At 43.3% G+C, this 72089-nt stretch overlaps 1 protein-coding gene, 1 long non-coding RNA gene and 1 pseudogene across 4 annotated transcripts in view; 1 reads left to right on the plus strand and 2 right to left on the minus strand.

The window, feature by feature from the left end:
* Positions 1–1965: 1965 nt before the first annotated feature.
* On the minus strand, positions 1966–10270 carry LOC306918815 (neoverrucotoxin subunit alpha-like). 2 transcript variants are annotated; one of them, XM_079531676.1, is made up of 6 exons: positions 10157–10270; positions 9133–9309; positions 8507–8653; positions 7657–7706; positions 2317–2697; positions 1966–2283 (listed from the first exon to the last, which is right to left on the minus strand). In XM_079531676.1, exons 1-6 carry the CDS (start codon positions 10267–10269, stop codon positions 2105–2107), a joined length of 1047 nt encoding a protein of 348 aa, XP_079387802.1. In that variant the 5' UTR covers position 10270; the 3' UTR covers positions 1966–2104. The 2 variants fall into 2 exon arrangements, with proteins under 2 accessions (XP_079387802.1, XP_079387801.1); XM_079531675.1 differs by having other exon boundaries at positions 1966–2697.
* Positions 10271–27001: 16731 nt separating this feature from the next.
* Positions 27002–33734, minus strand: LOC306918814. The gene is made up of 3 exons (XR_013789409.1): positions 33645–33734; positions 28834–28907; positions 27002–27310 (listed from the first exon to the last, which is right to left on the minus strand). It is a non-coding gene; the product is annotated as an uncharacterized lncRNA (long non-coding RNA).
* A 19653-nt stretch (positions 33735–53387) lies between these two features.
* The window catches only part of LOC306918816 (solute carrier family 12 member 9-like), a 114668-nt pseudogene continuing 95966 nt past the window's right edge, over positions 53388–72089 (plus strand). Inside the window, exons 1-2 of the transcript XR_013792540.1 lie at positions 53388–53645; positions 55856–56209. The product of XR_013792540.1 is annotated as a solute carrier family 12 member 9-like (transcript). The remainder of the gene's footprint in view (positions 53646–55855; positions 56210–72089) is intronic.

The raw sequence follows: 72089 nt of genomic DNA on the forward strand, positions 1-72089 counted from the left end.
CATTTTCACGATTTTTCAAAAATAGCAGACCTACAAGTTCACAGCGCGGCACTCGGTGCCGCGCTGTGAGCTTGTAGATCTGCTATTCCTCAATAGCTAAAGTATAACATAATGCCTAAAACCTCATGTTTCTATGTCAGTGGTTCTCAATATTTCATGTCAAGGACCCCGAAAATGTTATGAAATTGGCCGCCGACCCCCATCTGCACATTTTCACGATTTTTCAAAAATAGCAGACCTACAAGTTCACAGCGCGGCACTCGGTGCCACGCTGTGAGCTTGTAGATCTGCTATTCCTCAATAGCTAAAGTATAACATAATGCCTAAAACCTCATGTTTCTATGTCAGTGGTTCTCAATATTTCATGTCAAGGACCCCAAATATGATGTGAAATTGGCCGCCGACCCCCATCTGCACATTTTCACGATTTTTCAAAAATAGCAGGCCTACAAGTTCACAGCGCGGCACTCGCTGTGAGCTTGTAGATTTGCTATTTTTCAATAGCTAAAGTATAACATAATGCCTAAAACCTCATGTTTCTATGTCACTGGTTCTCAATATTTCATGTCAAGGACCCCAAATATGATGTGAAATTGGCCGCCGACCCCCATCTGCACATTTTCACGATTTTTCAAAAATAGCAGACCTACAAGTTCACAGCGCGGCACTCGGTGCCGCGCTGTGAGCTTGTAGATCTGCTATTTTTCAATAGCTAAAGTATAACATAATGCCTAAAACCTCATGTTTCTATGTCAGTGGTTCTCAATATTTCATGTCAAGGACCCCAAAAATGTTACGAAATTGACCGCCGACCCGAGTCTGCACATTTTCACGATTTTTCAAAAATAGCAGACCTACAAGTTCACAGCGCGCCACTCGGTGCCGCGCTGTGAGCTTGTAGATCTGCTATTTTTCAATAGCTAAAGTATAACATAATGCCTAAAACCTCATGTTTCTATGTCAGTGGTTCTCAATATTTCATGTCAAGGACCCCAAAAATTTTATGAAATTGGCCGCCGACCCCCATCTGCACATTTCCACGATTTTTCAAAAATAGCAGACCTACAAGTTCACAGTGCGGCACTCGCTGTGAGCTTGTAGATCTGCTATTTCTCAATAGCTAAAGTATAACATAATGCCTAAAACCTCATGTTTCTATGTCAGTGGTTCTCAATATTTCATGTCAAGGACCCCAAAAATGTTACGGAATTGACCGCCGACCCCCATCTGCACATATTCTCGATTTTTTTTTAAATAGCAGACCTACAAGTTCACAGCGCGGCACTCGGTGCCGCCCTGTGAGCTTGTAGATCTGCTATTTTTCAATAGCTAAAGTATAACATAATGTCTAAAACCTCATGTTTCTATGTCATCGGTTCTCAATATTTCATGTCAAGGACCCCAAAAATGTCATGAAATTGGCCGCCGACCCCCATCTGCACGATTTTTCAAAAATAGCAGACCTACAAGTTCACAAGCGCGGCACTCGCTGTGAGCTTGTAGATCTGCTATTTCTCAATAGCTAAAGTATAACATAATGCCTAAAACCTCATGTTTCTATGTCAGTGGTTCTCAATATTTCATGTCAAGGACCCCAAAAATGATATGAAATTGGCCGCCGACCACCATCTGCACATTTTCACGATTTTTAAAAAATAAAAATGGACCCCTGGACCCCCTTGAAGGACCCCTGGGGGTTCCCGGACCCCCTGGAACCCCCTGAAGGACCCCTGGACCCCCCTGAAGGACCCCTGGGGGTCCCCGGCACCACCTCAGTGCATCTTGACAAACTCACCCAAACCTACATAGAAATAAATCCAGATAAACTTCTCTCATGAATAAACATTTATTTGATGTTATGGTTTCAGAAATGCTTCAGAGCATTAGGAATATAAAATGTGGATCTGCTTATGAAACTCTAGACATTTACAATGTACTTTTATACATTAAATACAGTATGTACAACTGGTCCATTTGTTTTTTAACAAATCTAAATCACCATAGATCAAATATCTATGTAAAATGACCCCAAAACTGTTTTTAAAGTGAAATATCCCTTTAAGAAAGGTGTGCTTTCTCTCCTCCCCTCTATTTCTCTCTCTGATCAGAGACGTTGTCTGTCTGCCTGTCTGTCCTCACAAAGACACACTGAGGAGGAGGAACTATAAAGCCAAAACCCAGGGTAGAGAGCTTCAGTGATGCTCTGGAAGGTGTAAAGGTGTCTCAGTGAGTCAGAGGACACTTCATAGAAGGACAGAGTCCCTGCAGGGCAGTCTAGATACACTGCTACTCTGTAGACAGGCCTACCCGTCTCACCCACTGCTCTGCTGGAGACAGAGGGATCAACAGGGAGGAGAGTCACCCTACTATTGTGAATGACAACGTACATGGGTCCACCACAGGACAGACTCCAGGAATGATCATTGTGTCCAAGCCGACTACCCTTTCCTCTCCTGCTGATTACTCTGTAAGCCCCTCCCATCTCAACCAGTCCACTCCCCTCTACCTCCCACAGGTAACGGCCTCCAGACAGACCTTCTGAACACAGAACCTGATCATCAACATCATCAAATCTATCAGGGTGGTCAGCGTATGACTGAAGCTCCTCCCCCTCTGACCTTGTGACCTTCCTGTTGTCGTCAGACAGACAGAGAGTTCTGCTTGCTGTGTTTGGGTCCAGAGTGAGACGATGGGAATCTGATGAGAAAACAACACAGTAAAAAACATTAAATATTAAACATATTTACCTGTCTCACCCTCCTCCACCCCAGATACCACCTGTCTCACCCTCCACCCCGGCTACCCCCTGTCTCACCCTCCTCCACCCCAGATACCACCTGTCTCACTCTCCTCCACCACAGGTACCCCCTGTCTCACCCTCCTCCACCCCAGATACCACCTGTCTCACCCTCCTCCACCCCAGATACCACCTGTCTCACCCTCCACCCCGGCTACACCCTGTCTCACCCTCCTCCACCACAGGTACCCCCTGTCTCACCCTCCTCCACCCCAGATACCACCTGTCTCACCCTCCTCCACCCCAGCTACCACCTGTCTCACCCTCCTCCACCCCAGATACCACCTGTCTCACCCTCCTCCACCCCAGATACCACCTGTCTCACCCTCCACACCGCAGCTACCACCTGTCTCACCCTCCTCCACCCCGGCTACCACCTGTCTCACCCTCCACCACCACAACTACCCCCTGTCTCACCCTCCTCCACCACAACTACCACCTGTCTCACCCTCCTCCACCCCAGCTACCACCTGTCTCACCCTCCTCCACCCCAGATACCACCTGTATCACCCTCCACCACCGCAGCTACCACCTGTCTCACCCTCCTCCAACCCAGCTACCACCTGTCTCACCCTCCTCCACCCCAGCTACCACCTGTCTCACCCTCCTCCACAACAGCTACCACCTGTCTCACCCTCCTCCACCCCAGCTACCACCTGTCTCACCCTCCACCCCAGATACCACCTGTATCACCCTCCACCACCGCAGCTACCACCTGTCTCACCCTCCTCCAACCCAGCTACCACCTGTCTCACCCTCCTCCACCCCAGCTACCACCTGTCTCACCCTCCTCCACCACAGCTACCACCTGTCTCACCCTCCTCCAACACAGCTACCACCTGTCTCACCCTCCACCCCAGCTACCCCGTCTCACCCTCCACCACCCCAGCTACCACCTGTCTCACCCTCCACCAGCCCATCTACCACCTGTCTCACCCTCCACCACCCCAGCTAAAACCTGTCTCACCCTCCTCCACCCCAGCTATCCCCCGTCTCACCCTCCACCACCCCAGCTACCACCTGTCTCACCCCCCTCCACCCCAGCTACCCCCTGTCTCACCCTCCACCACCCCAGCTACCACCTGTCTCACACTTCACCAGCCCATCTACCACCTGTCTCACCCTCCACCACCCCAGCTACAACCTGTCTCACCCTCCTCCACCCCAGCTACCCCCTTCTCACTCTCCTCCATCCCAGCTACCACCTGTCTCACCCTCCTCCACCCCAGCTACCACCTGTCTCACCCTCCACCACTCCAGCTACCCCCTGTCTCACCCTCCACCCCAGCTACCCCGTCTCACCCTCCTCCACCACAGCTACCACCTGTCTCACCCTCCTCCACCCCAGCTACCACCTGTCTCACCCTCCATCACCGCAGCTACCCCCTGTCTCACCCTCCTCCACCCCAGCTACCCCCTGTCTCACCCTCCACCCCAGCTACCACCTGTCTCACCCTCCTCCACCCCAGCTACCACCTGTCTCACCCTCCATCACCCCAGCTACCCCCTGTCTCACCCTCCTCCACCCCAGCTACCCCCTGTCTCACCCTCCACCACACCAGCTACCACCCCAGCTACAACCTGTCTCTGCTATAATTAGGGTTGGGATTCGTTAAGATTTTAACGGTTCCGGTTCCCTTAACGGAGCCTAATATTATTTTTCCCCTTTTTTTCTGACAGATTATGCTTATATTATAACTACCCTAACCAAGTACATAATAAACACAAATTCAATAATTCAATTATTGAAAATGCACTTTACAATTATGAGGTGGCACTAATATTTAAACTTCACCACCACCAGCTAGCCACCACAACAATATCATTGTTGCAATTTGTACTGTATATTAAATATACAGTACACATTGCAATAATGATATTGTTGTGGTGACAAATGTTGTCTTTAATGTTCAGATTAATTTAATATGAAGGACCCCTTACCCTAATGGAAACAAGCCATAGTGCTTTCTTGGATTATAAAATCCTCTTAGCAGACCTTGTATTGAACTGTAGGTTACGTTCCTGTGCTTTTTTCTGCAAACTGTTTATAAAGTAATCAATCTATGGAGGTATATGCACCTAAACGCTGGGTTCTCAACAGTCAATTAAGAGTTAATTTAGAGCCAAATCAAAAGCAGTTGAGTTGCTTATAAGTTGTAAAAATAAGTGCAGACAAATTGATTTGGCTCTATAGTTAACGTGATTCATAAAATATCAGACAGAAAGACGTCGAGTCATTGGCGTTCTAAATTAACACCATTATCAACAGTTGTACAATACGCCTAATGAAAAGCTCTGTAGACGTTAGTAGTTTTTATTTTCTATTACGTTACTAGCGTGGGGAAAGTGAACCAGCCTTGCATCATCCTCGTCCCCCGCCGGCTGTGGTGGAGCTGCGGGGAGAGCGGGCACGGCTTTCCGCATGGCTCACAAACACGATGTGCCTAGATTATTCTCGTGAGTTGTGGACTCGTGTAGGCATATTGATTTTGAGATGTTTCCTCAATGTGGACGTGGTGCAAAACTGCAACTGGTACAAGTTGCAACAACCTTTGCAGGGAACTATAGCATCGCATTTATTGCACTTTGCGTGCTCAGCCTCAGTCATTTACCTCTCTGTTAACCACACTTTGGAGATCTCTTCGACATACTGTCCCACTCGCTCCGTGGTGGTCGCTGAATGCACAGAACAGTGGGCGTATCCCACCCACTCCCTCACTCACCCACCCTCATGTAGGTGGGGTGACATCACCCCAGGCTCTGCTTGCACACACAGACACAGCGGAGCTAAATGACGACTGATGAGAACCGTTTGGGGAACCTTTAATACAAAAACGATGGAACCAGCTCCGGATCCGCAATGTCGGAACCGGGTCTGCAATGAACCCGGTTCCGAATCCCAACCCTAGCTACCACCTGTCTCACCCTCCTCCACCCCAGCTACCCCCTGTCTCACCCTCCTCCACCCCAGCTACCCCCTGTCTCACCCTCCTCCACCCCAGCTACCACCTATCTCACCCTCCTCCACCCCAGCTACACCCTGTCTCACCCTCCTCCACCCCAGCTACCCTGTCTCACCCTCCACCCCAGCTACCACCTGTCTCACCCTCCACCCCAGCTACCCCGTCTCACCCTCCACCACCCCAGCTACCACCTGTCTCACCCTCCACCAGCCCATCTACCACCTGTCTCACCCTCCACCACCCCAGCTAAAACCTGTCTCACCCTCCTCCACCCGTGCTACCACCTGTCGTTTTGGATCTGCTGTTTAGGTACGGGGGATTCGGTGTCCCTATGGTTGGGACTGATGTGCTTGATCTCACTACCTAAAAGCAGATCCAATTCATCGCCAAACCATAATAAATATATTGCTCATTTGTATTGAATAAATATATATTCCATCCATTCTTGAGTTGTCCTGACTGAACCACTGATACGTTTTTCAGAAAACATTTTGTAGAATCTGGTCTCAGGTCTTAATGGGTTAATGTAGTGGAGTCAAGAGTACAATATGTGTCTTGGAAGTATCCACAAATACAAATACTAGGTACAGTACATAAACGTCTCTCTCTCTCTCTCTCTCTCTCTCTCTCTGCAAATTGAATATATATTATTTCACAGCAAACGTTTTTAACTCAAATATTTGCTTCTGGGGGGGGTGCCTGGAACAACATATTTTCAGATGGGGGTCCGCGGCATTACAGATAATTCTGGGAGTTTTTTACATGAAATACTTTGAGCACCACTGTGGTGTTGAATTTGTCGACTAAAACTAAATATACTGACAGTTTCGTCAACAAATAAAAACTAGACTAAAATGTTAGGGAGGGACTAGTGGAGAAGAGAACCAGTAGAACTAGAATTTACAATTTACAATTTAGGCATTTATCAGACACTCTTAATCCAGAGCGATTTACATTAAGCAATAACAAAAAGCATGGCATACATCACACATATAAAAAGTAGTTATCATGAATCATGCGTAAGCTAAGAATGTAACAGTGGAGTATCTATGTAAACTATACATACTATACTATATTATATATTATACATGTGTACTATAAAGTGCTATGACTACATAAAATGCAATTCTAGTGCTGTCTACGTAACATGCTATAAGTCTGTTTAAAATACTATCTAAGTCTACATAAAGTGCTATATTTAAAATACTATCTAAGTCTACATAAAGTGCTATATTTAAAATACTATCTAAGTCTACATAAAGTGCTATATTTAAAATACAATCTAAGTGTACATAAAGTTCTATCTAAGGGGCTAGTGCTACGGGCCATGGTGGAGTCTGAAGAGGTGGGTTTTCAGACTACGGCAGAAGATTGGGAGTGGATGCTGCAGTTCTGATTGTGATGGGGAGTGCATTCCATGACAAGTGATGACAAGTGTTGCATTGCAACGCGTTGTGAACTTGTAGATCTGTTATTTTCAACATGTAACCAAGTGTAAAATCAGCCATTACTATATGACGACATCAAGGCCGCCAAAATACATTTTAGTCGTCTAAATCTATTGTAGATTTAGTCGACTAAAATCTCATGATATTTAGTCAACTAAAACTAGACTAACACAAAACAATTTCAGATGACTAAAATATAACAAACTCAATTAAGTTTTATTCAAAAGTCTATGACTAAACTAAAATCTAAACGTTGCTGTTAAAATCAACACTGATACGTTTTGCAGAAAACCAATTAACCCATTAAGACCTGAGACCAGATTCTACAAAATGTATTTTTCTGTTTTCTGAACTTGAGTAAATGTACTTAGTTACTTTCCACCACTGTACATGCCAGTAGCAACACATACAGACAGACAGACAGACAGACAGACAGACAGACACTCACATTGTGTAGGGAGTTGAGGATTAGTCCAGAGTTCTCCTCCATGTTTCACTCTGTAGGAAGTAGAACAACAATGCATCAATGTCTGACTGTCTAACACAACGTCTCTGACACTACAGTGTTTCTGCTACCATTATCTTCACCAGGGCAGGTAGCCTGACCAGACAAACTCACTGCCACCTGGCTTGGACTTAGAAATACTTTTTACATTTCTACAGAGTAATGTGATTTCTTCCTATGGTACTGGCCAGCAGGCTGTGGTCATACAATGATACACTGAGGACACTCAAATGGAACTGCAACAGTTTGTGCTGCTGAGAAACTGTCATGAAATGACTGAGAGGGAACCTTCTGTGTCCTCTACTGTTAGACCTGCTATTTGAGCTTGTAGATCTGATATTTGAGCATGTAGATCTGATATTTGAGCTTGTAGATCTAATATTTGAGCTCGTTGATCTGCTATTTGAGCTTGTAGATCTGCTATTTGAGCTTGTAGATCTGCTATTTGAGCTTGCAGATATACTATTTGAGCTTGTAGATCTGCTATTTGAGCTTCTACTATTTGAGCTTGTAGATATTTTATTTGAGCTTGTAGATCTGCTATTTGAGCTTGTAGATCTGCTATTTGAGCTTGTAGAAGTGATATTTGAGTTTCATCCTAATGTTCAGGCATACTAGGGTTCATGTGGTTAATCACTGACTCTAAAAAGTTGTTTTATGCCAAATTACAGTTTACATGTGAAGTATGCTACAACAGTATGTTTTTTTTTCTTCATATAATTGTATGTTTCAATTAAAAGTACATAACAGACAGACAGACAGACAGACAGACAGACAGACAGACTCTACTCACTTGAGCGTTTCCAGTCCAGAGAAGTTCTCCAGTCCAGACACCGGCAAGACGTTGAAGGTCAAGTCTAATTCTCTCAGATGAGGATTAGATCTGAGAGCTGAGGCCAGAAGTTCACAGCTTCTCTCCGACAACCAGCAGTTCATCAGTCTAAATGAGAAATAAAATACCACATGTTTGATTGTCTATAAAAATTGGCTATAAAAGACATGAAGAAGACAGTGAAGCTAATAACTGGTGATGTCACAGACACAAGAAGGACATCTGCTGGAGAAAAAGACAATACAATTATTTTTATTATTTTTTAAACATGTTGATAAATCTTGGACAATGCTAAAATGTTCTCTTAAGGGGTCCCTAGCACAACATATTTTCAGATGAGGGTCTGCAGACAAATACGTGTCAATTTGGGGGTACTAAAATGTTTGACAACCAATGCTGTAGAGCAGGGGTCTTCAACAGGGGGTCCGGGACCCCTAGGGGGTCCTCCTAGTTACTGCAGGGGGGGTCGCCAAATCTTCTTATGATAGAATTGTGTTACTATGAGATCAACCTTATTCACACTCTACCAATAAAGCATCACCACAATATTAATAGTATAAAGACAAAATAAATCAATAATATCTGACCGTAGAGTCTCCAGTCTACAATGTGGACTCCTCAGTGCGTCACAGAGCAGGTCCATATTTGGCTCCAGGTGGTTGGAACTGATGTCCAGGTGTCTCAGATGGGACGGATTAGAACTGAGAGCTGAAGCCACAACTTCAATGTGTTCCTTCTCGAGGTTAATGCCAAAACCAACAAGTCTGTAATGACAGATTAAATGTAAAATCAGAGATGATCAAAACAGGTCAGACCAAGTTCACTGTCAAGGAAGTAAACTGAGAGATCTTCTATTGCAGATCTACAAGCTCACATTGTGTCACATTGCGAGGTTGCAGATCGGCTATTTTCAAAAACATATTTAAGTACATTAATTGACAATAATAAATTAACACAATTATGGTGTGGGGGTCCCTGGCACACAATGTATTCAGAACAGGTCTGTTACATAATACATATTCATTTATACAAAGTCCTTGGTTTGAGAACCACTGGTTTACATTAAACACTGCAGAATGAACCACCAAGGAGGCTTTTAACACATTTAGACCTGAGGCCGATTCTTAGAAAATGGCTTCTAAATCATCACAGTTTTCTGAAAAACCCTATGTTTCTATGTTCAGTGCACTAGTTCTCAAACTATTTCATGTCAAGGACCCCCAGAATGATATGTAATTGGCTGCGTATTGTTCCAGGGACCCCCCAGAACCAAAGACATGAGCTAAAAATGTTCGCTCTGAAAGAATATTCAAAGATTTGCGCCACATTTTCACGATTTTCCAAAAATAGCAGATCTACAAGCTTGTAGCGCGGCGCGCTATGAGCTTGTAGATCTGCTATTTTTCAATAGCTGAAGTATAACACTTTCGAAATGGGTTAATTTGTGATGATTCCACCAGTACGCATGTGTGTGCGTGCATGTCTGTGTATTATTTGTATTAATTTGTAATGAATGAATGTAGTCGTTATAATAATATTAAATATAGTATTTGTAATGAATGAATGTAGTAGTAATATATCAGTCATGTTGTTATTCACAGGACTACTAACCTGGCTGTTGTGCAGTTCCTCACAGCTGGGATCAGTCTCCGTCGCCCAGCATCGCCTGTGTTGTATTTGTCCAGGTCCAACTCCTCCAGAACCTCCTCTGACATCAGCAGCATGGAGGCCAGAGCTGAACACTGGGTCTCAGTGACTTTCTTCCCTGATCTGCTATCTGACTGTAGGTACTGTTGGATTCCCTGACTTACTGACTGGTTCATCTCCATCAGACAGTGGAAGATGTTGATACATCTTTCAGGAGAGAGGTCTTCATCGCCGCTCATCTCCATCAGGTTGCTGATGGCTCTCTGGATCTCCTCTGGACTGTTCTGTGTCTGACCCAGCAGGCCTCCTAACAGACTCTGGTTGGACTGCAGTGAGAGACCATGAAGGAAGCGGACAAAGAGGTCCAGGTGACCATTCTCACTCTGTAGGGTTTTTTGCATGGCTCTCTTCAGGAAGTCCTCCAAGGAACTGACACGGCTGGTTCCCAGGAATGTCTCCAGGACCTTCCTGTTCCTCCGAGTCCTCTGAGTGAAACGGTGGAACCATAGACACTTGTTCCACTGAGTGAAACAGTGGAACAGGTAGACTGCAGCCAGAAACTCCTGGAGGCTCAGATGAACGAAGCAGTAGACCGTTTTGCGGAAGAACACATCGTCTTCTTTGAAGAAGGTTGTGCAAAAGTCAGAGATCAGCAAGTCCTTGATCACATCAAGACCACACGCTTTCAGGTCCTCCTCATAGAAAATGATCTTGCCTTTGCACAGTTGGTCAAACGCCAGCATGCCCAGCTTCAGAAGAACTTCCCTTGCATCCCTTATGAGCTTCTTTTTGTCTTCCTCATCTACTTCAAGATCTTGTGTCTTCTCCCGCAGTATCTCACCGATCAGGAAGTAGCGGTACATCTCAGTCAGGGTTTTGGGCAGCTTGTATTTCATCTTCATGCTCATCACAACTCTAGCAAGGAACCAACAGAAGACTGGGATTTCACACATGGTGTGGAGGATCTTTGATTTCTGGATGTGTGAGTAGATTGCGCTGGCCTGGTTCTCATCACTGATGCTCCTCGTGAAGAACTCCTTCTTCTGGTCATCTCTGATGAACCCTCGTACTTCTGTCATCCTGTTAACAAACGCCTTAGGGATCTGATTGGATGCTGCAGGTCGTGAGGTTAGCCAGATGTGAGCAGAGGGGAGCAGCTCTCCCTTGATGAGGTTTACAAGCAGATGTTCCACTGGGTACGAATCCACCAAGTTCATGGGTCCAAAATTTGTTTTGAAATCGAACTGAAAATTATTTTCATCATATCCATCCATAACAATCATGACTTTGAAGGGGCTCTTGATGTAATGTACTGACTTCTGCAATACGTTAAAGATGTCATTAAGAACGTCTTCTGCAATACTTCTGGTTTCCTTGATGCATTTGTGCATTAGCTGTGCCAAAGTAAAGTTCTGTCCCTTGAGAACATTTAACTGGCGGAACTTGAGCGGGAACACGAGGTGTGGATCTTGGGGGAAACATTTCTTGGCCCAGTCAGACAAAAACAATAGTATGAGGAACGTTTTGCCAATTCCTGCACAGCCAACGGTCAGCACTGTTTTTATGTCTCTTCCAGAAGGGTCTTTGTGCATTTTACCAGGTTGGATATGTGTTCCATCTACTGGCTTATTCATCTCCATCCGTCTGACCTCATGGTGGCTGTGGATGTCTGTGTCTTTGATGTCTACATTGTGGGGCTGGATGAAGACCTTTTCAGGCTCTGAGCCCAATGTTATACTTGGACTCTGCTGCTCACTGCTCATGTTGTCCTGAAGCTGGTCTTCATAGTAAGTAATGGGACGCCCTGATGTCTCCACCAACAGACCTGTAGGAAACAAAGCAATTCCATGGTGAGAGAGAGAGAGAGAGAGATTTGGCACATCTAAGACATCCTAGAAGGGGTGCCCAGAGGAATATGAAACAGGAAGTGAGTTATTGACACAATTGAACCCCCTTTTCTGATTGGTCGATATTTGTAAACGCCTGTAATTTGCCATAAAGTTTGACCTGCTGGTCATATAGCCACTTGTGAGTGGCCACATAGGACTTGGTTTAAAGTCCTTGTCCTTCATTGGTTCTACTTAGCTCCGCCCCCTCTTCTCATAGGTCCATATTTCATATTGTTTGCTATAAAGTTCTTTCAAAACTTCACGCTTTCAATGAATTATGCAGTCAAACAAAGTAGACATTACTTCCACCTGGCACAAAAAAAACAATAACATGTATTCTCTTCACTTTCTTACCTGGCAACGCAGCAGAAGGATTCCATTCCTTGAGTTGTGGATACGTGACGAGAATCTCTGTTTTTTGTAGAAGTGTAAGGAACTGAGATGAAGCTCCCTCTCCTCTACTAATCACTGTATCAATAAGCTCAATACAAACATCTTCTGGCTGCGCTGTATGCTTCAGTTTTGTATAAACTGTATCATCAATAATTCCCTCACACTGAGCATGCTGTAGAATGTGGAGATCTGATCTGAGCCACTTGATCAGTTCCACCTTGTTGGCCACCAATATCTTCACAGACGAGCCCTATAGAAATGAGTAGCAGGTATTATGATTATTATTATTATATTTTACACGATGCAAATTAATTGTAACAATGACACCTTATTTTGAGGGTATGGAGAACTCGCCAGTTCACCATCTCGTCGGGGCGAAAAGTGGACAGCACTCGCACGAATTTAAAAAAAAGTGAAGACATGTCGCCGGAACTGTAGACAGCTCGCCGTGATCTGGACAGCTCGCCGTGATCTGGACAGCTCGCCGTGGTGTGATATGATATAAATATGAGAGAAGACTTACTAAAGTAAGTTGTGATTGTGTCTCACAATCTAATGAAATATGTGAACCAACCAAAAATGTAATTAGCATTCTACTTCAACTATCCTCTCTCTCTCTCTCACTTGAAGGTGTCTGGGATCTGTCCCTCCCCCTCTTTGGGGTGGTGCTTTCATAATGAGAAGTACTATGAATAGTACCTATGAATGAATCTAGTGTAAACTCTAAAAGGAAAAACATAAAGCTGTGTTACGTTAACACTGGGAGTAAAACTATCACCACTGCAACTATCATTAGCATTCTGCCTCTGGGCGAGCTCTCCCGCCCTCTGGGAGAGCTCTCCCGCCCTCTGGGAGAGCTCTCCCGCCCTCTGGGCGAGCTCTCCCGCCCTCTGGGAGAGCTCTCCCGCCCTCTGGGAGAGCTCTCCCGCCTCGAGACATGTCCGGACATTCTGGGACCTTCGCGGCGACATGTCCGGCGAGATCTCTGCACTTTTCGCGGCGAGACGGAAAACTGTCGAGTTCTCAGATATTCATATTGAGATGCTATTTGCCAGTAAACCAACCTGTAGAGAATCTACGTGAGCGGAAGCCATGGTCTTCTCTGGATGAGGAACAGCTGTTGAACAAAGAAGAAATGTAACCTTTTCTCATTGGAAGGATCTGTAAACTCCACCTCAATGGACAGAACTCATTGGCCCTCATTTATCAATTGAGTGTCAAATCTGCCCCAAATTCGAGCGTCGGTTTTGTAGTACACCCACGTCGCCACGGCATTTATAAAGTGATCGCAAACAGCTGATCCTTCCTAATTTCATTCCTATAGCAGTGATAAATGTGACGGCTGAAATCAATCTGGCACGCCCTATGAAATCAAGCCTCGCCCTCGTTTTTGCGACATGAACAACTGCAATACGACCTGGAAACCATGGTTACAGGGGGAAAAAAGTGTCCCCCGCTTGCCTTGCTGCCAGACACACACACACACACACACACACACACACACACACACACACACACACACACACACACACACACACACACACACACACACACACACACACACACACACACACACACACACACACACACACACACACACACACACACACACACACACACACACACACACACACACACACACACACACACACACACACACACACACACACACACACACACACACACACACACACACACACACACACACACACACACACACACACACACACACACACACACACACAAGCTGTGCCTACCCTGTCTTTTTCCCTCTCACCTCGCTTGCCTTGCTGTCATGTCCACGCACGCACGCACGGCATCGCCATGAATGGAATACATTTGTAGGCTAGGCCTATATTAATTTTACCCATTCGTGCGCAGTGCACGGCGAGTGAGTGAGTGAGTGATGCCTGCATGAGAGATAGCATGTCGTCAAGGCAGTCATAATCAACGTTTATGGAGTGATTTGATCATTGATGAACGAATCATAAACATATGGATGAAGGCTTGCATGTGTGCTGGTATGTGCCATTGTAACAATGGAATGCGGAAAAGCTTGTTCTATCTCAATGGGATAGTTCCATCCATAGGAGCAATGTTTGGAACTATAGCCCATAGACACCCGCTTTGTCTCAATGGGATAGTTCCATCCATAGGAGCAATGTTTGGAACTATAGCCCATAGACACCCGCTTTGTCTCAATGGGATAGTTCCAGCCATAGGATCAATGTGTGGAACTATAGCCCATAGACACCCGCTTTGTCTCAATGGGATAGTTCCATCCATAGGAGCAATGTTTGGAACTATAGCCCATAGACACCCGCTTTGTCTCAATGGGATAGTTCCAGCCATAGGAGTAATGTGTGGAACTATAGCCCATAGACACCCGCTTTGTCTCAATGGGATAGTTCCATCCATAGGAGCAATGTTTGGAACTATAGCCCATAGACACCCGCTTTGTCTCAATGGGATAGTTCCAGCCATAGGAGCAATGTGTGGAACTATAGCCCATAGACACCCGCTTTGTCTCAATGGGATAGTTCCAGCCATAGGAGCAATGTGTGGAACTATAGCCCATAGGCACCCGCTTTGTCTCAATGGGATAGTTCCAGCCATAGGAGCAATGTGTGGAACTATAGCCCATAGACACCCGCTTTGCGGCGAGATCAAAGCGTGTCGCTACTCTCCTACTCTACACTCTGGCACAAACTAGTACATTGTAAACATGTTATATTGTTTTTAATTGCACGATTTTAATTGCTTGCACACATGGAAATATCCTACCAATTTCATATGACATGCATTTACAACTTTTTTTCCCCCCACATGTATTATTAGTTTTATACATTTTAGGAGTGAGAACATATGTTTAGATGCCTGTGACAGCATGTCAGCAGTTCAGACAATGCTGCTCCGCTTGTGTACAACAGCTGAGGACAAAGCCTACGACAGCTCCCGACCTAACGTGATGTTTTTCCTGGCACACGTTCAAGTTCAAGGTTTTGCGGAAATGGTAAATGCCGAAATAAAAGTGAGTCTAAATGTTGCGTGTAAACTCCACCTCAATGGACAGAACTCACTGGCCCTCATTTATCAAAGCGGCGTACGCCAAAATATGGGTGCACGCCGGAATTACGCATCCCCGGCCGATAGGTGTGAAGTGTGAACAGTTTGGGGGACCATTTAAAACAAAGGTGGCTTGCATGCTGTGGTTTACTAACCAGAAAGGCAAGCGAGGCGAGAGGAGAAACAGACAGGGTAGGCCAGCGTAGGTACAGCTTTATTTAATTCATGCAGGTGTTCGTTCTTTATATATTTAAGATACAACACACCAGTTGGGCTTGTAAGTTGCGTGTGCGTGCGTGCATCTGTGTGTGTGTGTGTGTATGAGAGGGGGGGGTGAGGCGGGCAGCAAGGCAAGCGGGGGAAACTTTATTTGCTTTTTCCATCGTGGAACTATGGTTACCATGCGTTGTTTGGTCGTATTGCAGTTTAGTCGGGTGCAATTATGGTTTGACCCTAAAAAAATTGCAACAGAAGGTTTCTCAACTGTTTTTTGTAGTATTAGGTGTCCTTAATAACATACTAAAAGTTTACCAAAGTTTGACCATGCGAAAGGTCAGATTTTCAAGATGGCCGCCCCCAGTTCCATAAAAGGCCATTACTCCTTCATTATTCACGGTAGACAAGTCATTTTGGTGCCTAACCCCATGTTTTGGTGATCTAGGAATCCAATTAGCATATTTAAATTATAGTCAAGCAATTACAAGTACAATTATATAATAAAGCAATTGGTTATAAGGTTATAACAGTGTAATAGGACATTTCTCCCTTTTCTATATGCCGTAATGCCCAGGATTGGTGAATTCATCACCTATACACATAATTCACATTCTGTTGAAGCTTTCAGGAGATTTATTTTGATTTGATTCCATACCAATAAGGAGTGCATTCATTATTAATGGTTGGTACTGTGACATTTGTAAAAGCATGGCTGCCAAGTGTTAGACTGGGAATATTACACACATCTTGGAAGAAATTTCTTAACAAGAAATGTCTTCACTATTGTTTGTAAAGGTGTCTGGCAAAATAATAATAATCCAAGTCCCCTAGGGCAGTTGTTCCCAAACTGGGGGTCGGGACAAACATTGTGAAAATAGGCGATCTACAAGTTCAGTCTTTGCAGCAAACACACTTAGTAGGAACAAATGGCCACTTGTCTGGTCTATGGGGAAGATGGGACTCCTTAGTGGGGATACAGTGGAGAGAAAAGCCCCCTTATGGGCCCAGAGAGGGTGTTCAAGTCAGTACAGAGCTATCATAATGTATGTAGTTGGTGTATAGGCGCAGGGATGGTGGTGGAGTGTGGCACGGATAGGGTTCAGATGTACTTGTCACAGGCATCTTCTTATTCCCGAAACTGTACTAGTTTGGGGTTTAAGTGCAAAATGTATTTCACTGGTAACCACAAGGTTACCAGCTCGAACCCGGGCTCCCCCAGAGTTTCTGTCGAAGTGTCCTTGAGTAAGACTCTGAACCCCTAATTGCTCCTGATGTGCAGGTTGGTGCCTTGCATGGTTTCCGCCGCCATCGGTGTATGAATGTACATGTGAATGGGTGAATGTAATGCACAATCTATGTAAAGCGCCTTGGATAAAGGCGCTATATAAATGCACCATTTACCATTTTAGTTTGAAAGTCCTTTTGGGAAGAAGATATGAACCCAAATAATAGTCATCAACCTGTTTCAAAGGAATGTTTTGATAATGTGGTTATTGAGAGACTTAGGTTCTGACAGCTCTGTACCAACCTCCATAATCACCCTCTTTGCACACTCCTACTGATTGCCTTCCTAATGTATTAAAAAGTTGTCCAAAAAATCCTGCCACCCTAATTAAAACACACGCACCCCGTTTATCCGGCTGCCTTTGTCCGCCTTCTCCTACCAAACCACACCGTTTGCCCACATCTCACCATACATAACACCACCGGCATGCGTGTCCAGACATAACGCACTACTTTGCATCCATGCAACTGTCATAATTACTGTACAGTTTGCATTTGCATGAAAAACCATGTTATTGCGCAACATTTCACAGTGATGCAAATCACATCACATTTTAGGCCACACCCCATTCCACTGTGCGCACACACACACACACACCGCAGCAGTATAGTATTGCACAGTACAGTATGGTATAGTATTGTACGGTACAGTACAGAACGGTATAGTATGGTACAGTACAGTACAGTACAGTCTGCTACAGTACAGCACAGTATGGTACAGTACCGAAAAGTATGGTACAGTACCGAAAAGTATGGTACAGTACGGAAAAGTATGGTACAGTATTGCACAGTACAGTACCGTATGGTCCAATACAGTGTGTTGCAGTATAATATAGTAATATATTTAGATTTTTATTATCGTGAGAACGATGGCTTCAACTTTTGCATTGCAACTTTTCAGGAAAAGAAAGCCTGCCGTTTCTATTAGCTTGGATTCACCATCGATGATGTCACTGGTGGACGGGTTTCTGAACTGCCCACAGCCTTTCTATGAGACACAGACTGAGTAGGAAAAAATGGTGGTATTTTATCATGAACATTAGTGAGGACCAATTATAGGAAGAGAAGTTGAAAAGTGGTGAAGTGGTCCTTTAAGGGACAGGAAACCAGCAGACACTTGCTCACAGTTTTGCTGGTTTCCTGTCTGAATGTCAGTCAGCCCAAAATGTATTTTTGCATGCGGATATACACCACCACAGTGAGAAACATTTTAGATTTCTCTAGGACTATTAGAACAAATAGAAATATTTGTATTTATAAAACAGGTATAATATACTGTTATTAAACAACTTTAAGAAAAATAAGTTTGACATAGAAAAACACGAATTCAGGACAAATTTAACAAACAACAAAAAAGATACATTAGAAGAGGAGGAGGTGACCTGGAGACAGGTTGTATACATTAGAAGAGGAGGAGGTGACCTGGAGACAGGTTGTATACATTAGAAGAGGAGGAGGTGACCTGGAGACAGGTTGTATACATTAGAAGAGGAGGAGGTGACCTGGAGACAGGTTGTATACATTAGAAGAGGAGGTGGTGACCTGGAGACAGGTTGTATACCTTAGAAGAGGAGGAGGTGACCTGGAGACAGGTTGTATACATTAGAAGAGGAGGAGGTGACCTGGAGACAGGTTGTATACATTAGAAGAGGAGGAGGTGACCTGGAGACAGGTTGCATACATTAGAAGAGGAGGTGGTGACCTGGAGACAGGTTGTATACATTAGAAGAGGAGGTGGTGACCTGGAGACAGGTTGTATACATTAGAAGAGGAGGTGACCTGGAGACAGGTTGTATACATTAGAAGAGGAGGAGGTGACCTGGAGACAGGTTGTATACATTAGAAGAGGTGGTGACCTGGAGACAGGTTGTATACATTAGAAGAGGAGGTGGTGACCTGGAGACAGGTTGTATGCATTAGAAGAGGAGGAGGTGACCTGGAGACAGGTTGTATACATTAGAAGAGGAGGTGGTGACCTGGAGACAGGTTGTATACATTAGAAGAGGAGGTGGTGACCTGGAGACAGGTTGTATACACATTAATGCCAGTGGCCTACTGTATCATAGATTGTGCATTACATTCACCCATTCACACACACATTAATACACCTTTACATAGATTGTGCATAACATTCACACACACATTCATTCACACACCTTTACATAGATTGTGCATTACATTCACCCATTCACACACACATTCAGAGGGAGGGAGTGTCACAATTGTTGTATTTTTCCAGTTTTTCATGTGTGTATGAGGTGACAGTACTTCATTAGACACCCTGGAGTCGTTTTCATGTGTCTATGAGGTGACAGTACTTCATTAGACACCCTGGAGTCGTTTTGATGTGCAATGGTGTATTAACTTTGTATTTAGGGTTTCTTCCTGGAGGCAGAGCCCTTGACAGTCAAACGGGCCAGTGAAATCAACAGTAATATAGTGACATCACACTATCAGCCCCTCCACTAACCCCTCCCCCTTTATCATACAACTACAGCTGTGGGTGTGGCTTCGGTTCAGGTGGATCACCACCCATCACCACCCAAACTAGGCATACTTAATGAACTGGTGGGCGTGTCCACATAAAAACATGATTTAAACAAATACTGTACACTTTTTGGAAAAGGTTCTTCCTCCTTATATTATAATAATACCTGATGATCATGTTCTAGGGTGGAAAAAAAAATCAAGGCACTTTTTCCAAATTAAAATCATATAAAATGTTGTCCATTTTAGTGCATAACGAGCCATAGGCCTCCCAGTAATGGACAAATCTCTCTGAAGCCAAAGATTGAATCTCTGTTGGACTGAAGCAATAAGAAGGTCCACATTTACAGATAATCTAGATTGAATCTCTGTTGGACTGAAGCAATAAGAAGGTCCACATTTACAGATAATCTAGATTGAATCTCTGTTGGACTGAAGCAATAAGAAGGTCCACATTTACAGATAATCTAGATTGAATCTCTGTTGGACTGAAGCAATAAGAAGGTCCACATTTACAGATAATCTAGATTGAATCTCTGTTGGACTGAAGCAATAAGAAGGTCCACATTTACAGATAATCTAGATTGAATCTCTGTTGGACTGAAGCAATAAGAAGGTCCACATTTACAGATAATCTAGATTGAATCTCTGTTGGACTGAAGCAATAAGAAGGTCCACATTTACAGATAATCTAGATTGAATCTCTGTTGGACTGAAGCAATAAGAAGGTCCACATTTACAGATAATCTAGATTGAATCTCTGTTGTAATGAAGCAATAAGAAGGTCCACATTTACAGACTAGAAAAAGTGCCCTTCTGGGCACAGGTCTCCACCAGGAGGATAGGATTGTGTGTGATGTTTGGCAAAATGTTTAGGAGTAATATAAACGTGTGTGTGTGTGTGTGTGTGTGTGTGACGCGACTTGGCCTGTTGTAGCGCCACCATGAGGCTGATTTGAAAACTGTCAAGTGGCATTTCTTCCTCAGCCTAGTAGTGGGAATAGGATAAATAGGTGAAATTTGGATAAAATCTGAAGGAGTAATATTAGAAAATGTGTTTTACATATGTCGGCCTCCTGGTGGCGCTATAAAGAGCAGATGTGAAAAATTCCGGGCAAAGCTTTTGCCTTGGCCTCTAGGGAGTGTGCATACATGGTTTTACACAGATCGGTGCAGTTATAGGTAAAAACACAAATCGGCCAGTTATAGCGCCACCATGAGGCTGAGTTGAAAATATTCAAGTGGCAATTCTTCCTCGACCTAGTGGGAATGTGCGTGCAAAATTTCACGGAAATCACACCATGTGTTCATGATTTGCAGCATTTTGTTTGAAACGGAGCACTCCTGCGAACTTTGGAAGCCAATCTTAGCCAATCAGGATGGAGTCTGAAAAATCTGAAAGACCCGTTTCGTTGAATGGCTCTAGAGAGACTGTGTACCAATTTGCGTAATGTTTGGACAAAATCTGTAGGTGTACTGTCAAAACATTTGTTTTGCACAAAGCGGCCTCCTGGTGGCGCTATAACAGGCCAATGTGAAAACTTTGGGGCAGAGGTTCAGCTCTGGCATTCAGGGAGTGTGTGTGCAGAGTATGGCTGCGATCAAGCCAACGGTGCCAGAGATTAGCTGTTCACAGACGGACACACGGACGGACGGACACACGGACGGACGGACGGACGGACGGACGGACGGACGGACGGAGTGCAAAACATACTCTCTCCCCATGCCTTCGGCCTGGTGGAGACAATAATCTAGATTGAATCTCTGTTGGACTGAAGCAATAAGAAGGTCCACATTTACAGAGAATCTAGAGCTTTGGTCCTTTTCTGCCTTTTTTAAATGCCAGAGCCATCAAATAGAAGAGTTGCGATATTGAGAGGCTCTCGAGCGCTGTTCATGCAGCCTGAACTGAGACAAGCTGGAGTTGGAAATACATTGTTTTCAACGAGGGCGGCGCAAACAAGATCTATTTTAAGCATGTGTGCAACATGACAACTGTTTTAAAGTATTATACAGTAACAACTAAAGTCTCTTTAATGTTTATGTTGTACTATTACTACAAAACAATTTAAAATAAAGGGATTTAATAATACATTTATTGATTTAATAATCAATAAAGCTGGGCTGTTGCCATGAGTCCAATGCATTTCTGTCTACTTCCGGTCCAGGACTTGTCCCAGTTGGTTGTCAATGAAGCCAATGGAAGTCTATGTAGGAGAGCCTCCATTGGACTGAAGCCCCATGAAGTGACCAATAGAAGTCTATGTAGAAGAGCCTCCATTGGACTGAAGCCCCATGAAGTGACCAATAGAAGTCTATGTAGGAGAGCCTCCATTGGACTGAAGCCCCATGAAGTGACCAATAGAAGTCTATGTAGGAGAGCCTCCATTGGACTGAAGCCCCATGAAGTGACCAATAGAAGTCTATGTAGGAGAGCCTCCATTGGACTGAAGCCCCATGAAGTGACCAATAGAAGTCTATGTAGAAGAGCCTCCATTGGACTGAAGCCCCATGAAGTGACCAATAGGTCCAGGTGTTATTTGTAGTTGTTACGTCCCCACCAAAGAGGTCCAGGTGTTATTTGTAGTTGTTACGTCTCCACCAAAGAGGTCCAGGTATTATTTGTAGTTGTTACGTCCCCACCAAAGAGGTCCAGGTGTTATATGTAGTTGTTACGTCCCCACCAAAGAGGTCCAGGTATTATTTGTAGTTGTTACGTCCCCACCAAAGAGGTCCAGGTGTTATTTGTAGTTGTTACGTCCCCACCAAAGAGGTCCAGGTATTATTTGTAGTTGTTACGTCCCCACCAAAGAGGTCCAGGTGTTATTTGTAGTTGTTACGTCCCCACCAAAGAGGTCCAGGTGTTATTTGTAGTTGTTACGTCCCCACCAAAGAGGTCCAGGTGTTATTTGTAGTTGTTACGTCCCCACCAAAGAGGTCCAGGTGTTATTTGTAGTTGTTACGTCCCCACCAAAGAGGTCCAGGTGTTATTTGTAGTTGTTACGTCCCCACCAAAGATATCCAGGTGTTATCTGTAGTTGTTACGTCCCCACCAAAGAGGTCCAGGTGTTATTTGTAGTTGTTACGTCCCCACCAAAGAGGTCCAGGTGTTATTTGTAGTTGTTACGTCCCCACCAAAGAGGTCCAGGTGTTATTTGTAGTTGTTACGTCCCCACCAAAGAGGTCCAGGTATTATTTGGTGCAAAAAGTGCATTATTGGTAATTTGGGGGTTGGGTTTTTGTGCTAATTCGCTTATTTCCATCGAAATGAGTAGTAAACTGTGCTGCTTGGGATACTATTTACATTATGAAGAGAGGATATATACAAAAAATATATATTTTTGAGCGATGGAAATAAGCGAATTAACACAACACCTCAATGCCCCATTAAAGTCAATGCAATGCAATTCAATTCATTGAGGGCTCATGGGGAAATAGCCAATAATGTGCTTTTGCACAAAATAACACCTGGACCTCTTTGGTGGAGACGTAACAACTACAGATAACACCTGGATATCTTTGGTGGGGACGTAACAACTACAAATAACACCTAGACCTCTTTGGTGGAGACGTAACAACTACAGATAACACCTGGATATCTTTGGTGGGGACGTAACAACTACAAATAACACCTGGACCTCTTTGGTGGGGACGTAACAACTACAAATAACACCTGGACCTCTTTGGTGGGGACGTAACAACTACAAATAACACCTGGACCTCTTTGGTGGGGACGTAACAACTACAAATAACACCTGGACCTCTTTGGTGGGGACGTAACTACAAATAAAACCTGGACCTCTTTGGTGGGGACGTAACTACAAATAACACCTGGACCTTTTTGGTGGGGACGTAACAACTACAAATAACACCTGGACCTCGTTGGTGGGGACGTAACAACTACATATAACACCTGGACCTCTTTGGTGGGGACGTAACAACTACAAATAATACCTGGACCTCTTTGGTGGGGACGTAACTACAAATAACACCTGGACCTCTTTGGTGGGGACGTAACGACTACAAATAACACCTGGACCTCTTTGGTGGGGACGTAACGACTACAAATAACACCTGGACCTCTTTGGTGGGGACGTAACAACTACAAATAACACCTGGACCTCTTTGGTGGGGACGTAACGACTACAAATAACACCTGGACCTCTTTGGTGGGGATGTAACAACTACAAATAACACCTGGACCTCTTTGGTGGGGACGTAACAACTACAAATAACACCTGGACCTCTTTGGTGGGGACGTAACTACAAATAACACCTGGACCTCTTTGGTGGGGACGTAACAACTACAAATATCACCTGGACCTCTTTGGTGGAGACGTAACAACTACAAATAACACCTGGACCTCTTTGGTGGAGACGTAACAACTACAAATAACACCTGGACCTCTTTGGTGGGGACGTAACAACTACAAATAACACCTGGACCTCTTTGGTGGGGACGTAACAACTACAAATAACACCTGGACCTCTTTGGTGGGGACTTAACAACTACAAATAACACCTGGACCTCTTTGGTGGGGACGTAACAACTACAAATAACACCTGGACCTCTTTGGTGGGGACGTAACAACTACAAATAACACCTGGACCTCTTTGGTGGAGACGTAACAACTACAGATAACACCTGGATATCTTTGGTGGGGACGTAACAACTACAAATAACACCTGGACCTCTTTGGTGGAGACGTAACAACTACAGATAACACCTGGATATCTTTGGTGGGGACGTAACAACTACAAATAACACCTGGACCTCTTTGGTGGGGACGTAACAACTACAAATAACACCTGGACCTCTTTGGTGGGGACGTAACAACTACAAATAACACCTGGACCTCTTTGGTGGGGACGTAACAACTACAAATAACACCTGGACCTCTTTGGTGGGGACGTAACAACTACAAATAACACCTGGACCTCTTTGGTGGGGACGTAACTACAAATAAAACCTGGACCTCTTTGGTGGGGACGTAACTACAAATAACACCTGGACCTTTTTGGTGGGGACGTAACAACTACAAATAACACCTGGACCTCGTTGGTGGGGACGTAACAACTACATATAACACCTGGACCTCTTTGGTGGGGACGTAACAACTACAAATAATACCTGGACCTCTTTGGTGGGGACGTAACTACAAATAACACCTGGACCTCTTTGGTGGGGACGTAACGACTACAAATAACACCTGGACCTCTTTGGTGGGGACGTAACGACTACAAATAACACCTGGACCTCTTTGGTGGGGACGTAACAACTACAAATAACACCTGGACCTCTTTGGTGGGGACGTAACGACTACAAATAACACCTGGACCTCTTTGGTGGGGATGTAACAACTACAAATAACACCTGGACCTCTTTGGTGGGGACGTAACAACTACAAATAACACCTGGACCTCTTTGGTGGAGACGTAACAACTACAGATAACACCTGGATATTTTTGGTGGGGACGTAACAACTACAAATAACACCTGGACCTCTTTGGTGGGGACGTAACAACTACGAATAACACCTGGACCTCTTTGGTGGAGACGTAACAACTACAAATAACACCTGGACCTCTTTGGTGGGGACGTAACAACTACAAATAACACCTGGACCTCTTTGGTGGGGACGTAACAACTACAAATAACACCTGGACCTCTTTGGTGGGGACGTAACAACTACAAATAACACCTGGACCTCTTTGGTGGGGACGTAACAACTACAAATAACACCTGGACCTCTTTGGTGGGGACGTAACAACTACAGATAACACCTGGACCTCTTTGGTGGGGACGTAACGACTACAAATAACACCTGGACCTCTTTGGTGGGGACGTAACGACTACAAATAACACCTGGACCTCTTTGGTGGGGACGTAACAACTACAAATAACACCTGGACCTCTTTGGTGGGGACGTAACGACTACAAATAACACCTGGACCTCTTTGGTGGGGATGTAACAACTACAAATAACACCTGGACCTCTTTGGTGGGGACGTAACAACTACAAATAACACCTGGACCTCTTTGGTGGAGACGTAACAACTACAGATAACACCTGGATATTTTTGGTGGGGACGTAACAACTACAAATAACACCTGGACCTCTTTGGTGGGGACGTAACAACTACGAATAACACCTGGACCTCTTTGGTGGAGACGTAACAACTACAAATAACACCTGGACCTCTTTGGTGGGGACGTAACAACTACAAATAACACCTGGACCTCTTTGGTGGGGACGTAACAACTACAAATAACACCTGGACCTCTTTGGTGGGGACGTAACAACTACAAATAACACCTGGACCTCTTTGGTGGGGACGTAACAACTACAAATAACACCTGGACCTCTTTGGTGGGGACGTAACAACTACAAATAACACCTGGACCTCTTTGGTGGGGACATAACTAAAAATAACACCTGGACCTCTTTGGTGGGGACGTAACAACTACAAATAACACCTGGACCTCTTTGGTGGGGACGTAACAACTACAAATAACACCTGGACCTCTTTGGTGGGGACATAACTAAAAATAACACCTGGACCTCTTTGGTGGGGACGTATCAACTATAAATAAAGGTAAGAAAGCCTTCTAGCATGGAATTCTCCTTTAAACATAAAAATGCCTTTAACCGGGTTGTTAAGGGGGCGGGGCAAGCAGATTGTGGGGGTAAAATTCAGCTGTCTGAGTCATACAGTATAATGACGAGCAGGTGCTCAAGACAGTGTCATCTATCGGAGCAGACAGCTCTCACGCCCTAAATTGGGATTATCAATTCTTGCCTTGCGGTCAACAGTTAGAGATCACTGTAACAAACAATAGATCTCATTCATACCCACTTCCATTAACACTTAGACCGCTATCATTTATTGAAAAATTAGGATCTAATTCACGCCAGCATTTTTTTAATTTGAGCTCTTATTTTGAAAATCGGCCATTTCCGGTCCACAACCGGTAGTCCTACGTTAGGAGTTTTCACACAGCTGGATGGGCCTTGTTTACGATGTGAATCCAGGCCGGAGCTCCGGAGAGCTCTAGATTGTCAGCTCTGTGCCGTCAAAGAAACGCTGTTTTGACCAAAAATGCCATCTGGGACAAGGAATAGGAGTTACAGGCGATTGAAAGAAATGGATAGAATGGATGCTTATGGCGACGACGATCTAAGATGGGCGATCCAGTTCTGTGCTAACAACACAGCTAGCTAACCGGCTAACGTGAGTAGCATTTTGGCTCGAGCAATCGAACGCGCTATAAAAGCTCAATTGCCGGAGGCCGTCGGCAATGGCGATAAGCGTCACTATCAAAATTAGGCTTCAATTGACTTTAATCGTCGGCAATGGCGCGGAGGGTGTTAATAATGGAAGCAGGAGGAGGTAGCTGCATGTTTTAGTTTCAGAGGTGGGTGGGAGGATGGTTGCCTTTATATTCTGGATCTTGTGACCGTATATCATGTCGATGTCTGTTCTTGTTTATGTTTGTGTTTTTGGATTTTTTTATTACCTTTCTCCAGTAGGAAGTCTATCTCATCGGGTACCAGGTCTAACCCTGTAAGCTCTGTGTGTAAGTGGACAGCTGTGGCCTTTGTCCCCTGGTGTTTTCTCCAGAGGTACAGCATTTGATAAACTCTGTCCACGTGGTTCCGTGGATGGTCCGACTCAATCTGCTGCAGTTTAACCTCAGCGATGCCCAGCGATATGCCGATCTGCCTCCACTCTTTTCCAATTTGATCAGCCACCTGCATCAGCTGCTTCTCTGTGACGATGTCTGTGAAAGTGTGATGGAGAGTTATAGGGTAACACGTTTCTACAACAGACCATATTGCAGTCCTGCCCTATGCGGGAGCTAACTATTTCCGTAGACAACGCCCTGGTAACGTCTGTCCCATCAGCCAGGAACTTTGGTGTTGTCCTGGACAGTCAGCTCTCGTTCAAAACTCACATCACAGCTGTCACTCGATCCTGTAGGTTCACACTCTATAACATACGACAAATTAGACTGTTCCTCACCCAGGAATCAGCCCAGCTCCTAATCCAGACAACAGTCTTGTCAAAACTTGACTATTGTAACTCCCTCCTCACTGGCCTACCGGCATGTGCACTTAAGCCTCTCCAACTGATCCAAAATGCCGCAGCTCGCTTGGTCTTCAACCAGCAAAAATTCTCAAATGTCTCCCCCTTGCTCCGCTCCCTGCACTGGCTCCCGGTCGCTGCCCGCACAGAATACAAAACTCTGATGCTGGCATTTAAAGCAACCAAAGGTATGGCTCCCCCATATCTTGCAAGCATGATTGAACCCTACAAACCCTCCCGCGCACTCAGATCAGCCAACGCAGGGAAGCTGGAAGTACCCTCACTAAAAACGCCGGGACAATGCTCCACACGTCCCAAACTCTTCTCCCTTCTGGCCCCAAAACTGTGGAATGCACTTCCCGTTGCAATCAGAACTGCAGCATCACTCCCGATCTTCCGCCGTAGTTTGAAAACCCACCTTTTCAGACTCCACCATGGCCCATAGCACTTACCCTACCCCCTTAGACAGCACTTTTTAGACTTAGATAGCATTTGAAACAGACTTATAGCATGTCAGCACAATAATTGCATTGTATGTAGTCATAGTTCTTCATAGTATATATGTACCGCATAGTATAATATATATGTATAGTTTATATGTATAGTGTCATTATATAGATATGTTCTAGTTATAGTTTATATGTATAGTGTCATTATATAGATATGTTCTAGTTACGTTCTTAGCTTACACATGTTTCTTGATAAATGCATTTTATATATGTGATGTATTCCCATGCTTTTTTGTTCTTGCTTAATGTAAGTCGCTCTGGATTAAGAGCGTCTGCTAAAATGCCTAAATTGTAAATTGTAGAAAACAGAAACATTACTGTTCAATATACTGGTATGAGAAAACAGAAACATTTCTGTTCAATATACTGCTATATTATAGACAGACTGTATGAGAAAACAGAAACATTTCTGTTCAATATACTGCTATATTATAGACAGACTGTATGAGAAAACAGAAACATTTCTGTTCAATATACTGCTATATTATAGACAGACTGTATGAGAAACAACATGCATGCAGGCTGATGTTCGCAGCATACCTGTGGGTTAGGGTTAACCCTAACCCTAACCCAGCATACCTGTGGGTTAGGGTTAGGGTTAACCCTAACCCTAACCCAGCATACCTGTGGGTTATGGTTAGGGTTAACCCTAACCCAGCATACCTGTGGTGTGGTGTGGTGCGGTGTGGTGCTGATGTTCGCAGCATACCTGTGGCCATGTGCTTTTTCTGCATAGCTTCTTCTGGTTGCTGGGCCATGGCTAAATGTCAATCACATCAGAATCTGAAATAATAATACATGCAGCGATTTATTTTATAAATATACAAATATGCACTATGAATTACTGTGAAGTTCCTCTTTGAACAATATTTATTAATCAATATCTAGTGTGGCATCTTTGACCGAATACACAAAAAGGGAATTACAAACTATTGTTTAGCACAACTAAACAACGAGTAAGCACACAGACCAATAATAATAATAATAATAATAATAAAGAAACCCGATATTCAGTCAAGGCAAGAAGGCCACAAGACTGCAGCCCAGCCGACCGGCACTCTAGCCATATGGATCACATGACGCCCGTCGGCCATATGGATCACATGACGCCCGTCGGCCATATGGATCACATGACGCCCGTCGCTCGTATCACTCTAGCCATATGGATCACATGACGCCCGTCGGCCATATGGATCACATGCCGCCCGTCGGCCATATGGATCACATGACGCCCGTCGGCCATATGGATCACATGACGCCCGTCGGCCATATGGATCACATGACGCCCGTCGGCCATATGGATCACATGACGCCCGTCGGCCATATGGATCACATGACGCCCGTCGCTCGTATCACTCTAGCCATATGGATCACATGACGCCCGTCGGCCATATGGATCACATGACGCCCGGCGGCCATATGGATCACATGACGCCCGTCGCTCGTATCATGAGCGTCGTGGCGGAACTAACACCTGTTTTACGCACTTGCTCCATTCACAATGTTAACGTATAAATGTTGAGATTTCAAATATATCGGTGGCCATTTTGGGAGTTGAAAGCATAAAAATACCGGATCAAATGGCCGGTGATTGGATTAAAATGCTTTTTATTAGGGATGTCCCAATACACTTTTTTCGTTTCCGATCCGATTCCGATACCACAATTTCTGTGTTAGCCGATACCGATACCAGAGAATAATATTTATAATAATACAAAAAATATATATATCTTATTTTGAAGTCCACCGACCGTGAATAGTGTTTATAGCCATCTATCTATATATCTCGTGTTGTGTTAATAGCAGACTCCTCACTCAAATGTGCACTTGCAGTTTGGGCAACTCCAAAGCAAACTCCACATGTCCGAACATTTTATTTACCTGCCATAGTGTCAACCCCTTACCCCTGTGTGGGATCACTGGTTAGACTGGCATAGTGTCGACCCCTTACCCCTGTGTGGGATCACTGGTTAGACTGGCATAGTGTCGACCCCTTACCCCTGTGTGGGATCACTGGTTAGACTGGCATAGTGTCGACCCCTTACCCCTGTGTGGGATCGCTGGTTAGACTGGCATAGTGTCAACCCCTTACCCCTGTGTGGGATCACTGGTTAGACTGGCATAGTGTCAACCCCTTCCTTACCCCTGTGTGGGATCACTGGTTAGACTGGCATAGTGTCAACCCCTTCCTTACCCCTGTGTGGGATCGCTGGTTAGACTGGCATAGTGTCAACCCCTTACCCCTGTGTGGGATCGCTGGTTAGACTGGCATAGTGTCAACCCCTTACCCCTGTGTGGGATCACTGGTTAGACTGGCATAGTGTCGACCCCTTACCCCTGTGTGGGATCACTGGTTAGACTGGCATAGTGTCGACCCCTTACCCCTGTGTGGGATCGCTGGTTAGACTGGCATAGTGTCAACCCCTTACCCCTGTGTGGGATCACTGGTTAGACTGGCATAGTGTCAACCCCTTCCTTACCCCTGTGTGGGATCGCTGGTTAGACTGGCATAGTGTCGACCCCTTACCCCTGTGTGGGATCCCTGGTTAGACTGGCATAGTATCAACCCCTTACCCCTGTGTGGGATCACTGGTTAGACTGGCATAGTGTCAACCCCTTACCCCTGTGTGGGATCACTGGTTAGACTGGCATAGTGTCAACCCCTTACCCCTGTGTGGGATCGCTGGTTAGACTGGCATAGTGTCGACCCCTTACCCCTGTGTGGGATCACTGGTTAGACTGGCATAGTGTCGACCCCTTACCCCTGTGTGGGATCACTGGTTAGACTGGCATGTGTGTGTGTGAGTGAGTGTGTGAGTGTGAGTGTGAGTGTGAGTGTGAGTGTGAGTGTGAGTGAGTGAGTGAGTGAGTGAGTGAGAGAGAGAGAGACACACACACACACACACACACACACACACACACACACACACACACACACACACACACACACACACACACACACACACACACACACACACACACACACACACACACACACACACACACACACACACACACACACACACACACACACACACACACACACACACACACACACACACACACACACACACACACAAGCTCTATGGGGGAGACGCAGAGACAGAGAAATATTTAAAACCATCCTGTCTCGCTCTAGCGCACGGACGCACGTATAGAGAAAGAGCCAATGGTGACAACTTCAAGAGTAGCCTGCCCTACATGCAAGCCATTTATAATGTTAAAGATGGAGTGCCACAATTTTTTTCCACCCTAAAACATGATCATCAGGTATTATTATAATATAAGGGGGAAGAACTTTTTCCAAAAAGTGTACAGTATTTGTTAAAATTATGCTTTTATGTGCACGCCCACCAGTTCATTAAGTATGCCTGGTTTGCCTAACTTGAACGTGAACTTGACGCTGACGTCGGTTGGTCGGACATTCCGCTAAAAGCTGCGCCAGCTCTCATGGTCGTGTAGCCTACGGCTTGCGTAGATGTATTAAGAAGGCTTTAGTCTTCATGCTGAATCAATTAAAAGTCCCCAAACCTCAGATAAAATATGTAGGCTGCATGTGTCCCCATGTCAGCAGATAAAGAAATGATAGCTTATATAAAAGCCAAGTATCACTTGTATGCCTAAATGCATGCATTCTAGAGGCAGGTTAGCCTAGAGTCCCATACAGAAACTGCCCCCGAGACCGACACCTTTTTATTTATTTATTAGGATATTTCTAGCATGCGCGATTGCGCTGCTCACTCGGCAGCCTTCTACTCGCAGTGCAACGCGTTGTGAGCTTGTAGATCGGCTCTCACGGACTCGCGCTGCATGTTAAAAAACAAACTCACAATTATAATAAGAACATATACTTATCTGCATTCTGCACTGTACGAATCCAACGTTGTTTAGTGTAGTAATGTCTGCAGTATAGGCCTATTTAAATTGTTTCGTTATGGAGCTCCTTTGAGTCAGTCTGACTGTCGGTGTGTGTGTGTGTGTGTGTGTGTGTGTGTGGGTGTGTGTGTGTGGGGGGGGGGGAATTAGCCCTATATAAAAAATAGAAGACCACATTAGCCTATTTGAATGAATGGCATCAGCGTGTTTGAAAGTCGGCCAGTCATATCATAGTTTTAAGCCAGCTCACCTCCACTCGCGCTTGTTCACAAACATGACGGACAGACAGACAAGAAAGGCTGTTGATGATGATTATTATTACCACTGTAACTCGCTGATCAGCATGTTGACAGAGACTCAGCCAATTAAAGTTTCACGTAGGCCTAAATGCCTTTGCTGCAAGCACCTATCTGCCTCCATTTGCGTCGTGGTATTAATTTATAATATGTATATTGATCACATGCGGACGCCACACAGAATAGCCAACTCTTACCTGCAGCTGAGGAAACATACAACGTAGTTGGATCGGATGAAATATAGCCTTAAGTCCAAATCCCACAAGAAAAAGAATATGTCCTGTGTCCATGCATGTCCATATATTTGCTTTCCAAATCCGACAGTGCAGGGCAGGGAATCAATCACCACAGTAGACTAATCAATAGGGCCTTTTATCATTGCCGAGTTTTAATATAGCATTTGGTCGTGTGGTGAACAGTACAAATTAACTTCTCTCATTATGTGAAAGTAACTGTAACATCAGTTAACTTATTAACGTTCTGACATTTAACAAGGAGTGAAGCAATGCGTGCCAAGTTGGCAAGTTTTGTTTAATTATATACATATAACTCGCGCTGTTTGCTTGAAGATCTGTCCGTGCAGAGACCCGCCTGTCAAAATTAACTGCTCTACAAGCTCATCGCGGCTGTTGTATATAATTTAAAACTTGGGAATCCTCTGTGCAGTCTATGATGACGTATTTCGATATTTCCTGTTGCCTTATATGGTCGTGGATGTTCCATCAAACCAGGCGAATCGCTTGGAAAAAATGCGGAAAGGATACACTCGGCGATACGCACAAATGAAGTGATTACACCTGGTTCCCTGAATAACACGGGACTGAGTCAAAGTGTTGTGTGTAAACTCCACCTCAATGGACAGAACTTACTGAGTCAAAGTGTTGTGTGTAAACTCCACCTCAATGGACAGAACTCACCGAGTCTAAATGTTGTGTGTAAACTCCACCTCAATGGACAGAACTTACTGATTCAAAGTGTTGTGTGTAAACTCCACCTCATGGACAGAACTCACTGAGTCAAAGTGTTGTGTGTAAACTCCACCTCAATGGACAGAACTTACTGAGTCAAAGTGTTGTGTGTAAACTCCACCTCAATGGACAGAACTTACTGAGTCAAAGTGTTGTGTGTAAACTCCACCTCAATGGACAGAACTTACTGAGTCAAAGTGTTGTGTGTAAACTCCACCTCAATGGACAGAACTTACTGAGTCAAAGTGTTGTGTGTAAACTCCACCTCAATGGACAGAACTTACTGAGTCAAAGTGTTGTGTGTAAACTCCACCTCAATGGACAGAACTTACTGATTCAAAGTGTTGTGTGTAAACTCCACCTCAATGGACAGAACTTACTGAGTCAAAGTGTTGTGTGTAAACTCCACCTCAATGGACAGCAAAGATCTGCAATAGATGATCTCTTAGTTTACTTCCTTGACAGTGAACTTGGTCTGACAGCAAAGAGCGTCTCAAATGAAACAACCTTTAAGAAGAAAGAGAGAGAGAGAGAGAGAGAGAGAGAGAGAGAGAGAGAGAGAGAGAGAGAGAGAGAGAGAGAGAGAGAGAGAGGAGGGAGGTGATCATGTTATTTAAGTGATAATATTTGGTTAAAACATAAAGTTGTATGAATGTAGTGACCATCAGGCTCAGCTCTGTCAGCACGGTAGGTTATATGTTGGTGTGACGAGTGGGAAACTGAGGTTCAATCCCAGCTCGACGCAAATCACTTGACTTTGTGCCTCTCAAGACTAACCGACAATATGTGGACACATACATGAAGAAATACATACTAGCGAGTAACGGTACATTTAAACAGTAGCGAGTTTTAGGGGGGCCCAGGGGGCACGCCCTCCCCCCCCCCCTCGTGGCCCCCAAAGAATACAAACATGTACTTGTCTTGCATATTTAGTTGTTTTTTTTGTTTGGCCCCTGCAAGCCCGACACCTTTTTATTTATTTATTAGGATATTTCTAGCATGCGCGATTGCGCTGCCCACTTGACAGCTTTCTACTCGCAGTGCAACGCGTTGTGAGCTTGTAGATCGGCTCTCGCGGACTCGCGCTGCATGTTAAAAAACTAACTCACAATTATAATAAGAACATACACTTATCTGCATTCTGCACTGTACGAATCCAACGTTGTTTAGTGTAGTAATGCCTGCAGTATAGGCCTATTTAAATTGTTACGGAGCTTCTTTGGCGGGTCTCTGCACGGACAGATCTTCAAGCAAACAGCGCGAGTTATAGTCAGCTCTGATAAAAAAAAGTATCGGATATCTATTTTACCTCTGCAGGCGAGTGTGCAATTGTTTTTATAACCTTGCAGTGCATTCATCAGTAAGGGCTTTTATCATTGCCGAGTTGTAATATAGCATTTGGTCGTGTGGTGAACAGTACAAATTAACTTCTTTCTCATTATGTGAAAGTAACTGTAACATTAGTTAACTTATTAACGTTCTGACATTTAACAAGGAGTGAAGCAATGCGTGCCAAGTTGGCAAGTTTTGTTTAATTATATACATATAACTCGCGCTGTTTGCTTGAAGATCTGTCCGTGCAGAGACCCGCCTGTCAAAATTAACTGCTCTACAAGCTCATCGCGGCTGTTGTATATAATTTAAAGCCCGGTGCAGGCTATGATGACGTATTTCGATATTTCCTGTTGCCTTATATGGTGTGGGATGGGCGTGGATGTTCCATTTAACCAGGCGACACCAGGCGAATCGCTTGGGAAAAATACGGAAAGGCTACACTCTGCGATCCGCACAAATTAAGTGATTACACCAGCTTCCCTGAATAACACGGGAGCAAATCGCAGCGTGATCGGACAGAGAAATACGATGATATTTAGTATCTGTATATGCTTCCATTACACTGTGGCGTATTTCTTCTTTGTGAATGAGGACCAGTGGGCCTCATTCACAACGGCGTTTACGCTCATAAAGTGACGTTACGTAAGCGGAGCGTGAGCGGACAGGCATTTACGTGGATTACCACATTACGTGGGAATTCATGAACTTGACGGTGAAGTTGTTTGGTTGGAAACTCCGCTAAAAAATGCGCCTGCTCAGAGGTGCCGTAGATTTATTCAGAAGGCTTTAGTCTTCATGCTGAATCAATTAAAAGTCCCCAAATCTCAGATAAAATATGTAGGCATGTGTCCAAAACATTGGTCAGCACATAAAAAAATGATAGCTTATATAAAAGCCAAGTATCACTTGTATGCCTAAATGCAATGCATTCTAGAGGCAGGTTAGCCTAGAGTCCCATACAGAAACTGCCCCCGAGCCCGACACCTTTTTATTTATTTATTAGGATATTTTTAGCATGCGCGATTGCGCTGCTCACTTGACAGCTTTCTACTCGCAGTGCAACGCGTTGTGAGCTTGTAGATCGGCTCTCGCGGACTCGCGCTGCATGTTAAAAAACAAACTCACAATTATAATAAGAACATACACTTATCTGCATTCTGCACTGTACGAATCCAACGTTGTTTATAGTAGTAATGCCTGCAGGCTGCAGTAGGACTATTGAAATTGTTTTGTTACGGAGCAGAACAGATGATTTCTATGGTTCACAGACATGCCGGTCTGACAGACAGACAGCAGTCACGAGGGCTAATTAGCCCTATAAAAAAATAGAAGTCCACATTATTGCATCAGCGCGTGCAATTCGTCCAGTCATAGTTTTAAGCCAGTGCACCTTAATTAATTTATAATATGGGGAACTTATAGCTAGGCTGTAGGCTACTACATTGATCTCATCATGAGATCAATCAAGTTTGGTGGCAAATGTCCCGCGAATCATTTTAATATGACGACATCGTGAAATGAACCTGCACTTAGGCTGACAAAAATCGGATACCGGTATCTATTTTACCTCTGCAGGCGAGTGTGCAATTGTTCTTTTATTCTTTTTATATAACCCTGCAGTGCATTCATCAGTAAGGGCTTTTATCATTGCCGAGTTGTAATATAGCATTTGGTCGTGTGGTGAACAGTACAAATTCACTTTCTCATTATGTGAAAGTAACTGTAACATCAGTTAACTTATTAACGTTCTGACATTTAACAAGGAGTGAAGCAATGCGTGTCAAGTTGGCAAATTTTGTTTATAATTATATACATAAGACATACACACTTTAGAAACAAGACCAAATAAACAACTACACTTTAGAAACAAGACCAAATAAACAACTACACTTTAGAAACAAGACCAAATAAACTACACTTTAGAAACAAGACCAAATAATGAACTACAATTAGTTTAGAAACACGACCAAATAAACAACTACACTTTAGAAACAAGACCAAATAAACAACTACACTTTAGAAACAAGACCAAATAAACAACTACACTTTAGAAACAAGACCAAATAAACAACTACACTTTAGAAACAAGACCAAATAAACAACTACACTTTAGAAACAAGACCAAATAAACAACTACACTTTAGAAACAAGACCAAATAAACAACTACACTTTAGAAACAAGACCAAATAAACAACTACACTTTAGAAACAAGACCAAATAAACAACTACACTTTAGAAACAAGACCAAATAAACAACTACACTTTAGAAACAAGACCAAATAAACAACTACACTTAGTTTAGAAACCAGACCAAATAAACAACTACACTTTAGAAACAAGACCAAATAAACAACTACACTTTAGAAACAAGACCAAATAAACAACTACACTTTAGAAACAAGACCAAATAAACAACTACACTTTAGAAACAAGACCAAATAAACAACTACACTTTAGAAACAAGACCAAATAAACAACTACACTTTAGAAACAAGACCAAATAAACAACTACACTTTAGAAACAAGACCAAATAAACAACTACACTTTAGAAACAAGACCAAATAAACAACTACACTTTAGAAACAAGACCAAATAAACAACTACACTTTAGAAACAAGACCAAATAAACAACTACACTTTAGAAACAAGACCAAATAAACAACTACACTTTAGAAACAAGACCAAATAAACAACTACACTTAGTTTAGAAACCAGACCAAATAAACAACTACACTTTAGAAACAAGACCAAATAAACAACTACACTTTAGAAACAAGACCAAATAAACAACTACACTTTAGAAACAAGACCAAATAAACAACTACACTTTAGAAACAAGACCAAATAAACAACTACACTTTAGAAACAAGACCAAATAAACAACTACACTTTAGAAACAAGACCAAATAAACAACTACACTTAGTTTAGAAACCAGACCAAATAAACAACTACACTTTAGAAACAAGACCAAATAAACAACTACACTTTAGAAACAAGACCAAATAAACAACTACACTTTAGAAACAAGACCAAATAAACAACTACACTTTAGAAACAAGACCAAATAAACAACTACACTTTAGAAACAAGACCAAATAAACAACTACACTTTAGAAACAAGACCAAATAAACAACTACACTTTAGAAACAAGACCAAATAAACAACTACACTTTAGAAACAAGACCAAATAAACAACTACACTTTAGAAACAAGACCAAATAAACAACTACACTTTAGAAACAAGACCAAATAAACAACTACACTTTAGAAACAAGACCAAATAAACAACTACACTTTAGAAACAAGACCAAATAAACAACTACACTTTAGAAACAAGACCAAATAAACAACTACACTTTAGAAACAAGACCAAATAAACTACACTTTAGAAACCAGACCAAATAAACAACTACACTTTAGAAACCAAGACCAAATAAACAACTACACTTTAGAAACAAGACCAAATAAACAACTACACTTTAGAAACAAGACCAAATAAACAACTACACTTTAGAAACAAGACCAAATAAACAACTACACTTTAGAAACAAGACCAAATAAACAACTACACTTTAGAAACAAGACCAAATAAACAACTACACTTTAGAAACAAGACCAAATAAACAACTACACTTTAGAAACAAGACCAAATAAACAACTACACTTTAGAAACCAGACCAAATAAACAACTACACTTTAGAAACAAGACCAAATAAACAACTACACTTTAGAAACAAGACCAAATAAACAACTACACTTTAGAAACAAGACCAAATAAACAACTACACTTTAGAAACAAGACCAAATAAACAACTACACTTTAGAAACAAGACCAAATAAACAACTACACTTTAGAAACAAGACCAAATAAACAACTACGACTTTAGAAACAAGACCAAATAAACAACTACACTTTAGAAACAAGACCAAATAAACAACTACACTTTAGAAACAAGACCAAATAAACAACTACACTTTAGAAACAAGACCAAATAAACAACTACACTTTAGAAACAAGACCAAATAAACAACTACACTTTAGAAACAAGACCAAATAAACAACTACACTTTAGAAAACAAAGACCAAATAAACAACTACACTTTAGAAACAAAGACCAAATAAACAACAACTACACTTTAGAAACAAGACCAAATAAACAACTACACTTTAGAAACAAGACCAAATAAACAACTACACTTTAGAAACAAGACCAAATAAACTACACTTAGTTTAGAAACCAGACCAAATAAACAACTACACTTTAGAAACAAGACCAAATAAACAACTACACTTTAGAAACAAGACCAAATAAACAACTACACTTTAGAAACAAGACCAAATAAACAACTACACTTTAGAAACAAGACCAAATAAACAACTACACTTTAGAAACAAGACCAAATAAACAACTACACTTTAGAAACAAGACCAAATAAACAACTACACTTTAGAAACAAGACCAAATAAAACTACACTTTAGAAACAAGACCAAATAAACTACACTTTAGAAACAAGACCAAATAAAGAACTACACTTAGTTTAGAAACCAGACCAAATAAACAACTACACTTTAGAAACAAGACCAAATAAACAACTACACTTTAGAAACAAGACCAAATAAACAACTACACTTTAGAAACAAGACCAAATAAACAACTACACTTTAGAAACAAGACCAAATAAACAACTACACTTTAGAAACAAGACCAAATAAACAACTACACTTTAGAAACAAGACCAAATAAACAACTACACTTTAGAAACAAGACCAAATAAACTACACTTTAGAAACAAGACCAAATAAAGAACTACACTTAGTTTAGAAACCAGACCAAATAAACAACTACACTTTAGAAACACGACCAAATAAACAACTACACTTTAGAAACAAGACCAAATAAACAACTACACTTTAGAAACAAGACCAAATAAACAACTACACTTTAGAAACAAGACCAAATAAACAACTACACTTTAGAAACAAGACCAAATAAACAACTACACTTTAGAAACAAGACCAAATAAACAACTACACTTTAGAAACAAGACCAAATAAACAACTACACTTTAGAAACAAGACCAAATAAACAACTACACTTTAGAAACAAGACCAAATAAACAACTACACATTAGAAACAAGACCAAATAAACAACTACACTTTAGAAACGAGACCAAATAAACAACTACACTTTAGAAACAAGACCAAATAAACAACTACACTTTAGAAACAAGACCAAATAAACAACTACACTTTAGAAACAAGACCAAATAAACAAACAACTACACTTTAGAAACAAGACCAAATAAACAACTACACTTTAGAAACAAGACCAAATAAACAACTACACTTTAGAAACAAGACCAAATAAACAACTACACTTTAGAAACAAGACCAAATAAACAACTACACTTTAGAAACAAGACCAAATAAACAACTACACTTTAGAAACAAGACCAAATAAACAACTACACTTTAGAAACAAGACCAAATAAACAACTACACTTTAGAAACAAGACCAAATAAACAACTACACTTTAGAAACAAGACCAAATAAACAACTACACTTAGTTTAGAAACCAGACCAAATAAACAACTACACTTTAGAAACAAGACCAAATAAACAACTACACATTAGAAACAAGACCAAATAAACAACTACACTTTAGAAACGAGACCAAATAAACAACTACACTTTAGAAACAAGACCAAATAAACAACTACACTTTAGAAACAAGACCAAATAAACAACTACACTTTAGAAACAAGACCAAATAAACAACTACACTTTAGAAACAAGACCAAATAAACAACTACACTTTAGAAACAAGACCAAATAAACAACTACACTTTAGAACAGGGGTGGGCAACTGGCCACCCCCACCTTCACTTAATGCGGCCCGCATTGTAGTGGCTTAATTCACACCATGAACAATAAAAACTTAAAAGGCCACTAAAGGCACCGGGCAGCGAATCTTACGCAGTGGTATAGGGAATGAGACCATTGTCCAGTCAGTGGTCTAGGGAATGAGACCATTGTCCAGTCAGTGGTCTAGGGAATGAGACCATTGTCCAGTCAGTGGTCTAGGGAATGAGACCATTGTCCAGTCAGTGGTCTAGGGAATGAGACCATTGTCCAGTCAGTGGTCTAGGGAATGAGGCCATTGTCCAGTCAGTGGTCTAGGGAATGAGACCATTGTCCAGTCAGTGGTCTAGGGAATGAGGCCATTGTCCAGTCAGTGGTCTAGGGAATGAGACCATTGTCCGGTGCTCACTGACTACCTGACCCTGACCCGGTGCTCACTGACTAACTGTGTGTGCTCACTGACTACCTGACCCTGAGCTCACTGACTACCTGTGTGTGCTCACTTGATTAAGTAAACTCAGCTGTGCCCCCAGAATTGCCCATCACCTTCAAAATAAAAGCATTAGCTGTAACAGAAATAATGGCTGTAAACAAACTAAAACAAAATAATAAATGCATTAAATATAGGCTATAGCAGAAATACTGAAATGCTAAATAGCAAATTACTGCATAGGAAATTACTGAATAGCTCCCACACGCATGTCAATATCAGAATACTGATATAGTATTGATTTCAATTCAGCTTTTACAATTCCTTTGATTAGGCTACTTCATGACTAGTATTAAATGACTAGTACTTAATGACTAGTATTAAAATGTTTGTCTTTTTGTGTCCAATGTAGTTAACAGTGTTAACAGTTCATAAAGTTAACATAACTATAACTAAATGCATTTGAAATTCAATATAAAGGTTACTTTTCAGGATACCAATAGTATAGTAAAATAGTAAAATATTTTTCAGGTTTTCAATTCAAATATAGCAAAAAATAGCTGATCTACAAGCTCAAAATGTGTCGCAATGTGTTTTGTGCTTGTAGATCGGCTATTTTTGCTACGACAGTAATATGCACTGTGGCCCCTCTGGTGTGAGTGTGGAAACGTATTGGCCCTCGCCATCGTCATATAGTTGCCCACCCCTGCTTTAGAAACAAGTCCAAATAAACAACTACACTTTAGAAACAAGACAAAACTAGAAAAAGTGCCCTTCTGGGCACAGGTCTCCACCAGGAGGATAGGATTGTGTGTGATGTTTGGCAAAATGTTTAGGAGTAATATAAATGTGTGTGTGTGTGTGTGTGTGTGTGTGTGTGTGTGTGTGACGCGACTTGGCCTGTTGTAGCGCCACCATGAGGCTGATTTGAAAACTTTCAAGTGGCATTTCTTCCTCAGCCTAGTAGTAGGAATAGGCATGCACAGTTTCACCGCAATCGGACGCTGCGTTGCGGAGTTGTGGCAATTTGTACAAAACGGGTACAAAACGGGCTACTCCTGAAAACTTTAGAAGCCAATCGTAGGCAATCAGGATGGATAATTATGAGAAATCAAACAAATCACATGATCACATGACTATGGAGAGCATGTGTACCAATTTGCGTGAAATTTGAAAAAAATCTGAAGGAGTAATAATTAGAAAATGTGTTTTACATATGTCGGCCTCCTGGTGGCGGTAAAAAGAGCAGATGTGAAAAATTCCAGGCAAAGGTTTATCCTTGGCCTCTAGGGAGTGTGCATACATGGTTTTACACAGATCGGTGCAGTTATAGGTAAAACACAAATCGGCCAGTTATAGCGCCACCATGAGGCTGAGTTGAAAATATTCAAGTGGCATTTCTTCCTCGACCTAGTGGGAATGTGCGTGAAAAATTTCACGGAAATCACACCATGTGTTCATGATTTGCAGCATTTTGTTTGAAACGGAGCACTCCTGCGGACTTTGGAGCTACAGAATGAGCGTAGGGAGAGGGCACATATGGGGCTACTGCTGCTGCTGCTACTACTAATAATATTAAAACACAATTCCTGCCGCCATTAATTAATCCCTCGATTGCGTATTGCCATGGTTTAATCACGCGTGACACTTACTTTGAAGAGCCAAATATCCGTATCGCATTTTACTATGGAACCATTCCGTGTGTGTTGACGAAGCTGGTGCATGTTCTCTCGGTCGGTGGTGGAAAAAGTGGACCGCGAGTATCACAGCGCCTGCTACAGGCCGTTGAAAACGCTTGTCTGGGACAAAGCGTCCTCTGCAATGTCGCTTCTGTGAGATAAAGCCGTCTGAAAACAGAGCCGGCAATGTTAGTGGATGCGCGCGCATTTTCAAAATGGCCGCGCCCATTGAGTCAGAAGCATAACAAAGCTAACAGACGGTAGATTTCGATACGATCGTATTAAAACATGCATTAATGAATACATCGCTGTTAAAACGGCTTTTCCGTTTGCCACAAGATTCTACGTGTTAAAATTCCTATGTTCCCGGCAGGCCTCGTGTTAACATTAGTCTACTAATAATACTATGTATTACTGCTTTCTACTATAACTACATTAGTGACAATGACCAAGTGTTGCGCGTCCATTACTGTGACAATATATAGCTTTTTAACACTTATTTGAACCAAAGATAATCTCTTACTCTACTTTTAATAATAAAAAAGTAAAGCAACGTAAAAGTGAATAAACAGCAACGTTACCTCTGGTTGGGAAAGTTGGCTGGTGTTTATAAAAACAGATTGTAAAGCAGTTTGTCTAGAGTTATAAGGTGTGTCTGCAGTGCAAGTTCCTCCTTTCTTTCTGGTTTCCGACAGACTCTCTGGCCCAACAGGCCTATCTCACAGCCCCCTTTCCACGCCCACTTCCGGTAGATAGAGGTGTCATTTAACATTAGCACTTTTTTTCTCTGGAGAATCTAAGTACAAGCCATTTTAACTTTTAATCGAACCACCCTCCTATCTGTAATATATGTTTTAGATATCCAAAACCACGTTTATCCTAGTCAAAACTGCATTCTCACTAGTAATAATTGTAATTAAAGATATCCATAGTAACATTCTTGCCAAAAAAAAAAAAAAAAAAAAACATTTTTTTGCCTCCACAGTGTCCTCACTGTCCCCCCAGTGCCTCCACAGTGTCTCATCAATTTTTGGGACAGAGTAAAAAAAAAAAAAAATCCTGCTTGGGGCGCCAGATTGCTCAGGACCGGCCCTTTTCTACAATGACATTCCTCCTATCAACAACTGTCATTTCAGATATCCATAACCTCATTCGTCCTAGGAGGAATGACGTCACGTTTCCCATTCATGCGTATGGGGCTTTTAGTTTCAGATATCTGTAACTGCATTCTGGATATCTAGAATCAACATTCTGGATATCTACAATTGAATTCTTACTAGGAGAAACTACTATTTCTGATATCCACAATGCAATTCTTACTAGGACAATCTGCCATTTCAGATATCCAAAATTACATTTGTACTAGTCATAATTTGAATTGTGGATATCCATGATTAGATTTCTATTAGTCACAATGCATTTTTGGATATACAAAATGTAATTATGGATGTCTGGAATGTTTTCTTTTAATTTTGGATATCTGAAATGGTAGTTTCTTCTTGTAAGAATTGCATTGTAGATATCTGAAATGGTAGTTTATCCTAGTAAGAATTCAATTGTAGATATCCATAATGTGGATTTTAGATATCCAGAATGCAATTATGGATATCTGAAACTAAAAGCCCAATACACATGAATGGAAAAAGTGATGTCATTTATCCTAGGAAGAATGAGGTTATGGATATCTGAAATGGCAATTCTGGATAGGAAGAAGTCATTGTGGATATCTTAAATTACAGTTTTGGATAGGAGGAATGCCATTGTGGATATCTGAAACGTTAGTTTTGACTAGGAAGAACTGAATTACAGATATCTGGAATACATATCCAGTCTAGCTATTAAAGGTTAAAACGGCTTGCATGTGTATTAGTTTCAGATATCTATAACTGCTTTCTGGATATCTAAAATCCACATTATGGATATCTACAATGAATTCTTACTAGGATAAACTACCATTTCAAATATCTACAATACAATTCGTACTAGGAGAAACTACCATTTAATATATCTACAATGAATTCTTACTAGGATAAACTACCATTTCAGATATCCAAAATTATAAAAACATTCTAGACATCCATAACTACGTTTTGTATATCCAAAAATACATTGTGACTAGTAGAAATCTAATTATGGATATCCACAATTCATATTATGACTAGTACAAATGTAATTTTGGATATCTGAAATGGCAGATTGTCCTAGTAAGAATTACATTGTAGATATCTGAAATAGTAGTTTCTCCTAGTAAGAATTCAATAGAGCACCGAAGTCTGACGTCACTTTCAGTAGAGGGCACCAACACACAGGTTTGTGTATTTTTTTATTGTCTCCACCAGGCCGAAGGCATGGGGAGAGAGTATGTTTTGCACTCCGTCCGTCCGTCCGTGTGTGTGTCCGTCCGTCCGTCCGTCCGTCCTTCCGTCTGTGAACAGCTAATCTCCGGCACCGTTAACCCACACATTTTGCACACACACTCCCTGGATGCCAACGATGAACCTCTGCCCCAAAATTTCCAGAACGGCCTGTTATAGCGCCACCAGGAGTCGGCTTTGTGAAAAACAAGTTTTTGGACAGTACACCTACAGATTTTGTCCAAACATCACGCAAATTGGTACACAGTCTCTCTAGAGCCATTCAACGAAACGGGTCTTTCAGATTTCTCAGACTCCATCCTGATTGGCTAAGATTGGCTTCCAAAGTTCGCAGGAGTGCTCAGTTTCAAACAAAATGCTGCAAATCATGAACACATCGTGTGATTTCCGTGAAATTGTGCACGCACATTCCCACTAGGCAGAGGAAGAAATGCCACATGAACATTTTCAACTTAGCCTCATGGTGGCGCTATAACTGGCCGAAAAGTGTTTTTACCTCTAACTGCACGGATCTGTGGATAACTTATGCCAACTCCCTAGAGGCCAAGGAAAAACCGTTGCCTGGAATTTTTCACATCTGCTCTTTATAGCGCCACCAGGAGGCCGACATATGTAAAACACATTTTCTAATATTACTCCTTCAGATTTTAACCAAATTTCACGCAAATCGGTACACATGCTCTTCATAGTCATGTGATCAAGACGGGTTTGTTTGATTTCTCATAATCCACCCTCATTGGCTACGATTGGCTTCTAAACTTTTCAGGAGTAGCCTGCTTTGTACAAATCGCCACAACTACTCAACGCCGCGTCCGATTGTGGTGAAACTGTTCATGCATATTCCCACTAGGCTTTGGAAGAAATGCCACTTGACAGTTTTCAAATCAGCCTCATGGTGGCACTACAACAGGCCAAGCCACACACACACACACATTTATATTGCTCCAAAACATTTTGCCAAACATCACACACACACTCCTATCCTCCTGGTGGAGACCTGTGCCCAGAAGGGCACTTTTTCTAGTTTGTATTGAAATCTCCATAGGGCGATTTTATGTCGCTTCATATAAGAACTGTGTTTGAAAAATAAACCGACCACCCCGGCCTTTCTGTCAGGGGAGTGGCTGTGCGTCGTTAATGATGTCCATTCATATTTGATACAGCCAGTTTCTGGAGAAAATGGAATTAATGTGGCCGCAAAAGCCTTGAAACTACATATGAATGCAATGTCGCTGAGCATATACGTCACGCCCAGCTGTCAACATATTGCGTTCCTGAGATTCCTCGTTGACGTAAGCTCAGCTGGTGGTGACTCGACTCGTACTAACCACGATACATTATATATCAATAAAATAAAAATAAAAATAAACGTAATTAACGTTCAGTTTCTGTTGTGCGACGGGCTGCGGGCAGAAGCAGCAAACCCGGAAATGTAGGCTCTGGGTTGTTTGGCTCGTTTCTAACGCTTATTTTGTTACTCTTTGGGTATATTTGTACATTTCCACCTTCAGTCGATGCTTCATATCCATATGAGTGAAAAGGGGTGATCGGTTTATTTTTCAAACACAGTTCTTATATGAGGCGATCTAAAATCCCCCTATGGAGATTACAATGTTTATTAAAAAAAATCACACCCGTGTGAACTGAGTGGTGTAAGGTCTTATATAGCCTGATCAGCTGTGGTCTGACGTAATGTCTGACGTAATGAAATCACACCCGGGTGAACTGGGTGACCGTAGCAACCATTCTAATTTTTTGAGCACAGACAGACAGACACGTAAACTAACAAAGCCAGTCATAGGAGTGGTTTACACCACTCAAAAATACACAAACCTAGGGACTGGCGCCCTCTACTGAAGTAGAGGGCAGTGACGTCAGGACTTCGGTACTCTATTGTAGATATCCAGAATGTTGATTCTAGATATCCAGAATGCAGTTACAGATATCTGAAACTAAAAGCCCCATACACATGAATGGGAAACGTGACGTCATTCCTCCTAGGAAGAATGAGGTTATGGATATCTGAAATGACAGTTGTTGATAGGAGGAATGTCATTGTAGATATCCAAAATGTTTATTGTTACTAGGAAGAACTGAATTCTAGATATCTTGAAATACAATTTCTACTAGTAAGAATGTTACTATGGATATCTTTAATTACAATTATTACAAGTGAGAATGCAGTTTTGACTAGGAGAAATCTAAAACATATATTACAGACAGGAGCGTGGTTCGATTAAAAGTTAAAGCGTCTTGCCATAAGGATCAACATATGGAATGTCAGAACAGGTTCTGACTATCCATATACTACTATTGGTGACATGTCACTGACATCAGGGATCTCCATATATGGGCTTATTATGACATATATCCATATATGGAGATCTAAGGGTTTGAGGTCAGATGTAGAGTTGCTGGCCAATATTGATGACATCAGGGATCTCCATATATGGGCTTAACTGTGACAGCAGGTCGCATTTACTATGACATCAGGGGTATCCATCTCTGATGATGTCATGTGATGTCACGATGACCTGGGGGGCTTGCCTGGGGTGACCAACCAACACACACACACACACACACACACACACACACACACACACACCACACACACACACACACACACACACACACACACACACACACACACACACACACACACTGACGGGAAATGCTAGATTCCACAGTTAAAGTATTTTGAATATCTTGGATATCCAGGCCTACTTGTTACAGTACTGTTCTACATAGTGCTAGGGATGTCCTGATACACTTTTTTCGTTTCTAATCCGATTTCTGTGTTAGCCTTAGCCGATACCGATACCGAATACCGATACCAGAGAATAATATTTTATATAATACAAAAAGAAAGAAATATCTTATTTTGAAGACCCGGGAATATAGCTATCTAGCTATATATCTCGTGTGGGTTTATAACTTATAAACATTTGAGTGATAATATTATCACTCAAATGTGCACTTGCAGTTTGGGCAACTCCAAAGCAAACTCCACATGCCCCAACATTTTTGAGTGGTGCAACCACTCCCTTACGGAGCTATGTGTGTGGCTGGCTGGCTGGGTAGCTGGCTGGCTGGGTGCGTCTGAGCACGAAACCAGCATGGTTGTTTTTCACCACCTGTGCGCTACCTAACACACACACAAACACACACGCACATATTAACTGTGTATATGATGATTTCGGGTGTACAGTACAGTACAGTGACAGTAGAGTACAGTACAGTAGAGGGTACAGTAGAGGGACCCCCACACAGTAACTCTGTCATTTCTCAACCGTTTCGGACGTGGGGCGGCTCTCTGGAACCGGGCCGGCACCCTGGGTGCGTTCCTGTGGGTCTGGACACATGCAGAGTTGCACCACTCACTTCACACAGGTGTGATTTTTTTAACCTGCCATAGTGTTGACCCCTTACCCCTGTGTGGGATCGGTGGTTGGACTGGCATAGTGTCGCCCTCTTACCCCTGTGTCGGATCGCTGGTTAGACTGGCATAGTGTCAACCCCTTACCCCTGTGTGGGATCTGTGGTTAGACTGGCATAGCGTCAACCCCTTACCCCTATGTGGGATTGCTGGTTAGACTGGCATGGCATAGTGTCGACCCCTTACCCCTGTGTGGGATCGCTGGTTAGACTGGCATAGTGTCAACCCCTTACCCCTGTGTGGGATCGCTGGTTAGACTGGCATATTCACCGATACCGATATGACCCGATATGACAAATAAGGGCCGATCCGATACTTTTCTGATACCGATACAGTATCGGGACATCTGATTGTTGATTGATTTAAATATTTATTAACAGTTTGCAGAATTACAGTACATTTCAAGCACACACTCAATACAAAGACTGTTAACTGTGAGTGGACGACCCAATTAAGCATTACACTTGTTTACAAGAGGGTCCACCTTGTTCAATTCATCAAAATCTCTACAACATAGCAAACTTGCAGCTACAGATGAAATCTATTAGTAGTATAGGAGGCTATAGGAGGCTATAGGAGGCTATAGGAGGCTATAGGAGGCTATAGGAGGCTATAGGAGGATATAGGAGGCTATAGGAGGCTATAGGAGGCTATAGGAGGCTATAGCCTGCAGTCTAATCTATTAGTAGTATAGGAGGCTATAGGAGGCTATAGGAGGCTATAGGAGGCTATAGGAGGCTATAGGAGGCTATAGGAGGCTATAGGAGGCTATAGGAGGCTATAGGAGGATATAGGAGGATATAGGAGGATATAGGAGGCTATAGCCTGCAGTCTAATCTATTAGTAGTATAGGAGGCTATAGGAGGCTATAGGAGGCTATAGGAGGCTATAGGAGGCTATAGGAGGCTATAGGAGGCTATAGGAGGCTATAGGAGGCTATAGGAGGATATAGGAGGATATAGGAGGCTATAGCCTGCAGTCTAATCTATTAGTAGTATAGGAGGCTATAGGAGGCTATAGGAGGCTATAGGAGGCTATAGGAGGCTATAGGAGGCTATAGGAGGCTATAGGAGGCTATAGGAGGCTATAGCCTGCAGTCTAATCTATTAGTAGTATAGGAGGCTATAGGAGGATATAGGAGGCTATAGGAGGCTATAGGAGGCTATAGGAGGCTATAGGAGGCTATAGGAGGCTATAGGAGGATATAGGAGGCTATAGCCTGCAGTCTAATCTATTAGTAGTATAGGAGGCTATAGGAGGCTATAGGAGGATATAGGAGGCTATAGGAGGCTATAGGAGGCTATAGGAGGATATAGAGGCTATAGGAGGCTATAGGAGGCTATAGGAGGCTATAGGAGGCTATAGGAGGCTATAGGAGGCTATAGGAGGCTATAGCCTGCAGTCTAATCTATTAGTAGTATAGGAGGCTATAGGAGGCTATAGGAGGATATAGGAGGCTATAGGAGGCTATAGGAGGCTATAGGAGGCTATAGGAGGCTATAGCCTGCAGTCTAATCTATTAGTAGTATAGGAGGCTATAGGAGGCTATAGGAGGATATAGAGGCTATAGGAGGCTATAGGAGGCTATAGGAGGCTATAGGAGGCTATAGGAGGCTATAGGAGGCTATAGGAGGATATAGGAGGCTATAGGAGGCTATAGGAGGCTATAGGAGGATATAGGAGGATATAGGAGGCTATAGGAGGCTATAGGAGGATATAGGAGGCTATAGGAGGCTATAGGAGGCTATAGGAGGCTATAGCCTGCAGTCTAATCTATTAGTAGTATAGGAGGCTATAGGAGGCTATAGGAGGATATAGGAGGCTATAGGAGGCTATAGGAGGCTATAGGAGGCTATAGGAGGCTATAGGAGGCTATAGGAGGCTATAGGAGGCTATAATAGGAGGCTATAGGAGGCTATAGGAGGCTATAGCCTGCAGTCTAATCTATTAGTAGTATAGGAGGCTATAGGAGGCTATAGGAGGCTATAGGAGGCTATAGGAGGCTATAGGAGGATATAGGAGGCTATAGGAGGCTATAGGAGGCTATAGGAGGCTATAGGAGGCTATAGGAGGCTATAGGAGGCTATAGGAGGCTATAATAGGAGGCTATAGCCTGCAGTCTAATCTATTAGTAGTATAGGAGGCTATAGGAGGCTATAGGAGGATATAGGAGGCTATAGGAGGCTATAGGAGGCTATAGGAGGCTATAGGAGGCTATAGGAGGCTATAGGAGGCTGTAGGAGGCTATAGGAGGCTATAGGAGGCTATAGGAGGCTATAGGAGGCTATAGGAGGCTATAGCCTGCAGTCTAATCTATTAGTAGTATAGGAGGCTATAGGAGGCTATAGGAGGATATAGAGGCTATAGGAGGCTATAGGAGGCTATAGGAGGCTATAGGAGGCTATAGGAGGCTATAGGAGGCTATAGGAGGATATAGGAGGCTATAGGAGGCTATAGGAGGATATAGGAGGCTATAGGAGGCTATAGGAGGCTATAGGAGGCTATAGCCTGCAGTCTAATCTATTAGTAGTATAGGAGGCTATAGGAGGCTATAGGAGGCTATAGGAGGCTATAGGAGGCTATAGGAGGCTATAGGAGGCTATAGGAGGCTATAGGAGGCTATAGCCTGCAGTCTAAACTATTAGTAGTATAGGAGGCTATAGGAGGCTATAGGAGGCTATAGGAGGCTATAGGAGGCTATAATAGGAGGCTATAGGAGGCTATAGGAGGCTATAGCCTGCAGTCTAATCTATTAGTAGTATAGGAGGCTATAGGAGGCTATAGGAGGATATAGGAGGCTATAGGAGGCTATAGGAGGCTATAGGAGGCTATAGGAGGATATAGGAGGCTATAGGAGGCTATAGGAGGCTATAGGAGGCTATAGGAGGCTATAGGAGGCTATAGGAGGCTATAATAGGAGGCTATAGCCTGCAGTCTAATCTATTAGTAGTATAGGAGGCTATAGGAGGCTATAGGAGGCTATAGGAGGATATAGGAGGCTATAGGAGGCTATAGGAGGCTATAGGAGGCTATAGGAGGCTATAGGAGGCTATAGCCTGCAGTCTAAACTATTAGTAGTATAGGAGGCTATAGGAGGCTATAGGAGGCTATAGGAGGATATAGGAGGCTATAGGAGGCTATAGGAGGCTATAGGAGGCTATAGGAGGCTATAGGAGGCTATAGGAGGCTGTAGGAGGCTATAGGAGGCTATAGGAGGCTATAGGAGGCTATAGCCTGCAGTCTAATCTATTAGTAGTATAGGAGGCTATAGGAGGCTATAGGAGGCTATAGGAGGCTATAGGAGGATATAGGAGGATATAGGAGGCTATAGGAGGCTATAGGAGGCTATAGGAGGCTATAGGAGGCTATAGCCTGCAGTCTAATCTATTAGTAGTATAGGAGGCTATAGGAGGCTATAGGAGGATATAGGAGGCTATAGGAGGCTATAGGAGGCTATAGGAGGCTATAGGAGGCTATAGGAGGATATAGGAGGCTATAGGAGGCTATAGGAGGCTATAGGAGGATATAGGAGGCTATAGGAGGCTATAGGAGGCTATAGGAGGCTATAGGAGGCTATAGCCTGCAGTCTAATCTATTAGTAGTATAGGAGGCTATAGGAGGATATAGGAGGCTATAGGAGGCTATAGGAGGCTATAGGAGGCTATAGGAGGCTATAGGAGGCTATAGGAGGCTATAGCCTGCAGTCTAATCTATTAGTAGTATAGGAGGCTATAGGAGGCTATAGGAGGCTATAGGAGGCTATAGGAGGCTATAGGAGGCTATAGCCTGCAGTCTAATCTATTAGTAGTATAGGAGGCTATAGGAGGCTATAGGAGGATATAGGAGGCTATAGGAGGCTATAGGAGGATATAGGAGGCTATAGCCTCCTATAGCCTGCAGTCTTATTCGTGCACAGAATGGGGTGAAAGAGAAACTAAACTGAAAGCACTTGTGGTTTAACTGTACTTTTTGGTGAGGCATATTCTGAGGAAGGAAGCAGAAGCATGCTACCTAGCTGTTTCATTCTATGCATCAGAGCATGAGGAGGAAGGAAGCAGAAGCATGCTACCTAGCTGTTTCATTCTGTGCATCAGAGCATGAGGAGGAAGGAAGCAGAAGCATGCTACCTAGCTGTTTCATTCTATGCATCAGAGCATGAGGAAGGAAGCAGAAGCATGCTACCTAGCTGTTTCATTCTATGCATCAGAGCATGAGGAGGAAGGAAGCAGAAGCATGCTACCTAGCTGTTTCATTCTATGCATCAGAGCATGAGGAAGGAAGCAGAAGCATGCTACCTAGCTGTTTCATTCTGTGCATCAGAGCATGAGGAAGGAAGCAGAAGCATGCTATACCTACAGTAGCTGTTTCGTTCCTTCACATCACATTCGATTCACACTTCACTCACAGGTCACCATAACACAGCACTTGGTTCCCAAACATTTTCATGTCAAGGACCCCCAAATTGACACTAATTAGCCCCGAGGACCCCCCATTTGAAAATGTATGCCAGGGACCCCCCATTAAGAGAACATCTTTACGGCTCTGGCAGTGACGCTCGGCCATTTTCATTTCAAGGACCCCCCAGTTTGACATGCATTAATCTATACGGACCCCCCAATTTAATGGCATTTATATCTCTGGTGAATCTACTTTATATTGTAAAATCAATGTTAATTTAACTCTGAGAGTGTATACAAATGGAACCAAATGTTCACTCTCAGAGTTACAGACCCATATAAGGGTCCATTTGGTTTCAAACTATCATTTAGCTGGGGTCCCCCCTGGAACTCCCTCAAGGACCCCTGCTGGGGGTCCCCGGACCCCACTTTGGGGAACCACTGCCATAACATGCACAGCTTCACGCCGCCTGCAGTCTGGTCTAGTCTGGCACTAGGAGGAGCAACGGCGGGCTGTGATTGGACGAGCCGAGCAGCTCACGTGATCGTGTGTGCAACAGGCTGGTGTGAGAGTTGTTCTCAGTCACATGATGATGATTCCCTGGCTGGTTACATAGTGTCAAAGGCACTATGGCTCAACGGTGGCCGCTTCCAACGGCTCCCCTAGTTTATTACACCTCTGCTGTCAGATAGAGATCTGATCATCCTCGAAAGGCTTTTAATACAAGGTCTGTTTTTAATGTTTTATTATTTTATTATATTGATTTGTTCGCTGCAAACAAAGTGAAGGAGGAGGAGGGTCGAGGGTCGCATCGCTGCCGCTATAATCTTCTCCAACTTGCTGCCATCGATCATCGAGGTAGGATTGTTTATAAATATCGTTATCAATAACTATTAACTACTGACTACACACAGTGTCGATGGATCCGTGTCATGTCGGATGGTTCGTGACAACAGTGTCTTGTTTTATAAACGTTTTTAAAGCACTTTGAATCTTCCGTCCTTATTATGGGGCATGTCGTTCTGCTCAGAGTCGAGAACAGTCACATTGGTCCAGATTTTTAGAGCTTTACTTTTTTCGCCGTCTGACGAAGTAAGTTATCTATCCTGGCTAGTTAGTGGTGGGCTGTGATTATTATTTATGCTTATATGAATTCCTGACAATTCTTTTCGCTTTTCTTTCTTTCTTTCTTTCTTTCTTTGCTTGGCTGTTTTGCATTTTTATAAAATGTGATGTGATGTCATCATGTGCTGCTAGTGTTTTCTCAAGCTATAGTACCCTAGACATGTTTCTTCTTCTAGATGAGCAATTCATCTCCTTTCCTTAACCCTAAGAAACCACCTGACATCTCCTTTCCTTAACCCTAAGCCAGCAGCAGGTGACTGACAACCACCTGACATCTTAGCCGCAATTTGCAACTCTAGATTTTTTTATAATGGGATGAATCTAGAGTTGCAATACCCTCCATTGACTCCCCACTCATCATTTTGCGTTTGCGATCTGCTCGTCTTAAACGACGTTAAACTCACCAACATTGCAGCTGTAGTCCAAGCTTGAATTATTCTCTTTCAATCTGCAAAGCTTGTTTTTCATAAAAATCCCCCGTAGACATGTTATGAGCTACTTTCTGTCAAGAAGAAGAAATGTTGGAGTTTGGAAGCGCTCGTTTGTATTAAGGGGTCGCGCTGCTGCCTCCTGCATTATGTGCAAATGCGAATCAGATGCATGCAGGGACGTTCAGTGACTTACGACGAGCGCTTCCAAACTCCAGCACTTAGAAAAATAATCACTTGCACATAATTTCTTGACAGAAAGTAGCTCATAACATGTCTACGGGGGATTTTTATGAAAAACAAGCTTTGCAGATTGAAAGAGAATAATTCAAGCTTGGACTACAGCTGCAATGATGGTGAGTTTAACGTCGTTTAAGACAAGCAGATCGCAAACGCAAAATGATGAGTGGGAAGTCAATGGAGGGTATTGCAACTCTAGATTCATCCCATTATAAAAAAATCTAGAGTTGCAAATTGCGGCTACTGACATCTCCTTTCCTTAACCCTAAGCTAGCAGCAGGTGACTGACAACCACCTGACATCTCCTTTCCTTAACCCTAAGCCAGCAGCAGGTGACTGACAACCACCTGACATCTCCTTTCCTTTGTTGTATTACAATGTAGGCATTTATCAGACGCTCTTAATCCAGAGCGATTTACATTAAGCAAGATTCACAAAAAGCATGGCAACACATCACATACATAAGAAGTACTTATGAATGCGTATTAAGCTGAGGACGTAACAGTGGAATATATAATGAAACTATACATATAATGAAACTATACATATAAACTTCATAATATATATATATATATATATATATATACTGGTGTGTATGTGTGTGTGTGTATATATATATATATATATATGCAATTCTAGTGCTGTCTACGTAACATGCTATAAGTCTGTATCAAATGCTATCCAAGTCTACATAAAGTGCTATCTAAGGGGGTAGGGTAAGTGCTACGGGCCATGATGGAGTCTGAAAAGGTGGGTTTTCAGACTACGGCGGAAGATTGGGAGTGAGGCTGCAGTTCTGACTGTAATGGGAAGTGCATTCCATAGTTTTGGAGCCAGAAGAGAGAAGAGTTTGGGACGTGTGGAGCGTTGTCCCGGTGTTTTTAGTGAAGGTACTTCCAGCTTTCCCTGCATTGGCTGATCTGAGTGAGCGGGAGGGTTTGTAGGGTTCGATCAGACTTGCAAGATATGGGGGAGCCATAACTTTGGTTGCTTTGAATGCCAGCATCAGAGTTTTGTCCTCTGTGCGGGCAGCGACCGGGAGCCAATGGAGGGAGCGGAGAAGGGGGGAGACATGTGAGAATTTTGGCTGGTTGAAGCATAGATATATATATATATATATATATATATATATAAGAAGAAAGCTAGATGGCTCACCCGCGCTGCTGGCCAATGAGAGCGACGTTGCTACTTTCTGGCCTTGCCAGCCCATTCATCCAAACAGAAAAGCGTGTCCTGATGGGGAAAATCATGCATGTGCATACTCTCTATTCTCAGGTTCTGTGGACTAACTTCATCATCCTCCTCGCTGCCAGCACCACCAGCCAGCCGTCATGTCTCTAGAACGGACTCCTCTCCTCCACTACCGCCTCTCCACCAGCGTCAACGAGTCGGCCGAACATCGGCACCCGGCGTCCCGCCAGGCCATGGAGCAGCAGCCGGCCGCCAACGCTACGCTGAGCCCCGGGAGGCGATCGGGGGGCGGCGGGGGTGGCGCCGGCGGGGGGGCGACGCATCAGAGCAGACAGCAGCAGCAGCAGCAGCAGCAGCAGCAGAAGCTGTCCACCTTCTTCGGCGTGGTCATCCCCACGCTGCTGTCCATGTTCAGCGTGGTGGTCTTCCTGAGGATCGGTGAGTTGTCCATGAGTGACCACTGCTGACCAGCGGTGGAAAAATATCTAACCCATTTAAGGCCCGACGTCGAAATAAAATAAAAACGTTCGCTCTGAAAGAATATATATTCAAAGATTTGTGCGAATCGTGACATCGAAATTTAAAAAAATAAATGTAAATGTCCTTTTTTCTGAAAAACCTCGTGTTTCTATATCAGTGGTGCTCAATATTTCATGTCAACGACCCCAAAAGTTATATGTAATATGCCTCCGAACCCCCCACCTGAAAATAATGTTGTTCCAGGGACCCCCCCCCCCCCCCCCCCCCCCAGAAGCAAAGATTTGAGGTAAAAACGTTCAGCTCTGAAAGAATATATTCAAAGATTTGAGGCACATTTTCACGATTTTTCAGAAATAGCAGACCTACAAGTTCGTAGCGCGCCACTCGGTGGCGCGCTATGAGCTATTGTGGCAGCGGTGGCCGAACGGATTGCGGAGCGGTCTTGATACCGGAAGGTCGCCAGTTCGAATCAGCGGTCCGACACGTTACAATTACCCCCGCTGAAGTGCCCTTGAGCAAGGCATTGCACCACTACCATGAAATGTTCTATGAGCAGGGTCTGGCTGTAAACAAGTTATTGAGCTTAGCCCAGATACCCTGGGTAAATATAGTAACTTTGCTTTGCTTTAGCTTGTAGAGCTGCTATTTTTCAATAGCTAAAGTATAACATAATGCTTAAAAACACCAACAGGGGTTCCCGCTCTGAATGGGTTAATCACAGGCCAGATTTGAGAAGCTCTTTTACTAGTAAAAATCACACCCGTGTGAACTGAGTGGTGTAAGGTTTTATATAGCATGATCAGCTGTGGTCTGACGTAATGTCTGACGTAATGAAATAAGGTAAGGTATTATGTAGCCTGATCAGCTCTGATCTGACGTAATGAAATCACACCCGGATGTGATTTCACAACTGGCTTTTTCTGTGCAGAGAAAATGACCATGGTTGCTACGGTCATCCAGTTCACCCGGGTGTGATTTAATTACGTCAGAAATTATTTTGAACATAGCAACCATGCTCATTTTTTTCTGCACACAAAAGCCAGTTGTAGGAGTGGTTTACACCACTCAAAAAGGGAAGCAGGAAATCCCTCTCTGGCTGCTTCTAAAGATGGGTCCTTTAATATGTCGGCTTCACTCCAGAATAACAGTTAATTTGTGGAAGAACAGTAGCTTCCCTTCATTCTTCATTGTTTTGTTTTCAGGTAGTGGTGAGAGCTTTGACACTATGGCGCTATAGTGGGGTCATGGGGTGAAACAACAGGCTTTCTATAAGCTCAAGACTCTCTGATGTGGAAAGAAGACACACAAGTGTCATAGTCTCGAATAGTTTTCATTTAGTTTTGGTCACTTGGAATGTTTTAGTGTTAGTCTAGTTTTAGTCGACTAAATCTACAGTTGATTTAGTCGAACAAAATGTATTTTGGCGGTGCCTTGATGCCGCCGTAATGACTGTTTTTTCACTTGCTGAAAATAGCAGATCTACAAGCCCACAACGCGTCGCGCTGCGACGCGTTGTGGGCTTGTAGATCGGCTATTTTCAGCATGCAACTAATTGTAAAATGAGGATAGTGGATCTCTCGTCCACTAGTCCCTTCCTAACATTTTAGTCCAGTTTTTATTTGTTGACGAAATTGTCAGTATATTTAGTCTTAGTTTTAGTCACCATCGCATAGTTTTCATTTAATTTCCATGTAGTTTTTAGTCGACGAAAACAACACTGCAAGGAATCAAGCAGGCCCTTAGTGTGTAGTGAAGATCTAATGGAGTCAGACCCATATGTGGCCAAATGTGACGGAGGGGCTGCCATTGGATTTCTTTTGAATTTTCGTTTTTTTTTTACGTCATATGAAAGCAGGGAATCATAGGAGTGGCGCGCTATGAGCTTGTAGGTCTGCTATTTTTGAAAAGTCGTAAAAAAATGTGGTGCAAATCTTTGAATATATATATATTTCCGAGCGAACATTTTTAACTAAAATATTGGCTTCTGGGTGGGGGGGGTCCCTGGAACAACATATTTTGAGATGGGGGGGTCCGTGGCCCAATAGAGATAATTCTGGGGGTCCTTGACATGAAAAAGGTTGAGCACCACGGACATAGAAACATGGGTTTTTCAGAAAAATGTCCAAAATGGGTTAAGCGATTTCCAATTGGCGCCGTGCCCGGCGCTCCCCCAGAAGAAGGCCTTCCCTCAGCGCCGTGCCCGGGAGGGAAGGCCTTCCCTCAGCGCCGTGCCCGGCGCTCCCCCAGAAGAAGGCCTTCCCTCAGCGCCGTGCCCGGGAGGGAAGGCCTTCCCTCAGCGCCGTGCCCGGCGCTCCCCCAGAAGAAGGCCTTCCCTCTTTCCCCTCGCAGCGGCAGCTCCAGTTAATGGCGTCCACATGACGCTCAGACTCGAGGTGGCAGCGTGTCTAGGAAGCCATTGATTAGAAATACTCCGGAATGACTGAGGAATCCACACACAACACAAGCAGCCTTTCACATGCACAGTGCACGGCCATTTAGTCTCTCTTTCATGCTTTCCCCCGTGTGTGTGTGTGTGTGTGTGTGTGTGTGTGTGTGTGTGTGTGTGTGTGTGTGTGTGTGTGTGTGTGTGTGTGTGTGTGTGTGTGTGTGTGTGTGTGTGTGTGTGTGTGTGTGTGTGTGTGTGTGTGTGTGTGTGTGTGTGTGTGTGTGTGTGTGTGTGTGAGTGTCTGAGATGCTGTTGCCCCCCACCCCAATGTCTCGTGAGAGGTCAGCTGGTGTGGCGGTACACACACACACACACACACGCTACCAGTGACTGTTTGTGGGCCGTCCGGGAGCTACATTTAGAAAATAGAAGTAGTGTTTTTTTTATTGGGGACATGAAACCGATATAAAAACTGTAAAGTCAAACACAGAGGGCGTGTTAATGAGTGTGTACAATTACATTAACGACCAATAGCGTCCATTTGGTCACAGCCAGGCAGCTGTCAGACTTTCAACCTTTTTTCCGATTTTTTTTTAAATTTAAGCTGTATGAAATACATTAATATAGTGGTTGCGACTGTATTAATTGATTGCCCGAGTCCCGTGGTGGGAGTTCTGCTCTGGTTTTGGTGAAATAATAAGTAGTTCCGGTCGTTTGTGTGGGGTGCACTGGGGGCCACGCAGTAAAAGTAAATTCATCCACAAAACTAACGTAATTTGTATTCTTGACCTATTTAAAAAATTTCGTTCAACTTTGACCCCTCCAGTCACGTGGACATTTTTTTTGGGCGTAGTGATATGGACACAAAAAACATAGTTCTGTGTGATAGAGGGGTCAAAAATGAACAAAAGTTGCACTAATATTTTAGAAACAATACAAATGGCGTTAGTTTTGTGGATTAATTTACTTTTAATGCGTGGCCCCCTGTGTCCCCCCCAAAAATATAGATTAAAAAATAATAATAATGTTTTTAGCTCGTCTTAACGTCCCTGGCACTTAATTAATGGTAAATATTTCATACAGCTTAAAGGAGAATTCCATGCTAGAAGGCTTTCTTACCTTTCTTTGTAGTTGTTACGTCCCCACCAAAGAGGTCCAGGTGTTTTTTTGTGCAAAAGCTCCTTATTGGCTATTTCCCCTAATATAAGCCCTAAATGAATTGAATTGAATTGATTTTTTTTTTGTACATCCTCTCTTCATAATGTAAATAATATCCCAAGCGGCACACTTTACTACTTATTTAGATGGAAATAAGCGAATTATGATATATATGATATATGACAATAAAGAATTGCACACATTTTCACGACTTTTCAAACAAATGGCAGATCTACACACTCGTATAGCGCGGCACTCGGTGCCGCGCTATACGAGTGTGTAGATCTGCTTGTAGATCTGCCATTTTTTCAACAGCTAAAAGTCTAAAATAATGTTTAAAGTGGTTAAAAGCTCTCTAAGCGACACAGATGTGTTCCCCGTCTTAAATGGTTTAAATATGTTGCTACTGTAGCGCGTGACGAGGAGTGGTTTAAATATGTTGCTACTGTAGCGCGTGACGAGGAGTGGTTTAAATATGTTGCTACTGTAGCGTGTGACGAGGAGTGGTTTAAATATGTTGCTACTGTAGCGCGTGGCGAGGAATGGTTTAAATATGTTGCTACTGTAGCGTGTGACGAGGAGTGGTTTAAATATGTTGCTACTGTAGCGCGTGGCGAGGAATGGTTTAAATATGTTGCTACTGTAGCGCGTGGCGAGGAATGGTTTAAATATGTTGCTACTGTAGCGTGTGACGAGGAATGGTTTAAATATGTTGCTACTGTAGCGCGTGACGAGGAGTGGTTTAACTCTTAGCCTGCCGCCATTAATTAATCCCTCGATTGCGTATTGCCATGGTTTAATCACGCGTGACACTTACTTTGAAGAGCCACATATCCGTATCGCATTTTACTATGAAACCATTCCGTGTGTGTTGACGAAGCTGGTGCTCGTTCTCTCGGTCGGTGGTGGAAAAAGTGGACCGCGAGTATCACAGCGCCTGCTACAGGCCGTTGAAAACGCTTGTCTGGGACAAAGCGTCCTCTGCAATGTCGCTTCTGTGAGATAAAGCCGTCTGAAAACAGAGCCGGCAATGTTAGTGGATGTGCGCGCATTTTCAAAATGGCCGCGCCCATTGTGTCAGAAGCATAACAAAGCTAACGGACGGTAGATTTCGATACGATCGTATTAAAACATGCATTAATGAATACATCGCTGTTAAAACGGCTTTTCCGTTTGTGGCAGGCTACAAGATTCTACGTGTTAATATTCCTATGTTCCTGGCGGGTAAACGATTAAATATGTTACTACTGTAGCGTGTGACGAGGAGTGGTTTAAATATGTTGCTACTGTAGCGCGTGGCGAGGAATGGTTTAAATATGTTGCTACTGTAGCGCGTGACGAGGAGTGGTTTAAATATGTTGCTACTGTAGCGTGTGACGAGGAGTGGTTTAAATATGTTGCTACTGTAGCGTGTGACGAGGAGTGGTTTAAATATGTTGCTACTGTAGCGTGTGACGAGGAGTGGTTTAAATATGTTGCTACTGTAGCGCGTGGCGAGGAGTGGTTTAAATATGTTGCTACTGTAGCGCGTGGCGAGGAATGGTTTAAATATGTTGCTACTGTAGCGCGTGGCGAGGAATGGTTTAAATATGTTGCTACTGTAGCGCGTGACGAGGAGTGGTTTAAATATGTTGCTACTGTAGCGCGTGACGAGGAGTGGTTTAAATATGTTGCTACTGTAGCGTGTGACGAGGAATGGTTTAAATATGTTGCTACTGTAGCGTGTGACGAGGAGTGGTTTAAATATGTTGCTACTGTAGCGTGTGACGAGGAGTGGTTTAAATATGTTGCTACTGTAGCGCGTGGCGAGGAATGGTTTAAATATGTTGCTACTGTAGCGTGTGACGAGGAGTGGTTTAAATATGTTGCTACTGTAGCGTGTGACGAGGAATGGTTTAAATATGTTGCTACTGTAGCGCGTGGCGAGGAATGGTTTAAATATGTTGCTACTGTAGCGCGTGACGAGGAGTGGTTTAAATATGTTGCTACTGTAGCGTGTGACGAGGAATGGTTTAAATATGTTGCTACTGTAGCGCGTGACGAGGAATGCTTTAAATATGTTGCTACTGTAGCGCGTGACGAGGAATGCTTTAAATATGTTGCTACTGTAGCGTGTGACGAGGAATGCTGTGCCTTACGATTCGTTACGTTGTGTCCGCACACTGAGTTCATCTTATCAAACCCTTTTAACCCCTTCTGGGTGGGAACCCCTCCCTTTTGGTGTTTTAAGCATTATGTTATGCTTTAGCTATTGGAAAATAGCAGATCTACAAGCTCGTGGCGCGGCACCGAGTGCCGCGCTACGAGATCTGTAGATCTGCTATTTTCCAATAGCTAAAGTATAACATAATGCTTAGTTAAAACACCTAAAGGGGTTCCCGCCCAGAATGGGTTAATGCCCTATAGTACAAATATAGTATCCATGTTTGTTTGATGCTTGTTTTATCGTTGATATGAAAGAACTGCATGTCCATGTGTTACTGTTAACGACGGCACTGTATCATTAAATGGGCTGCATTTCTATGGTGCCTTTTTGTAGTACAAAGCATTGCATTCACCACCACTCAGCAACAGGGAAGCCACTGGAATCCTCATGTGTGTGTTGTATCTTACAGCTGACAGTACAGGGCCTGCCTGTTGGTGGTTGGTTGCTGGCAGGGCCTGCCTGTTGGTGGTTGGTTGCTGGCAGGGCATGCCTGTTGGTGGTTGGTTGCTGGCAGGGCATGCCTGTTGGTGGTTGGTTGCTGGCAGGGCATGCCTGTTGGTGGTTGGTTCAGCTGGCAGGGCCTGCCTGTTGGTGGTTGGTTCAGCTGGCAGGGCCTGCCTGTTGGTGGTTGGTTGTTGGTTGCTGTCAGGGCCTGCCTCTGATACCCAAGTGGAGGCACGCATTGCTGCTTGTCTGGCTGACATCTCGGCGTGGATGTCGACAAACCACCTGAAGCTCAACCTGGACAAGACCGAGCTGATGTTCCTCCCGGGGAAGGGCTGTCCGCACCGAGACATGGCCATCACCATTGATAATGCTGTGGTGACCTCAACTCGGACTGCGAAAAATCTGGGTGTGACCCTGGACGATCAACTGACGTTCTCGGCAAACATCGCATCAGTGACAAGGTCCTGCAGATTCCTCCTCTACAACATCAGGAGGATTCGCCCCTTCCTCACAGAGAAGGCAGCCCAGGTGCTCATCCAGGCTCTCGTCATCTCCCGCCTGGACTACTGCAACTCCCTCCTTGCTGGTGCTCCGGCATCTGCCATCAGACCTCTGGAGCTTGTTCAGAAAGCTGCGGCTCGTCTGGTGTTCAACCGCCCCAAGTTCTCCCACACAACCATCCTTCTCCGTTCTCTACACTGGCTCCCCGTAGCGGCCCGCATCCAGTTCAAAACCCTGGTGTTAGCCTATAGGGCAGTGAAAGGAACAGCTCCTTCCTACCTCCGGGCTATGGTCGATGCCTACACCCCTGCCCGACCACTTCGGTCTGCCACCTCGGGGCGACTGATTGCCTCGTCACTCAAGGGTCCTTCTGGCCGATCCACACGGTCACGACTCTTTTCTGTTCTGGCCCCACAGTGGTGGAATGAACTCCCCACTGATGTTAGGACAGCAGAGTCACTGCCCATATTTCGCCGCAGGTTGAAAACCCACCTCTTCAGGAAACACTACCCTTCCTCTCTGCCTGACCTACTTGTTGTTAACTAGTTGTACGAACGCTTGTTTTCTATTGTTGTATTGTTTATTGGATCTTGTTTAGTCGATACACTTAATTGTTTTAGCTCATGCTCATTTGATTTAGCTATTTTGTCTCATCTGGTTAAGGAAATAGGTAGCTGATATATTGCACTTTTACCTTAGCGCTAGGTATACTCTTGGTTGCTTGTTTTTGCAGAAAATGCACTAAAGACTTCTGGTGATTAGTAGTTTTTGTTCCCTACCTATGTTGAATACACTTATTGTAAGTCGCTTTGGATAAAAGCGTCTGCTAAATGACTGTAATGTAATGTAATGTAATGTTGGTTGCTGGCAGGGCCTGCCTGTTGGTGGTTGGTTGCTGGCAGGGCCTGCCTGTTGGTGGTTGGTTGCTGGCAGGGCCTGCCTGTTGGTGGTTGGTTGCTGGCAGGGCCTGCCTGTTGGTGGTTGGTTGCTGGCAGGGCCTGCCTGTTGGTGGTTGGTTGGTCAACCTTATTGAGTACCCGTTATCAATAATCTTTGGGCTTATCAAGCCTGTTATGGAGCATAGCGGCCCATGACGTCATGTTTAAACAATACAAGACAAGAAAATGATCAATAAATAAATAATCACCGTGCACGCTGGCACAAACCATGTCGGTCTAAAAGTGTATTGATACCTGCCAACCAGCGCTGTCTGGGGAAACAACATTATGCTTTTAAAGTCACTGTCTGTACACATATTAACCAGTTAACAGTTCCTCATGTTGTTGTTCCAGGGACGGACCCCAGGGACCACAACAAAGCAGACAAGCTCATAGCGCGGCACAGAGTACCAAGCTACAAGCTTGTAGATCTGCTATTTCTCAATAGCTAAAGTATAACATAATGCATCAAACACCAAAAGGGGTTCCCGCCCAAAATGGAGCCCTGCAACGTTGGTCATATATTGACAATAGTGATACATTGGGAATTACAACCAATGAGGTCTCTATCAAGCTGTAGCACAGATAGCTGATCATTAAACACGTTTGCAATACAAGCCCAAAGGTTGGCCGCTCTTCTTGACATTATTTTTTGTCTTGGAGGGTTTTACGGCTCGTGGCCTGTTGCCAGACTCTATTAGCTTCTACTCAGTTGTCCGTTACTCTTGTGGCTGTCGTGGAGGACAAAGCTGCCAAGGTTGGGATGAGCCAGGAGTGACTACATTTGACTACATTTTTAAATGTTCATGTCATATGAAAGCAGGGAATCATAGCTTCAAATAGATATATTGGTTGTTCAGTTTGACCCACCAGTTTTGGAGATATGGCTTATAGAGTAATGTCTTGCAGAGAAACAGCGAGTTGAGAAAACAGGCTTGAAATTAAGGTTCACTTCTGTGGACTCTAACATTACACCTAGCTACATGTTTAAGCATTTTTTTCACATTTACATGTCTTCTGTGGACTCTAACATTACACCTAGCTACATGTTTAAGCATTTATTTCACATTTACATGTCTTCTGTGGACTCTTAACATTACACCTAGCTACATGTTTAAGCATTTATTTCACATTTACATGTCTTCTGTGGACTCTAACATTACACCTAGCTACATGTTTAAGCATTTATTTCACATTTACATGTCTTCTGTGGTCTCTAACATTACACCTAGCTACATGTTTAAGCATTTATTTCACATTTACATGTCTTCTGTGGACTCTAACATTACACCTAGCTACATGTTTAAGCATTTATTTCACATTTACATGTCTTCTGTGGACTCTAACATTACACCTAGCTACATGTTTAAGCATTTATTTCATATTTACATGTCTTCTGTGGTCTCTAACATTACACCTAGCTACATGTTTAAGCATTTATTTCACATTTACATGTCTTCTGTGGACTCTAACATTACACCTAGCTACATGTTTAAGCATTTATTTCACATTTACATGTCTTCTGTGGACTCTAACATTACACCTAGCTACATGTTTAAGCATTTATTTCACATTTACATGTCTTCTGTGGACTCTAACATTACACCTAGCTACATGTTTAAGCATTTATTTCACATTTACATGTCTTCTGTGGACTCTAACATTACACCTAGCTACATTGCCAACCGTCCCGTAAAATACGGGATCGTACCTTATTTGGCAACTAAAAGACCTGTCCCGTAATGAACCGATACGGGACGCACATAATCCCGTATTTTGGGGTCGTGGAAGAATGACAGCGCGTTATGGTGATTCTCAGTCGCTCGCATGCGGGGCAGCTAATCTGAGCTATGGGAACAGGAGGAATACATGGAACCTGGTGTCTAGAAAGGCGCTAGGCACAGCTCATTGGTAGTACTCTTCATAGGCATGCAGCAGAGCCAATCACTATGCAGTATCGTATCTTAGCAACAATTTCACCACGCTCCGGTTCACAACATTGAAAACACAAATGGATGCTGTTGACAGCCAAAAATCTGATCTACCTCAGAGTCAGAAAGTTCTAGTAGTGAGATTTGCAGTTTGAAAGTGGATATTCAAGCTTTCCCTACAGCTGCAATGTTGGTGAGTTTAATGTCGTTTAATACAAGCAGATCGTAGATGCAAATTGGATGAATGGGGAGTCAATGGATGGTATATGGCAAGTCACTTCATATCATTATAATACATCTAGAGGACTGTGCTGTCATGTGCCAGTTGGCCCTGACAGGGACACATCTAGAGGACTGTGCTGTCATGTGCCAGTTGGCCCTGACAGGGACACATCTAGAGGACTGTGCTGTCATGTTCCAGTTGGCCCTGACAGGGACACATCTAGAGGACTGTGCTGTCATGTGCCAGTTAGCCCTGACAGGGACACATCTAGAGGACTGTGCTGTCATGTGCCAGTTAGCCCTGACAGGGACACATCTAGAGGACTGTGCTGTCATGTGCCAGTTAGCCCTGACAGGGACACATCTAGAGGACTGTGCTGTCATGTGCCAGTTAGCCCTGACAGGGACACATCTAGAGGACTGTGCTGTCATGTGCCAGTTAGCCCTGACAGGGACACATCTAGAGGACTGTGCTGTCATGTGCCAGTTGGCCCTGACAGGGACACATCTAGAGGACTGTGCTGTCATGTGCCAGTTGGCCCTGACAGGGACACATCTAGAGGACTGTGCTGTCATGTGCCAGTTAGCCCTGACAGGGACACATCTAGAGGACTGTGCTGTCATGTGCCAGTTAGCCCTGACAGGGACACATCTAGAGGACTGTGCTGTCATGTGCCAGTTAGCCCTGACAGGGACACATCTAGAGGACTGTGCTGTCATGTGCCAGTTAGCCCTGACAGGGACACATCTAGAGGACTGTGCTGTCATGTGCCAGTTAGCCCTGACAGGGACACATCTAGAGGACTGTGCTGTCATGTGCCAGTTGGCCCTGACAGGGACACATCTAGAGGACTGTGCTGTCATGTGCCAGTTGGCCCTGACAGGGACACATCTAGAGGACTGTGCTGTCATGTGCCAGTTGGCCCTGACAGGGACACAGTTCCTTGTTCATCAAGCAACTCTAGAGCAGTGGTTCCCAACTTTTTCATGTCAAGGACCCCCAAATTGACACTAATGAGCCTGCGGACCCCCATTTGAAAACATAATGCGAAAAAAGAGAAGATCTTTACGGCTCTAGCAGTGATTCTCAACCCGTTTAATTTCAAGGACCCCCAGTTTGTCATGCATTAGGCTACGGACCCCCATTTAATGGCATTTCTACCTCTGGGACCCCCAATTTATATTGTAAAATCAATGTTAATTTAACTCTGAGAGAGTACAAATGGAACCATTTGGACCTGCACTCTCAGAGTTACAGACCCATAAGGGTCCATTTGGTTCCAAACTATCATTTAGCTGGAGACCCCCTGGAACTCACTCAAGGACCCCTGGGGGTCCCCGGACCCCATTTTGGGAACCACTGGCTTAGTAGCTGTAAATGTGAATTTAAACCAGAAGAGTGGGTACTGAGAAGCCTGTATGCTTTGTAAAATGGTCTGAAATAAGGTCAAGTTTATGATTTGAACATTTGACATTTAAGGCTTAATATTTTGTATGCTTTTTGTTAAACCTATACAACCTTATGGCATGAACTATACGTTGGAAGGGGTAGAGCAAAGCTTCAGGTCACTGCAGACTGCAGATTCATTCAGCTTCAGGTCACTGCAGACTGCAGATTCATTCAGCTTCAGGTCACTGCAGACTGCAGATTCATTCAGCTTCAGGTCACTGCAGACTGCAGATTCATTCAGCTTCAGGTCACTGCAGACTGCAGATTCATTCAAAGCTTCAGGTCACTGCAGACTGCAGATTCATTCAGCTTCAGGTCACTGCAGACTGCAGATTCATTCAGCTTCAGGTCACTGCAGAGCAGACTGCAGATTCATTCAGCTTCAGGTCACTGCAGAGCAGACTGCAGATTCATTCAGGCTTCAGGTCACTGCAGACTGCAGATTCATTCAGCTTCAGGTCACTGCAGACTGCAGATTCATTCAGCTTCAGGTCACTGCAGACTGCAGATTCATTCAGCTTCAGGTCACTGCAGACTGCAGATTCATTCAGCTTCAGGTCACTGCAGACTGCAGATTCATTCAAGCTTCAGGTCACTGCAGACTGCAGATTCATTCAAAGCTTCAGGTCACTGCAGACTGCAGATTCATTCAGCTTCAGGTCACTGCAGACTGCAGACTCATTCAGCTTCAGGTCACTGCAGACTGCAGATTCATTCAGGCTTCAGGTCACTGCAGACTGCAGATTCATTCAGCTTCAGGTCACTGCAGACTGCAGATTCATTCAGCTTCAGGTCACTGCAGACTGCAGATTCATTCAGCTTCAGGTCACTGCAGACTGCAGATTCATTCAAGTCATGTATACTTTCAAAATCATACCTTTTTCGTAACATTTAGATTTTGTTTTTTGTCAATTTCATACTGCTAAATGGTCAATGTAATTAAGTACCCCAACACTGAAACCATTAAGATCAACTAAATCATATTATAATGCAAGTAGATGTAATGACTAATATGTATTCATAATACAAATAATGCATACTATATAGCACTTTTACACTCTCAAACAGCTCATAGGCCTACATGTCAATACAGGTCAGGTAGTATTTGATGTTAATTATATAATATTATATTACAATTACAATATTACAACTAGAAATATTGTTCCTGAAGAAACAATGTGGGGTCGCTGGAAGCCAAAAGATTGTACTGTGTTGTTTAATTTAATGTAATTGATTAACGTAATTTAGACCTGAAATTGGGGGGGTTTGACCGGAAATGACCCATTTTTTCTATTAGATTTTCAAATAAGGGACACCAATTTTTGGCAAAGGCAAAGCCGCGCGCCGGTAGCAACGGACGCGCGGGAGGTGTCCCTTATTTGAAAATCTAATAGTTTGCAACCCTACTTCTGTGGACTCTAACATTACACCTATAGCTACATGTTTAAGCATTAATTTCATATTGACATGTCTTCTGTGGTCTCTAACATTACACCTATAGCTACATGTTTAAGCATTTATTTCATATTTACATGTCTTCTGTGGTCTCTAACATTACACCTAGCTACATGTTTAAGCATTTATTTCATATTTACATGTCTTCTGTGGTCTCTAACATTACACCTAGCTACATGTTTAAGCATTTATTTCACATTTACATTACATGTCAATTTCAGCTCTGACATTTATTTCAGACATGCTCTAGTATGTGAAGAGTCTGCATGTGATATTAACTCATTTTGGGGAAAAAAGGGTTTTTCTCCACTGGTGAAAAGCTGGAGGTTGTGCGATGGCAGGCTCTCAGTCAAATCTGGTCACAGGATAATTATAGCCCAAATCGACCACAGACAGACAGTAGTACCCAGTGTGGCGGTGTAGTATCTGTATCTAACCTCTTAACGGACTCTGTTGGATTGTTATGTAATTGTCTCCACCAGGCCGAAGGCATGGGGAGAGAGTATGTTTTGCACTCCGTCCGTCCGTGTGTCCGTCCGTCCGTCCGTCTGTGAACAGCTAATCTCCGGCACCGTTAACCCGGTCGATGCCAAATTGTGCACACACACTCCCTGGATGCCAACGATGAACCTCTGCCCCACAATTTTCAGAACGGCCTGTTATAGCGCCACCAGGAGGCCGCTTTGTGCAAAACAAGTTTTTGGACAGTACACCTACAGATTTTGTCCAAACATCACGCAAATTGGTACACAGTCTCTCTAGAGCCATTCAATGAAACTGGTCTTTCAGATTTCTCAGACTCCATCCTTATTGTCTAAGATTGGCTTCCAAAGTTTGCAGGAGTGCTCAGTTTCAAACAAAATGCTGCAAATCATGAACACATCGTGTGATTTCCGTGAAATTGCGCACGCACATTCCCACTAGGCCGAGGAAGAAATGCCACGTGAACATTTTCAACTCAGCCTCATGGTGGCGCTATAACTGGCCGAAAAGTGTTTTTTCCTCCAACTGCACGGATTTGTGGATAACTTTGTATGCCTACTTCCTAGAGGCCAAGGAAAAACCTTTGCCTGGAATTTTTCACATCTGCTCTTTATAGCGCCACCAGGAGGCCGACATATGTAAAGCACATTTTCTAATATTACTCCTTCAGATGTTATCCAAATTTCACGCAAATCGGTACACATGCTCTCCATAGTCCTGTGATCAAGAGGGGTTTGTTTGATTTCTCATAATCCACCTTACGATTGGCTTCTAAACTTTTCAGGAGTAGCCCGCTTTGTACCCGTTTTGTACAAATCGCCACAACTACTCAACGCAAACTGTGCATGCATATTCCCACTAGGCTGAGGAAGAAATGCCACTTGACAGTTTTCAAATCAGCCTCATGGTGGCGCTACAACAGGCCAAGCCGTGTCACACACACACACACACACACACACACACACACACAAAACATGTTTATATTACTCCTAAACATTTTGCCAAACATCACACACTCCTATCCTCCTGGTGGAGACCTGTGCCCAGAAGGGAACTTTTTCTAGTTATACTTGTACCGCAGGCGAGACGACAATTTACAATTTAGGCATTTATCAGACGCTCTTAATCCAGAGCGATTTACAATAAGCAAGAACAAAAAAGGCAATACATCACATACATAAAAAGTAGTTATCATGAAACATGCGTAAGCTAAGAACGTAACAGTGGAATATCTATATAATGAAAATCTATACTACATATAAACTATACTACATATAAACTATACATACTATACTATACTATACATATATATACTATAAAGTGCTATGACTACATAAAATGCAATTCTAGTGCTGTCTACGTAACATGCTATAAGTCTGTATAAAATGCTATCTAAGTTTACATAAAGTTATATCTAAGGGCTAGGGCAAGTGCTACGGGCCATGGAGTCTGAAAAGGTGGGTTTTCAGTCTACGGCAGAAGATTGGGAGTGAGTGCAGTTCTGACTGCAATGGGAAGTGCATTCCATAGTTTAGATTGAGAGTGAGTCTGTAGTTCTGACTGTAATGGGAAGTGCATTCCATAGTTTAGATTGGGAGTGAGTCTGTAGTTCTGACTGCAATGGGAAGTTCATTCCATAGTTTAGATTGGGTGTGAGTCTGTAGTTCTGACTGCAATGGGAAGTTCATTCCATAGTTTAGATTGGGAGTGAGTCTGTAGTTCTGACTGCAATGGGAAGTTCATTCCATAGTTTAGATTGGGAGTGAGGCTGTAGTTCTGACTGCAATGGGAAGTTCATTCCATAGTTTAGATTGAGAGTGAGTCTGTAGTTCTGACGGCAATGGGAAGTTCATTCCATAGTTTAGATTGGGAGTGAGGCTGTAGTTCTGACTGTAATGGGAAGTTCATTCCATAGTTTAGATTGGGAGTGAGTCTGTAGTTCTGACTGTGATGGGAAGTTCATTCCATAGGTTAGATTGGGAGTGAGTCTGTAGTTCTGACTGCAATGGGAAGTGCATTCCATAGTTTAGATTGAGAGTGAGTCTGTAGTTCTGACTGCAATGGGAAGTGCATTCCATAGTTTAGATTGAGAGTGAGGCTGTAGTTCTGACTGTAATGGGAGTTCATTCCATAGTTTAGATTGGGAGTGAGTCTGTAGTTCTGACTGTGATGGGAAGTGCATTCCATAGTTTAGATTGGGAGTGAGTCTGTAGTTCTGACTGTGATGGGAAGTTCATTCCATAGGTTAGATTGGGAGTGAGTCTGTAGTTCTGACTGCAATGGGAAGTGCATTCCATAGTTTAGATTGAGAGTGAGTCTGTAGTTCTGACTGCAATGGGAAGTGCATTCCATAGTTTAGATTGAGAGTGAGGCTGTAGTTCTGACTGTAATGGGAGTTCATTCCATAGTTTAGATTGAGAGTGAGTCTGTAGTTCTGACTGTGATGGGAAGTGCATTCCATAGTTTAGATTGAGAGTGAGGCTGTAGTTCTGACTGTAATGGCAGTTCATTCCATAGTTTAGATTGAGAGTGAGGCTGTAGTTCTGACTGTAATGGGAGTTCATTCCATAGTTTAGATTGAGAGTGAGTCTGTAGTTCTGACTGTAATGGGAAGTTCATTCCATAGTTTAGATTGAGAGTGAGGCTGTAGTTCTGACTGTA

Source organism: Electrona antarctica (assembly GCF_951216825.1).
Source record: "Electrona antarctica genome assembly, contig: scaffold_279, whole genome shotgun sequence".
Classification (NCBI taxonomy): domain Eukaryota; kingdom Metazoa; phylum Chordata; class Actinopteri; order Myctophiformes; family Myctophidae; genus Electrona; species Electrona antarctica.

What these genes read in the sequence shown, in the direction of transcription:
- LOC306918815 (XM_079531675.1), bottom strand. Translation starts at nt 10,269, where the DNA reads ATGCTGCTGATGTCAGAGGAGGTTCTGGAGGAGTTGGACCTGGACAAA. An exon ending in TGTAGACTGGAGACTCTACG is followed by an intron (nt 8,654 to 9,132) that starts GTCAGATATTAT and finishes TTTCTCATTTAG; the next exon opens with ACTGATGAACTGCTGGTTGT. An exon ending in TCCTCAACTCCCTACACAAT is followed by an intron (nt 2,698 to 7,656) that starts GTGAGTGTCTGT and finishes TTTTCTCATCAG; the next exon opens with ATTCCCATCGTCTCACTCTG.